Source organism: Podarcis pityusensis (genome assembly GCF_964106645.2).
Source record: "Podarcis pityusensis genome assembly, chromosome: 13".
Taxonomy (NCBI): Eukaryota; Metazoa; Chordata; class Lepidosauria; order Squamata; family Lacertidae; genus Podarcis; species Podarcis pityusensis.
Window position 1 is genome coordinate 34,744,020 of NC_138038.1, and position 71,593 is coordinate 34,815,612.

Here is a 71,593-nt window from a genome sequence, read left to right on the forward strand (position 1 = left end):
AGTCAAGTTTTGAAATGTTAAAACGATTGTAAAACTATTGAAATGTATATAACTGAAAATCACAAATAAAATGTAAAAAAAATTGAAATTAATATTGGAAAAATGAGAAACTGAGAGAAATTGAAACTGATAGGTTTGCCCCTCCCTATTCTGGTGGCAGTTGATGTACCTGTTTACCCTAGCTTTTGACACATGACTTGTATAACGACCCACCCTATTTCTGTACTTGTAAGTGGTTTTAAACTGTTCTTAATATAATGCTTTAATTGATGTAACGTGCCTGGAGTCCTTAGTGTGAAGGGTGGGTAGTAATAATAATAATAATAGTAATAATGATGATGATGATGATGATAGCAACAACAACAAATGTCCACCGCCGCACCTGAGAGTAACAGGAGTTGCAGGCAAAGCAGGTCACGTGACTAACACAACTCTGACAGCCCTACTTCCATTTGAACTAGTGGAACCAGTGGAAATAGGAGAGAAGGGGCACAACTGCAGGGGCAACCCAGCAGAGCCCTTGCATTCTTATAGGCATGCATCCTTGTGGTATAAATAAGTTAAGCCTCTGTCCTCAGGGGCCTGTGGTTCACGAGCTTTCTTTGCAGCTGGAGCGGATGAACGTGTGGGCACAGCTCTAACAGTCAGGAATTGAGGCTGAAACCAGACATGGTGTGGCACCCAGAGCAACCGAGATCATGAAACAGGAGGCCGTTCAACACAGTAGAGGGCAGGCAGGAGGCAGAAGCTGAACCCTTCCGTCAGCTGTGCGCTTCTCCCTGAAGCCTCTCCTCTCCTTTTAGTTTTTCTCTCAGAGGGGATTGCAGTGCCTTGTCACACACCTGCCAGGGGCTCAGCTAAGTTGAGTGCCCCCCCCCCCACCGCCACAAGACAGCATCTCTTAGGTTGCCTTCCTGGAAATGGACTGCCTGGCTCAACCACTTTTGGCAGGAAGACATGGTTATTTGTAAAGGCTCAGTGGATGGTGTGGGTAGCCTCGTTAAGGCTACTAGATGCAGTCGTATTTTTAATGTCATGTTGCTGTTTCTTTTTTTTAATGTTGCTTTCTCTTCTTATGCACTTTAATATCAGTCCTAAACCATTATTTACGTCATTTTAAATTCCTGTTTATATAGGGTTGCCACACGTCCAGAATTTCCTGTCTGGAACTATGGATGAAATATATCTGTACATGTAAATGTACGTATACACTCTGTACATATGTACGCATCAGCTTAGCCCAAAAGGGACTGAGAATCCAATTTGCTCAGCTCTTCTTTCTGCTAACTATTATTTGCCTGACTCAAAGGATGCAAACTCTTAGGAATAGAAAATGGAACTTAAAACAACCCGTGATCTGCAAAAGCAACAAGTTTGGTAACTCCTTGCCCTTGTTCCAGACAGACTGAAACCTGTCACTTCCAGTTAGAACACGTGCATTTTCTGTAATGCACAACGGTTGAGGAAGTAATTCCCCCTGTTTGTTTCCAGCATGAAGAGTCATCGCTTTGCCAAGGATCTGACAGGACGCTTTGCTTGCTTATGGTGAAGTATTAGATACAATGCTTGCTTAGCAATGTTTGTACAAACGAAAATGGTTGATCAGTGACTTTCCACATCTTTACCACTGAATCAGAGGGTAAACCATAGAAAACCCGAATTGCATTTGTTCCAATTCAGCATTAAAGAGTGGGTTTTTGCAGGGAAAACGCGGGGGGGGGGGGGGAGTGCTCAGACACAGTGTTTTCAAGCACAGGCCTGTGCCTAGAAAACATGGGGCAAAATGTAAGTGTGGATGAGGCCAGAGAGCTGCAACCAAGCTCCAAGAAAGTAAGCGACTTTCTGTAAAAAACAGCTTCAGTGCCTCTCCCCCCCCCACACCATTTGACCAAAGCAACGAAAGAAAAGCCAGAAGCATTCGAAACAGTTAAGAGTTTATTCTTTAATATCAATAAATAAGCAGCTAGAAGAATCTCTTCATTTCCTCCAAGTTGAGGAGTCTCACTTGTTTTGTTTGTTTTCCCTAACAAAATGTTTCCTTCTGTTTTATGTGTGCATTAAAAAATCCAACCCCTGGCTTGAGGTGGGTTCTAGTCGTGTGAAGAGGGGGGAACGAACGTAGTTCGTGTGGGCACTAATGCAGAAAGCAGGGGGGTAGAGTGTGTGTGTGTGTGTGAGAGAGAGAGAGAGAGAGAGAGAGAGAGAGAGAGAGAGAGAGCAGGGCAAGGGGTGGGCAGGTGGCTCAAAATGTACAGAAGCCAAGTAGCTAGTGGTGTTTTTTGGGGGTGGGGAAGCTGGCAGGGAACACGGCATGGCAGGTGCCAGTTCTGTGGCCCACACTGGTAAGTCCCCAATGAAAAGGAGGTACGGAGGGTTTGTGGGGAAGAAGTTGGCTATTAAATAAGGGGAGGGCAGAGAAGAAGCAGGGGTGGGAGCAGCAGACATGGCTGAGGAGTGAGGGGAGTGGGTATATCTTCACGATTTTGTTGAAGAGGTTATTTCCGCGGTGACTCAGCGGTTCACTTCTTCATCCTTTCGTCTAAATTCTCTGTAAAAGGGGGAGTGGGGAGGAGAGAACAGAGAGTGAGGGGCAGAGAAGCAGAGACGAGTTCCAGATTCCCCACAGCAGTGAGATGGACAACCTCGAACAGCAGGCCTTTGCCAAAATCAGGCTACGCGGCTGGAGCTTCACAACGTGGGGAATAATACCCAGCCACAGGGGCTTGTCTCACTTATCATTCTAGTCAGATGCTCTAAGATAAGTGGCGGAAAGGTCTTGAGCAAGCAAGCAGCTGGACATATTTCTTTTGGAGTAGACCTAATGCCTCTATCCCTCCTCTGCCTTGAACAGATAACAATAGGCAGAAATTCATCAGCTGCAGATTTCTGCATCATTCTTTGGGAAAGGCCCACCTGTTGAATTTCTGCCTGGCACACAGACTCAAGGGTCTTGTCAGATATAAAGTTGGATGGCAGATGTCCCCCCTCCTTACCAGAAGCCATTGCTCCACCCGATTTGAGAGGACTCAATAACATTTCACGTGGACATGATAACACAGAGCGTTTGAGCCCCATGTTAATTTCACTGAACTAAACAGATTAGATGCCACCTCCCAACAAAGGTGTGATCCTCCCAGCCCATAAATGCAGGACCAAGGGGACACTAACAGGGTAGGACAGGGAGAAGGGAGCCATGTTTATCTGCTACTGAGCCACTCCCAACCCTGCAAGGCCAGTTTCCTCTCCAAACTAGGCCCACATACCCCTAGAGCCCAGCTGAGGGGTGAGAGGGGGAATTAAAACTTCTTGGGAGTGTGTGGCATTTGCAAGAGAAAATAAATAGGTCAGGAAGGCTTAACCACCACCACCCCTACAAATTCTCCTATTCAATCCCTCAAATTGTCCTGCAAATGTGTTAACGGCCATTAGCAGTATGAGTGCAATGGGATGGGGAACTTTGGTCATGTCTAGTTTGGCCTGATTACAGTCTGTGTCCACTCAGGAGAAGTAAACCCTACAGATTCAGTGGGACTTGGTTTCTGGAAAGTACTCTTAGGGCTTTAGCGCCTTAGAGAGAATGGCAGGGGGTTAACAGGAGTGAGCCAGACCTTGTGGGATATTCACTCACCTGGATCCACGCATGCCAGCCACACTGTGAGGAACCCCCAGCAGAGGAAAGCTCACCCCACCAAAAGCACCTCTGCTTTACGTTCCTTGCCTAGCCAATCTCATCCCTCCTTGGTGTAGAAACCAGCAACAGCAAGAGCAGCGGGTCCAGTGAAGGGGGCAGCCCTGAGCTCAGGCCACCCCACCCCTTCCAGGAAAGATGGGGCCAAGCGATTGTCCATGAGAGACTGGCCAGGCACGACATGGGGCAACTAGCAGTGGGCAGTGAAGGCAGCTGAGGCACAGCCATGGAGAGCTGACAATGAGCAGATGAGGCTGAAAGACCTTCCCCATTCTGTATGCACCCAAGTTAAAGCCATGACTATCTCTCAAGTGTTGAGGCCAAATGCGCTTATTCGGGTGCGTGCAGAAGGTGGAAAAAGGCAGCTCCTGGGAACAGATGGGGCCCAAAGAGGATCCGGTGCTAACAATCATGCCTGCAATTATATTGTTCAGTGTTCAAGTTTTCAGCAAATGCATTCCAATTTAGAATTTGGAATTTAGAATGCAGGGCTCAAAAAACCCAAAGGGATTAAACAGCTTTAACATGTTATTATTGGCATGAAAGGTTGCCACTTTTTTAAAAAACAGCCCTACAAAATAGCTTAGTGGTTTTCAAACCGTGTTCCAGGAAGGCTTCTCAGGGCACCTCTAGACTGTTGCTATTTTCAGGGGGATTCATGGATGATATGTGTAGAAAACTGGTGTAGCATCCGCACCAAACTGCAATTGATATATTGTGGAACCACTGGTGCAACTTATCTTATGTCAGGCTCTGACCTATGAGTCAAAAACTTATCATGGAATTATAGAATAGTAGAGTTGGAAGGGACCATGAGGATCATCTAGTCCAACTCCTTGCCATGCAGGAATATTTCACCCAACGGGGGGCTCAAACCCACAACCCTGAGATTAAGAGTCTCATGCTCCGTAGACTGAGCTATGGAGAAACACAGTCAGTTCTAGAACATGTCCCACAATCCTCTGCAATGCACAGGGTTCCTTGGCAGATGAGTCAATGCAGATTTCCTCAAGGTATTTAGCTTGAAAACCACTTGGATAGTTTGTTAAAATAAATAGAGCCCGAGTATTTAAAATACATCTCAGCCAAATTGCCAGCTATAAACTAGCTAAATAGCAACCTTGACTTGCATTAGGGTTTAGGCTGACCAAATTCATGTCCACAAATTATTGCTAATTATATTTCATAATTTTAAATACTGACTGAATGCTAATTATTGCCTCCTCTTAACTGAATAGTTAATATAATTAAAATTCATTTATTTCAGTGAAAAGAGAATGTTTCCTGGAGCAGTCAAAAGTTAACAAGCAGTCCTCTTTTTGGGGCAGGATTTTCTCCTGACCCACCAGCCAAGCAGCTGGGTCCCAGTTCCCTGGACAATTTCAGATGCAGCAAAGAGACTGTTCAAGCAAAGAAGAGACACTTTCCCGCCAGCTCCCCACAGATATTGCAAATCTTCCCACATGGATGAACAGACAGATAGGATGGAGCAGCCGAGAGGACAAGCAAGGCATGCTGTCAAGGGTGGTAAGATACCTGGGAGGCAGGATACAGGAGAATAGAGGGGGAAGGAGTCTATGCTACAAGAGGGAAAGGATAAAAGAAATCAGAGTTAATAGACGTTAGGGAGAAGGTGGGCAAGGAGAAGATGATTAGTCTGGATGGGTGAAATGGAATGGAATGGAATGGAATGGAATGGAATGGAATGATGGCAACCCATAAAGGACTACTTAAGGCAGCCTTCTCCAATCTTGTGCCCTTCAGATGCTGCTGGACTACAACTCCCATCATCCCTGACCACTGGCAGTGTTGTCTGAGGCTGGTGGGAATTATGGTCCAAAACATCTGAAGGGCACTAGGTCATGGAAAGCTGATTTAGGGGCATTGGATATGGAAGAGGAGTCCTCGTTCTCCTCTGTCATTCACATTAACTTACAGATTCTTGGGGAAGACCCAATAATCCTGGGCATTTCCCATCTCACCTTCCTCCACCGATTCCAACCCAGTGGAGTGCGCTCCATTCTCAGAAGTCACAAGACAACCTCAATATCCAGGCACTTCTAGGCACCTGTATCCCCTATAGAGCATGCATCTGCTGTTGCCTCTACCAGAAACGTCAAGTTTTCAAGCATCTGGTTCCACACAGCACTGAGAGGCTATTTCAGTTCTTAGAAGGCAGCATTGATAGTGATCATCTGGGAGGAGAACCCTGAATGAGCAAGCACCTAAAATTTCCCCAGCCATGGATCTAACATCTAACGTGAGTTGCCCTGGATGGGTGCACATGGAGATGGTGGCGGGTGAGAGGAAGAAGACAGGAAAGAATTGGGACAGAAAAGGTCAGCAGGGAAGGACATTCAGTTTCTTCTCTTCTCACCACAGTGATGCCCCCCCCCCCGTGCTTTTCATCTGGTGCTCCTGACTCCCTTAAATAGGCAGAAGGAAGAGAAGGCTTTGAAAGGGGTGGGGTGGGGGCAAGGATTGAGACAAAAGGAGAAGGGAGGGGAGGATGGCTTACGCTCCAGGTAGTTCCGGGCAACGAATTTGAGCAGCTCATCCAGTAAGATGACAGGCAAGGATATCTTCAGCACCACCATCCAATGGTGCATATCCAAGTGGGTGAGTTTGAAGATCATCTGGGAAGAGCAAGAGCAAAGGGAGAGGTCAGTGTTTGCTAGGGTTGCGGGGAGAAATGCAATTCAGTTCACACTTAAAGGCAAATCTACCTAACCTGCACTTCCTGAAACAACAGGTGAACCGAAACACAACCATTATTTCTCTGAATTTTGCAATGCGCTTCTCCAGGCAAGTAACTTTTACTAAAACACATAGACTAATGTGGAGTGTCCATAGAAATGCATGTGTTAGTGAAAACAACACGCCAAAATGCATTCTATTGAGGAAAATGTAAATGTTAGGAAAATATGCTTTGTACAAACATGTATATAAGGCAAAATTGAACACAAAAATGTGTATATTCGGAGAAATTCACCTTAAAATGATGAATTTTCATGAGGATTAAAAATAATAATAAATGGGTGTGAAAATGAAGAGAACAACGATCGAAACCCCTAAAAATTAGCTATCATGGGCTGGGTCCAGACTAACAGTGCAAACCTAACCTTGTCTACTCAGAAGGAAGCCCTACTGAATACAATGGTGCTTACTCTCAGGTAAGAAGAGTTAGAACTGCAGCCTTTGCCGCCATCGAAATCCGTGGGACAAGTTACTCATGATGCCTTAACTCAAGCGCTGTTTTCTATGGAAACTAAGTGCAACTAATAAACAGTGGAATCCTATACCAGTCTGCTCAAAAGTAAGTGTCATGGATTTAAGCGGGGGTTGATCTCCCAGTTAAGGGCACAATGTCTTAATTATTACTATTTTAAGCATGAAGGGCAAACAGTTCTATATCACCAAACACAGCACGACGCCAGTGTTTTTCAACGTAGCCTTTCACACATTTATCTGCCAGCGATCAAAGAATGAGCAATCGGGTGGTGATGAGAAGGCATAGAAGGAGTGAACTGATGCTGAAGCTGGCAAGGAAGTCAAACTGTGCTTGAACAACACTTACTGGCAGAGGGTCAACATAGAGGATGACAAAGTGCAGAGACATGGAGAGGCAGATGGATCCCAGAAGCCAGATGTTCACCCAGGGGGGCATCCGAACCAAGGACTGGTTCTCTGACAGGCTGTGTAGGACAGAGAAGCAGGGTGAAGTTACCATGGGGCGGGAGACAGGGAAAGCCCAACACGTAAGCCATCAGTCAATATAAATCAATAGACACTGGTTCTTTAAAGATCAGCCAGTTGCTGGCTCTCCTGTATGTAATATGTCGTGTCACCCCCCCCCCCAAGAGATGAATGGAATCACAGTCCTGGAACCACAGCCCTGGCCAGGAAGCAGGGTATCTGGGGGATGAGACTAGGGAGGATACCTCTGAAGAACCTCCAAGGCAGCGCTATGTGAGTAATGCTGAAGATTGACTCTCACGGGCACCCTTACCTGTTGAGTGCATTGCACATCTCAATGGTGACCAGGACGGACAAAGCCATGGTCATTGGGACAGCGGACTCAAAGATCTCACATTCCAAACCTTCAAAGTCAGGGTTGTGTTCTGTGCACTGCATGAAATGAGACTGGGGGGCAGAAGGAGAAAGTGGGGAAGAGGATTAAAACAGGGCATGTTGCAGAATACCACTGATCTTGCCCTCCCGCAGTTCACTTCCAGTAGAGCACCCAGAGGTTCAAGCTCACCAACTGGTAGTAGGACACGCCAGGTCCGTCTTCAGCATACAGGAACCACCAAGCGGCGGCACCAACAGTGGCAGCTCCGACATACCCTGCACGCAGGTGTTAAAAGGAAAGCTTAGCATGAACGAAGAAGAGGGCAGAAATTCCCCCCCAAAAAAACAACTGCCCTCCAAGAGCAGCCTGCAGGGGAAGTCAAATGGAGAGGGTTGTGGCCAAATGCGGATTGCAAAAGAAGCTGTGCTCCTTTGGATTATTAGGTGCCCTCAATATGGATTACAGGTTCAGGTTTCAGGCCAAATTTAGGTCTGATGAGGCCCTAAGTTCTGAAGGTAATGGGGCCCTTTATAAGTAAGTAAAATATTTAATTTAATTGTAATATTTATATATAGTATTATAGTAGCAAGTGGGGGTAATAGGGAACTGTACTAGTAAATAATATAGGCCTACTAAATAATAAAGATGAATATTTTTCTAAGTAATTTTATAATGGGATCAAAATAAATAAATGATGTATTACATGAAATCAGTCAGTAGTCATAAGACCCATACCCTTAGTCTATGCTGCCTGATCACCAGTCTACAAGCACACTTTAATATTAGATAATGGTCAGGAGTCCCTTTACATTTACAACAGCTTGACCTACATTCAACTGTGCTGCACTGCAGTCTGCATGCTACATCTTGCCATGCAACCAGTCTATGCAGAATGTAGGCACCCTATATATAGAAATGAGCAAACCAGTGATATTTTAGGGAGCAGGCTAGCAAGCGGGGCCCATTACTTACATCATAGGAGCCTACACAACACAAAACACTGTTGCTGTTTGTAGGTTTTATTTTATTTGGTTTTTATCTTATATTTTGGAAATGTACATCCAGGATTTTTTCCCCTTTAAATTTTTTGGGGCCCCCAAGAGAGTGGGGCCCTAAGCTATAGCTTGTTTAGCTTATACGTAAATCCGGCACTGCACGTAGGTAGGACTCGGGTGAGAGAGTACAGGATTTGTATACAGGAGCGAAAACTAGGGAAGCAGGATGTCCGTATTCTGGATTAAGAGGGCAGGGCCCCAGGGAGAAAAAAATTTGTTACCTCCAATGGCCAAGTAGCGGAAGAAGAGCCAGCCACTGATCAGGGGCTCCTTGGGGCTGCGAGGGGGCCTGTTCATGATGTCCAGATCGGGGGGGTTAAAGCCCAAGGCGGTGGCTGGGAGCCCGTCAGTCACCAAGTTCACCCACAGCAGCTGCACGGGGATCAAGGCTTCAGGGAGACCCAGAGCAGCAGTGAGGAAGATACTGCAAGGAAAAGAAGAGAGAAACAAAAAGTGAGGAGAGAGGAAGCCCTTGTGAAGCAGTGGGGACATGTGCAGCTGCCAGAGGGCAGGCCGGCCTGGCCACAAATATCATGCTATCGGACTCTCTCGGCCCTTTCGCTGAGCCTAGTCAGCCTGGCGGCAGGGCTTGCCTAATGAAGGCTTCATGAAGGGGATGAGGGAGGGGGATCCCTTACCAGACGACCTCACCCACGTTGGAGGAGATGAGGTAGCGGATAAATTGTTTCATGTTGTTGTAGATGGCCCGGCCCTCCTCAACGGCGGACACAATGGTGGAAAAGTTGTCGTCTGCCAGCACCATTTCTGAGGCGGTCTTGGCTACAGCGGTGCCAGAGCCCATGGCAATACCAATCTCAGCCTTCTTCAGAGCTGGGGCATCATTTACACCGTCACCGGTCTACCAGGAGGAAGCGGAAGGAGACAGGGAGTCAACCGAGGCAGAGGGGATCAAATGCAGCAGCCTAGCTGGGGAGATTTCATTTCCAAGGCCAGAAGAACCTTGCACTTTTGCACGAAAGATATCACGAAGGATATCATAGAGCTGGGGGAAGGGGCAAGCAAAAGTGAACAGGGATCTTTTCTAATAGGAAAGCACAAAGCATTTGGGTCTCTCTGGCTGGGGAGGAGGGCTTCATACTAGTTTATAAAATTGTGAATGATTTAGAGACAACGAAGAGAGAGATTTTCTCTCTCCACTAGAACCCGGGGTAAAGCAATGAAAGGGGCAAGAGTTTCAGGACATGGAATGCATTTCTTGCAAGATGCAGTGATGGCCACTAGCTTGCGTGAAGAAAGGCCGTACCTCAGCCTTGTTTACAAAACGCTCCGGGTTCTGTCCCTGGCATATCCAAGTAAGACTGTGAAGGACTCCTGTCCAAAACCCTGGTGAGAATCTGCCTTTCAGTGTCTACAGCACTGAGCTAGGTGGAGCAATGGACTGGCTTGGGATATGGCAGCTTTGGATAATCGTTTTCAAACCAGTCATGTGCATGGAAAACAGGTTAATAAGGGGCTGGATGGTGGATAATAAATGGAACCTCCTATTCACTGAGAAAGCTGGGAAGCAACAGTCAGGAGAAGATGGCTGCATCCAGGCTCTGCTGGTGCAACATCTGGCTGGCCACTGTATATGGGATGGGATCTTTGGTCTAATGCAGAAAGGCCATGTGGGGTGAAACTGCGGGTCACAGAGGACTTTTATCCACATAAAAGTCTACACTGCAGTAGAGGAGGAAATGGACACCCATGTATACCATCATATGTAATGGCTGCCTATATGTCTGTTTCTTGGCAGCGAATTCCCATCACATGCATTCTGTAAAACAGACACTTCCGTGGGCAATATTCACGCATGATGATATGCACAGGTATACATTATTTCCCTCTGTACCCTCAAGATAGGTCTTGCTGGCTACAAGCCCTCTGTTGCCCTTCCAACCATCCTCCCACCCTGCCATTGCCGTCCGTCTATTCACCATGGCTGTGATTTCATCAAAACCCTGCAAGAACTCCACAATCTTGGACTTGTGCGTTGGCTCAACACGTGCGAAACAGCAGGCTCTCTTGCAGGCTTCCCGCTGCTCGCTTAAGGGCAAGTCGTCAAACTCACGGCCGGTGTAGGCCCTGCCAGACACGTTCTCCTCCTCTTTGAAGATACCAATGCGGCGGCAGATGGCAATGGCTGTGCCTTTGTTGTCGCCTGTGATCATGATGACGCGGATGCCAGCTTCACGGCACAGCTGGATGGAGCCCATCACCTCCTTGCGGGGTGGGTCCAACATGCCTACGCAGCCCACAAAGGTCAGGTCCATCTGTGGAAGGGAGATGTCTCAGAATAGGCTCCGAAAGCAGTGGACAAAAGCTCACAGCCCGTCTCATCACTATAAGGACTAATCTGCAGCACTTCAACAGCCGGTAAATGAAAAAGAAAAGTTTCAACTCTCCCAGTGTTGAGATCAACTGTCGCTGAATGGTTGCCGGGTTGGACTTTGGGGAGAAGCCACAACTACAAAGCTTACTGGGTGACCATGGGCCGGTCGCCCTCCCTCAGCCTGACCCACTTCACAAGGGGTGAGGTCGTGTGTGGGGTCATGTGCACCACCATGAGCAAATTGAAGAAAAGGTGGGGCAATTTTTAAAAAAATACAAAAATTATCTGCCTGAGAGCCTAGAGGTGCTCTTTATTCACCTTAAGAAAACGGTTATTCTCTTAAAACTTGTGTTAGAAATGTGAGGACAGTGGTACTGAGGGCTAAGTCCTGCCAAGGCATTTTAAGGCACTGTAAATATTAACGTACCAAATTCAGTACTGCACACATTTTCCCTAAAATCCAACAGAATCCATAATTGGGAATGTTGTACAGACAACCACAACAATGCAGCCTGAAACAGGAGTTTTACGTTCACATTTTTTTTGGAAAGAAGAAGAATTGGCTTGAGGGAATCCTTTCCCTAAATTCCTTTCAGCTCTTCACCTTAACTCTGCACTCCATCCTCCCTGTCACTCGCCAGGCGATTTGCCCTCAGCGTTACCTCATAGTCAGCGAATTTGGTGGAGTCCTCAAGGACCATGTCTTCCCTCTTTGGGGGGGTGTCACGGGTGGCCAGGGCCAAGCAGCGGAGGGTGTCCCTTCCTGTGCCCCACTCCTTGATGACTCCCATGATGTGCTCCTTGACGACGGGGGTGAGGGGAACGCGGGTGGTGCCCACACGGACATAGTTGCAACGGTCTATCACACCCTCAGGGGCGCCCTGTACGTGAGAAAGAAGTAAAAACAGATATTGTGACTTGAGGGGAAAGCGAGCTGGGTGGCAAACGGTATTTCTGACCAGGTACTAGAGCTTTTATATGGAAGTTCTGGAAAAGAAGTTCCCAGGCTGTGGTCCATGGACCATCAATGGTCCTTGAGTTTCAGTCAGGCGGTCCATCCCATGTCTATATGGATTTGTGGTTGGAGACAGGAGACGGCACAGCTGCCACGTGAAATATTCATATTGATTTTTAATTGGATTTTTATTGCCTCTTTTATTTCTTCTGCATAATTCAAATCATGCTACAATAAAATACAATATTGAAAAAAGCAATAAAATGCAATTTAAAATAATACTGCATCTAGCAGAACACAGCATCTGCTGCAGAGGAAGAACTGAGGGGAGAGAGATTTTCTGCAGGCAACAGCTTTTCCACCTGCCTTGCCCCACCCTCCAGCCCCGGGAGCCTTTCCCAGACCATGACTTTGAGAACAGCAGAACAACTGGGAAGAGAGGAGTCCAGGGATAGTTTTTAAAAATAATTTTATAAGTTGTGGGTCCTTGTTTCTCAATCTGACCCTTTTACATTTTTTTAAATGTTTTGTGGTATTTTATGCAGTGTGGTTTGCTGTTATTTTTATTGATTATAGATTCTTTATTGTAATGGATAAGTGTTTAATTATTATTTGCTGGTGTTTAATTTGGATTCCAATGGGTTATTGAATATTGCTTTATTTGATATAAGTTGTTTGTTTTAAAGTTATTTTGACTTTTAATATAGGATATGTTTGTTAATATTGATATTCAATGTTTTATTATGATTATTATGTGTGTTGGAAGCCGCCCAGATGGGCGGGGGATAAATAAAAAAATATTTATTATAATTATTGCCACAACACGCAGACAAATCATTATGGGGGGGTCTGCCAAGACCCTCAGCAATTTCCAAGTAGTGCATGGGTCAGGGAAGCTGCAAGCCAGTCTCCTGGAAAGCCACTCCCGACATACGGAGGGGGGGGTTGCGGGCTCACGCCACATTCACACCCTCGCGGGGCTGGCAGTAGCCCCACGGGACTAGGGGAATCCCGGGATTCATTAGTATTCATCATTCACTGCGCCAGCCAATCGGCTGGTGGCGGGGGAGGGACTAGTAGGGGACATTTAAGGTCGGGGCAGCCCATGCTCGCCCCTTTCTTTTCTTTCAGCAGCTGCGGCTGGCTCGTGTGGCGGTTAGGCATTGGCAGGGGTATTATTATGCAAATGAGTTGGGGGGGAGGAACGCCATCACCTCCCCCAAATGTTGAAGGGTAGTTCGTTAAAGGGCTCCGGGGGGCGTTGCCTCGTCCGAAACCTATGGAGGCTAGGGCCTAAAGCACGCTCCCGAGCGGTAACCCCTCGGGGAGCGCCTAGGGATGTGCATCTCGGGGGCTCCCCCTGTTGGTGCTTAACCCTTCCCGGTTATACCGGTTAGTCTGATAGGGCCAATGCCTAAAGCCAATACCGCTCTTACCTGTAATCAATAAAGTTGTGGCCATTTTTTGCCCATTAACCTAAATTCTGGTGTCCTGTGTCTTTATTTATTCCATCTGTGGGAGGGGGCGGGAATCGCCACACAAACTGTTTTCATGGGTAAAATAAGTGAAAGGGGTAATTTAGAGATCCTTGGTTGCAATGATGATCTCCTTCCACAGTCTCATGTGTTTCTGCAGCAGATGACTCACATGACTGAATGCCCTTCCATACAAAAATCTACTTTGTGCATAGAAAACTAGAAGTTAGGGAGTTGACACACTAGTTTTCTATATGGAGGATTTTATTCATGCATTATTTTTGTGTATGGAGGAACCTGAAGTGCAATGTAGTTCAGCCCAGTGGCTAAATTTTTAGATTCGGAATAGGAAGAGATTCAGGTACAAATCCCAACGCAGCCATGAAGCTTGCTGAAAAATCATGGGCCAATTGTTACAACTCTGGCAAAGCAACTTCACAGAGTTGCTGTGAGGAATAAATGGGAGGTGGGGTTGGGGTGAACCTTGCCACCCTGAGCTCCTCAAAGAAAAGGCAGGATTAAAACGTAGTAGACAAACATCTGAGCCGGGGCCAAAGATGGGGTTGCTAGGGAGATGGGACACAGTCATACGGGACGCTGCTGACCTTGACAAACATCTTGTTTCCAACAGCCGCCCGGGAAGCTTTTGCTGGGGAGCAGTAAACAGACATGGACTTTCTGTCGCGGGAAAACTCCAGGGTGAATTCTTTCTTCATGAGTTGTTTGATCACCTGGGGAAATGGAGGAAAAGGGAAGCAGGAGGGAATAGGTTAAAACCTGCTCGACATTGCCAGGACACACACCACAAAGTGAAGCTATGGAATTTGCTCTCACAAAAGTAGCTCCAAAAGAGGAATAGACAAATTCGTGGAGGAGAAGGCAATCGTCAACTACAAACTACAATGGCAGAGTTCCGTTCCACTGTCTGATGCAGTGTAACTCTGAATATCAGTACAGTGGTACCTCGGGTTACATAAGCTTCAGGTTACAGACGCTTCAGGTTACAGACTCCGCTAACCCAGAAATAGTACCTCAGGTTAAGAACTTTGCTTCAGGATGAGAACAGAAATCGTGCAGGAGCAGCGCAGCGGCAGCAGGAGGCCCCATTAGCTAAAGTGGTGCTTCAGGTTAAAAACAGTTTCAGGTTAAGAACCGACCTCCGGAATGAATTAAGTACGTAACCAGAGGTACCACTGTAGCTGGGAATTAACGGCAAGTGGAGGGAGTGCTGTTATGATTAAGACCTATTTGGGGGCTTCCTGTACACATTTGGCTAGTCACTGTGAGAACAGGAAGCTGAGTAGGTGGGCAGAACTCTTACATTCAACCAATGGAACCACAGCAGAGACATACAGAAGTCTATAGACATCATCACTTATATCCTAGGGAGCGGGGCTTTATAAGGAAGGTAGGAGAAGATAATTTGCAATGCTGAGGTATGAGAAGGATGAGCGCTTGGTGGCCTTAGGCAAGCTTATTTCTCTCAGCTGCAGCTAAGACTACAATGTTGAGGAATAGGACTAAGCTACCTTGCAGGATCGTTCTAAGGATTACATGAATATAATGTATGTGAAAGTTTTGGAGCGCTCAGAAATGTTACTTAAAACTTTTATTAGCTATCAACTTTCAGTGGGGTAGCTGTGTTTGTCCGTTTCAGCAAAAATAACCAAGAGCCTCGTGGCACCTTATTCACCTCATCAAACATGTACAGAAAACTGAAGCAACAACAGACAACTTAAACAAAATACTGCAAAAATACTCAATTACATATAAAAACGTTTCATTACCATAAAGTTACTAATATATAAAAATCAATATCAGTTCATTTTCTTTAATGCCAGTGCTTGTGCGTTCATTAGCCTGATCAAGAGGAGCTGGGAGTAAATGCACTTCTTACTAAGGTATTGGAGAGAATCTTGTGTTGATAGATAGATAGATGATAGATAGATGATAGATAGATAGATAGATAGATAGATAGATAGATATTTACATTTAAAGGTGAACCTACCTAATTTGCACTTTAATTTGCACAATACACAATCTGAAACACAGCCATCCTTTGAAATTTACACTTCTTCAATGCTGTTCTTCAGCCATGTAATGTGTATGAATCATACTAGGGTAAAGTGTGCATTGAAACAAATATATATGTGAAACAAAAATGAAAATTGCATCTTAAAAATGTGTATATTGGGCAAAAATGCTTCCAAAGATGTGTATATTAGGAGAAATTCAAACTAAAATGCTGAGGAATTTTCATGAGGACTTTAAGAAAAACCACAAACTGTGGAGGAATGGAATTTAAGACTGGAAGAGTGAGAGAGAAACCAAAAGAGAAGCAACGCAGGGCCCTGAAGAGAAGGCGTCCTCAGCAGACAATACTTACAGCGTTACAAGCGTTGGCACGCTCCACTTTGGAGAGGCTGCGCACATCTGTGTTGAAGACGTTCATCTTCTCAACCAAGCAGGTAAGGGCAGTTTCGGTGGCTTCACCCACCTTCTCATATACACCTTTGGACTGGGGTGGGAGGGAGAAAATGGGCAGAAGAAGATGAGAGTTAGACACTCGGGCACAGCCAAGAGCTGCAGGGATTCTGACAAAATATGAATCTGAATGAAAATATCCCAGGGCGGTTTACAATATTAAAACACATTGCAGAACATCAATGATAAAAACATACTAAAAACGTAGTTGTATACCACCATGATTTTTTCCCTCCAGGTGGTGGTATATAAATACATGGATTAATTTTTAAAAAAACAGTATGTGGGTGGCGAGGTGTGGGTGGGGAAGGGAGAGGGCAGTAAAATTTGTGCCCACCAGCCTAAAAAGTAGCCCACATTTCCCCAAGTACAAAAAAGCAGCAGCCTCATCACTGTGGGCACTCTTACACTTAAACTGGTTTAAGAGTCCTTTGCTCCTGTCAGAGGAATGCTTGGTGTTGAATTTGGCATCTTTTCAATGTCACATGAAAATCACATTATTTACCCACTTTAATTAATCATCTTTTAAACCTATGCAGTCTGTTTGCTGTAATAAACCTGAATTTAGTTGGTAATTTTGTTTTTACGCTTACTCTGTTGCTGCTGGTTTTATTATTGTAATGATGATTAATAGTAGTTTTTTATTTTTTCAAAAAAATAATCATTATTTTATTACTGTTTTACATTGTGTAAGTTGCTCTCGAAGCTTTCAGTCGAAGAGTGCCTATTAAATTTTATTAATCAATATCTATCAGAAACTTCTTATTGCCCTCACCAAACTACAATTCCCATAATTCTTTCGGGGAAGCCATCACTATTAATAAACAATGAAGCATCCAAAACTGAAGGCAATTGTTGGAAGGCTGGATGTGAACCAAGAGAGAAGCATTCACCTCATTGAAATCCAGAGAGGAGTCATTGCAAAGGGCACAGATAGTAGCCAGTTCAACGAGCCCATCATACTGCCCAGCCTTGACTTGCTTATCATTCTTCATACTGCATGTGCAAGAGAGAAAGGAATTGAAGGACAGAAAAACGTAAGCAACAGCACAAAAACAAACAGCAGAGAGATGAACTGAGGGTTACTGGTGTCACAGCTTCCCCATCCCTGGGTTATAGGGTGATCATAATGCTAGGAGGCCAATGAGCAAAAATTGAGGTACTGTATTTCTTTCGGTGTGAGGTTAAAAGTTAGAAATAAGATTCAGACAGTTTTAAGATTAGATCATATGTGTCTGCTTGGTTTGTAGTTTGCCATTCCTTCAAACAGCTCAGAGCACTGACTATCAGCTTCCAAGGTGGCTTCTTGGGCTGCCCCACGGATCTGCCTTAGCTTCAGAAATGAAGCAGAAATGGGATGGAGGCATCTTTAGACTGTGCCACATATGGGAGAAGCAAGAGAAAGGATCGGGAGTCAAGCTCTCGGGAGAGTTACCCAATTATCCAAAGTGACGCACTAGGGCATGGGTAGGCAAACTAAGGCCCGAGGGCCGGATCAGGCCCAATCGCCTTCTAAATCCGCCCCGCAGACGGTCCGGGAATCAGCGTATTTTTTACATGAGTAGAATGTGTCCTTTTATTTAAAATGCATCTCTGGGTTATTTGTGGGGCATAGGAATTCGTTCATTTTTCTTCTTCAAAATATAGTCCGGCCCCCAACAAGGTCTGAGGAACAGTGGACTGGCCCCCTGCTGGAAAAGTTTGCTGACCCCTGCACTAGGGTTTTAATGGTGTCTCATTCCCCCCTCCCCCTTTCAGGGTGATGGATTAAGAAAACTGTTTAGGGTTGGGGTTTCTTTAGGAGTCACTCACACTTCTCCTTCAGGGGCATAGGTGGAACCAGTAATAGAGAATTCATTCAGAGAGCACATATCTCCATCTACTTTGTCAATGACAAACATCTGCAAAGAGAAGGAGAAAGAAGAGGCAGGGTCAAGGCGACTGACGTGGGCAGGAGGCACTTCGTGACAAAAGTGCAGGCCTCAAGCTTCCCACTTACCTTGCAAACAGACATTTGGTTGGTGGTGAGGGTGCCAGTCTTATCGGAGCAGATGACCGATGTGCAGCCCAAGGTCTCCACGGAGGGCAGGCTTCTGACGATGGCATTCTTCTTGGCCATACGGCGAGTGCCCAGGGCTAAGCAGGTGGTGATGACGGCAGGAAGGCCTGAGGAGGAGGAGGAAGAGGAGGCAAAAGGGAAAGGTTAGCCGTAGGAATGGGCGAAGCATTCAAGCAGCTGCCACCCATTTGCTGGCTTTGGTTTCAGATACTCTCGGCTGCCTCCACCCCCTTCAGCTCCTACTGCCCACCACACTACCTCTTATGCAGATTTATTCATTTAATAATATTTTGGGTATACCACCTTTGTTTAAAAAAAGCAGCGTACAACAGTACAAATCAGCATTAAAGCATGGGCAGAGCAATCCAAACCCCCTATACATCAGATGGTGTGGGGAGAGAATTTGTGGTGGAAGCCCTTTACCCAGCTCTGCCGGTTCAGCTGGTCTCCTGTCAGCTGCTGAAGCATATGTATGCCCTGAAATGGGTCATTCTCAAGGTGGAGCAGGGGTGGGACTGAGATGACTCTGGACCCACTAAATCTGGGTGAGTCTCAAATCTGCCAGGCGATAACACTGAATCTGGATAGGGCCCGATCATCCTGTCCCTCCACTTCCACTGTGGCTGCCGATATATAATGCATTTCCTGTTATTTTTAATAATGCATGCATGGTAATGCACACTTCACCCTAGTATATTCATTTTGTGATATACTGCTTGACTGGAGAACTGCACTGCAAATTGCAGAGAAGTGGGAATTTGGAAGAATGTGTTTGCTTTGGGAAGTGCGAACTAGGTAGGTTCACCATTAAACACAAACTGAATTGAATTTTTCTCCAGCTCCTAGCCACAGACTAGCCATTTATAAACTAGCAGCACAAGGCAGCTCCTATATCCTTTTGCAAATGAGGAAATGCATGTTAAATGTCTGACTGCAAATTACATCAAGATATAATGCAGAAGTTCATTCAACTTCCGTTTTGTTGAAGAAATGCCACACAATCCTTTGGCGCAGGCAAGCTGAAAACTGTTTAGCCCATGCAAGGAACGAATGATGGGTGGCTGTAGCTATTTTTTGTTGTCCATCCTGCTAGTACATCAGCAGTGCCTTCAAACAACTTTTTTAGAATGGCTTTTTTACACCATATTGTTCAGCGTGCAGGTGGTTAATTAAAAAACGATGCTTGTAATATTGCACCTTTGCTTTTATCTCTAACTTTGGCTCCTTTTTGTAAAACGTCTGGATAACATGTCCACAGTTCAGCGTACAAGACAGTTAGCAAAGCAAAATGCACCCAACAAACAGCAACTGCAGATAGAAAAACAAAAACCCCAAAATATGATGACGGCAAGAGCTATTTTTAAAGGAAGGAACCGACTAGCCCTCTTTAGCCCCACAACAGGTGGATGTGGGAAACTGGAATGGCCTCAGCTGACCTTCTGGGATGGCAGCCACAGCGAGGGCCACAGCGATTTTGAAGTAGTAGATGGCGCCGCGGATCCAGGAGCCGCCATGGACGGGGTCGTTGAAGTGCCCAATGTTGATGAGCCAGACAGCCACGCAGATGAGGGAGATGACCTTGGACAGCTGCTCGCCAAACTCGTCCAGCTTCTGCTGCAGGGGAGTCTTCTCTTGTTCGGTGGCCGCCATCTCATCACGGATCTTGCCAATCTCGGTGCTCACACCTGTGGCGATGACGATGCCAACAGCCTTGCCTGCACCGATGTTGGTACCCTGCAGGGAGGTGGAGGATGAAGCGGGGGTGTGGGGTGGGGAGGGAGCAAAGATCAGTGGGAAAGAAGGAGAGGGACACTCTACAAACATGCTGGAAGAAAAGATATAGTGGAGGGAAATGGTGCTAAAGGAGGCTGTGGGACCTGTGCAGTTTTGCAATTCTGCCTGTGCAGAATCCACGTCCTGAGAGCCTAGGCCAGGGGTCAGCAAACTTTTTCAGCAGGGGGCCAGTCCACTGTCCCTCAGACCTTGTGGAGGGCCAGACTAAATTTTTTTGGGTGGGGAATGAACAAATTCCTATGCCCCACAAATAACCCAGAGATGCATTTTAAATAAAAGCACACATTCTACTCATGTAAAAACACGCTGATTCCTGGACCATTTGCGGGCCAGATTTAGAAGGCGATTGGGCCCGATCCGGCCCCCGGGCCTTAGTTTGCCTACCCATGCCCTAGGCTAAATAAGATGTCTAGTCCTTTAAGACTGTGAAGTGCATGTCTATTCTGGAAACCTATTCTATTTCAATCCCACATTTGGTGTCATGGCTTTTTCCCAAGAACTGCACTTTGGTGAAATGCAGGGATTTCTGTTAGACATCTTGAGAGCCACCTCCCTGCCTGTCACATAACAGTAACTCCCAAGACAGAAGTATCTCCCGTGCACTGTGTAACTCCTTTTTTCTGCTCCCAGTGAGTAACAGAAGCAAAATAAATTTATTTAAAATAGGCAAGTATATGCAAAGGTACTTAATATGCATAATTACTCTGCTTGCAAGATTGCAGGTCACTTTGGTTGTGCCTTGTCTCCTCTGTAATGTGGAACTGGGGGTGGGGTGAGCATGGCATGCAATCATATTAACATTTCGACTTTTGCTTACTGGCTGCGGCTTGAGGCAGTGGGGGATATGATATTATGACCCTGCCATTACTAGGGAGACACATGAAAGCCACAGGCATCTACTCTTGCCTTCTCTCTGATTTTCTCCAGCGACCTATAGATGAAAAGGGGGTGATGTAATCTCACTGTATTAGCCTTACCAGCTCTGTTTCATTGGCTGCTGCTTGAGAGGACGGGGAAATGCAAATGCAGTGATGTCACATCACACCCACACCCCACTCTCCACGACACATTATTGGGGAGATGCATTTCAGTGGTGCCCATGAGTCCCCCCAAAACATTGACATTGGACCTGTGTGTGGGCAAGGTTAGGTCGTCAGCCCTGTCAGTCACACTCACAGAGAACAGCATGTTCTTCTTGTCCTGGTTCACAGCACGGGGATCTGGGACGGGGTCAGTGTGTTTGATCACGGAAACAGACTCGCCTGGTTGGGGTCAAGAAACAGTTAAATTGTCAAGGAGGGACCATGGTGGACTAAGTGGGTACAGGCAAGACGTATTGCATAAACACATGTCCCATGGGGAAGACACACACATGCACTTTTCAGTGGGTAAACGCCAGACAGGAAGGGGAGCTTAACCCTTCCTCAACTCCTTTTCCACTGAATTTTATCTGACCCACTGCTTTCTTTCCATGGAGCTCACTACCCCCTGCAAATATTTCTCTGTAGTCCCACCGACCCACTCACTGAGAGGAGCCTCAAGACATGTCTATTTTCCCAGGTCTTCTCTTGCTTGTTGAGATTTTAAACTACATTCTCGCTACTTCTTAAGTGCCTAACAAGGCATTTTACAATATGTTATTATATTATATTTATATTATATTAGTTGCTTTTCACACAAGTGAGACATAAAATTAGCCATGAGAAAATTCTGCCCAGAAGGTAAACAATTAAAATAAACAGGCCCATGAGGAAAAGGAAAGCAGGGAGGGAGAAAGCTAAAGAAACGGTGATATCAGTAATAATAATACGATTATGAACGTTGACAGCAGCATCTACCATACCTGTCAGAATGGACTGGTCCACACGCAGAGTGGTGGATTTGATGGAAATGATGCGAATATCAGCCGGGACTTTGTCACCGACTGGAGAGGGAAAGAGAAAGAAAGAAAGAAAGAAAGAAAGAAAGAAAGAAAGAAAGAAAATATTTATGAGTTCTAGTCACCGACAGGTAATTGTTCATTTATTTCTTTTTAACTGTTAGCTGCTCTGAACATCTTCACTGAAGGGAAAAAGCAAGGGTAAAAATTTAACATAAAAAATAATTCCTAGACTGTGAGGGCAGAACAGACTACTATATTGTGGCATGAGGAAACTGCTAGAGTGCCACAAGAAATAAAGTGATCAATGGGAGGCCAAATGATGCATCCCACAGAGGAGGCTGCTCATTCTGTCTCTGCACGAATCCCTGGACAAACATGCCTGCAGTAAGAAGGGCCAGAGAAGGGTAAGAAGAGGTGGGCCTCAAGAGCCCTGTGAAGAGAGTGCAGAGAGGAAAATGAGGGTACGTCAGAAAACCAGGAGGGTGGCTAGCCACTGGAGGGCAGTAGAGGATAGTAGACACTGAAGGCACGGCCAGTCAGGGTCGCCAAAATGGGCAAAAAGAAAACAGACCAATACTGACTTGGATTAGACAGAGAGGGTCCCCCCCCCCCAAAAAAGCAAATGGTTTCAATGAAGGATCACTGCTCAGGAGGTACTGTACTCCTGCGACAAGCTCTGAATGAATCTAACGGCCAATGTCTTAATATGTGATTTTAAATTAGCGGTTAAGGTTTTAATTTATATATTTTAGCTGTTTTATATCTGAATTATTTATCATGTATCAGCTCATCGAGCTTAATTTTAATCTATATCTGTATGCTCTCTGTTGTTGTATATGTTTGCACTCTGGTCAAGCACCAAAATAAATCGATTCCCGTTCACTGTACTACTCCCAGTTTTACCTCTAGTCAGTGGGTTTTCTATTGTTTCAAAAACCTGTAACACCTGTTTTCAAAAGATTTAACACAGATAGGCAAATATCTGTGTATTATCATCATTATCATTATCATTATTTATTTATTTATTTATTTTGTATAACACCATTTATACGTAGATCTCAGGGCAGTTCACAGCATAAAATCACAATATAAAAAACAGAAAACATATAATATAAATAATATAAACAAAAACAACCCAATATTTCCCCTTGTGTAAACCCTTGGAAAGTGAATCTTCTGCTAGTTCCGGCTCTCTTAAAAACCATAGTCCGTCTGCAGTTAAAGTCAGGCCTAGTTCACACAAAAACCAGAGGAGATGGCAACTTCTGAAGTGCTACAATGTTTGTGCAAATTCAAGTGTAAACTTCCACATTTCAAAGTCCACAGTTTACATAAACAAAATCTGGTGCAGTTTGCATTTATTTAGGTTAAGGCAATAGGGTTCATTTTTGTATGACATTTTATTTTATTCCCCATCCCCCCCCCCGGCATTTCTTAATATGGATTTCGGATTGTTCCACCCATTAACTCAGAGGGTAGCCAACATGGGGCCCTCCAGTTATTGTTGGACTACAATTCCCATCATCCCTGACCATTGGTTATGCTGGCTGGGGAACCACCCAAGCTTTCCCTGCATTAACTAATTTAGTATTACATGCAGTTTATCATTACATATTTACCCTGCCATTCCCCCATGAAGCGCAGAGAAGCATCATTGGTTCTCCCCTCAATCATTTTACCCCCATAGCAACCCTATGAAGTTGCTTGGACAGAGAGATGTTGACCAGTGCAGGGACACCCAGGGAGCTCCATGGCGGAGTCCTTGCCTAGCACTCTAACTCAGCCTTCACCAAACTGATGTCTTCTCGACATTTTGGGCTATAACTCCCATCAGTGCCAGGCACCACGGCTGGCTGGGGTTGAAAGGAGTTTGGGTTCAAGACATTTGGAAGGCACTAGGTCAGAGAAGGCTGCTCTGGCCAACCCTGACTTTTGAAGTTCTCTAGGAAACCTGTCTTTGAACAACAACGCAAGTGGCAAAAGCAAATGCAGTCGATTCCAGTGAACTGGTTAGAATCAGAGCCCATTTACGGTATCCATTACGAAGAAGAAGAAGAAGAAGAAGAAGAAGAAGAAGAAGAAGAAGAAATAATAATATGTCTACTCAAAACCAGTACACTGAAATACATTGCTATTTGGCTGTGCTGTATTCTGATCCTGTAATCTAGATGAGCCACAATGAAGAGTTCTCCCTATATTCATCACACCCACTGAGCATTTGCCTCTTCTCTGTGCCTCAGATTAAAACAAATCACTTGCCACCTCTACCACATGGACAAGGCTGCGTCCCTATCCCAAACATCTCTCTCCCTCCCCTTCTCCCCGGCCCCCTCCAAGTTCTCCCATGACCAAGTTATTTATGAGGTAACATATAACCATATGCCATTCTAAAGTGGTTTATATGATCTTCTGTCAAGTTACCTGGCACTCGGTTATACTGCATAAGGGCTGCATACATACTGCACATTCAAAGCACACTTAAAGCACACCCTCCTTGCAAAGAATCTTGGGGACTATAGTTTACCCCTAGCACCCTTAACAAACTACTTTTCCCAGGATTATTGGGGGGGGGGGCGAATGCACTTTAAATGTCAACCAAGGAGCCTAACAGTGCAATCCAAACCATGTTTGCTCAGGACAATGCCCTAGTAAAATGGGTTTATTGCAGCCTAAACAGGGAAGTATTGTAGGAAGGGGGTACCGTCATAAATGCCTGGTTTGGGGAGACCTGAGGGTGGCCACTGCCTGCCAAAAATAGGGCAAAAGAGCAGAAGAGAACACAGATTGAGTTAAAATGTGTGTGTGCTACTTTATAGGTATAGATGCATTAATATCATTTAAATAGAAATGCATACAAAGACTGTCTCCCAATGACCAGGGTGCCTGCATGCTCAGCTTGCTTGCTTTCTAGATTGCCCAGGCCTCTCCTGTTCTGATGGTTCTTTATACTGAAATCAGACTTGACAGGCTTTCAAACGGAGGAGTGACCTCTGAAAAGCAAGACCCACAGCCACCCTTGGGGAATTGTTCGATGGTGGCGATGAGGATATATTGTAGGTGTCCTCAAGACCAAGGAGTGCAGGCTGGAGCAGATGGGGGCAAGCTTTTTGCCCTAGCAATACCCCAGAGGCAGCACCCGCAGAGGCTTTCCCCTCCGCCTGCCCCCTTCCTCCACCTGACAAGGCACGGTAACCCTAGATGTCCCCATGCACCCCAGCTCGCTTTTCCACAAGCGCATTAAGTGTCTCTCTCGCTCCCTCCTTGCCTGCCTCATCACATTCCCCAGGCATCACCAGCTGCCTGCCACTGTCCATACAAGGTGAAGCCGGTTGCTGGGCACCATCCACTGCCCCGTTGACTTCTCTCCTTCAAGGAGATGGAGAGGTCACGGGTGCCCTGACAGGGAGGAGGAGGAGGACTTCAGGCCAGGCCAGGCTGGGAGAGAGAGGTGGTGGCAGGAGACCACGGATTTCTGCATCCCCAAAGGTGATGCTAAAACTGCTCAGCCAGCAGTGTTTAAAATATACATATAAATAAATCAGGCGAGCTTGCGAAAGCTGGCACAAAGCAGTGCAGATCCCTTCTTGGAATTATCTCTTCCTTAAATCCCTCTGGAGCACAAGGCAGCCCCTGGCTTCTCTTTTGCAAAGTATAATATTAACTCTGTGGAATTCCTTCCCGCTGAAATATTGTGACGTGGCCAGGTGCAAAGGAAGGCAGGGCTTGAATGGGACTTTTGCCAGGTGGGAACGTATCGTGAAAGGGATGAGAGGAGTTGCACTTGCTGGAATTCCCACTTCTATGGAACTCTTAAGAAGACGCAAGAGCCTCATCCTCTTCCTTTGCATCTGGCCGTGGCCCAAATCACGTGGCTTTTAAAAGGGAGGGGGGGTAAAACCATGGAGGATAAAATAGTCATAGCTAAGAAGAGAGCCTCCATGTTCAGAAGTAGTTTACCTGAGAAATCCTATGTTATAGATAAACAAGAGGGAAGGTGGTCATATTAATGCTGTATTTCTCAATTTATCATTGGTGATAAATTGTAAGAAGGAAAGCATTTAATAAATAAATCTAATAAAATAAGTAATAAATTGAGGACAGGCGGCAACAAATTAAGAAGTATTAGAGACAGACTTCTGCCCCTATTTCCCAAACAGAAGGAAGCATTTGTCAGAACTTTTCATAATTTATTTTGAATGACTTCTGGTTTCAATGGAAAATGCTTTGTTAGGTGTGTGTTTATATAAATAATATTTGTTGTTTTATTTTATATCTATGTAACCCTTATAATTTTATCTATATATAAGAGGGGCTTTATCCTCCTTCGCATTGCCTCAAAGAGGACCCAAATTTACAAAGCCGTCCCTTTAAAAAGACACAAAAATGCCCAGTAAGGAAGAATGAGGCCTCATATTTAGGGTGGCCATTTGCATACTGCCAAAAAAAGCATCACACACAAACACACAAGAAAGGACAAAAGTGGCCACCGCTGCACAATATTTGCATATGCTAATTTGTGTCTAGACGAAACACTTCACACTGCTATAATTTAAACAGATACACAACACATCTCCATAGCAGGGGAGTCTATGACCAAATGGCCTGCTATCCAGGTGTACTAACTGTGGGTGGGCAACTTCCAAGGTTCTCTAAACAGAAGACTTCTTCAAACAGAAGATCATCCTCTGTAAAGAAAGACTCATGGCCACCCTCCCCTACTGTGGGTAGAGAGAGAAAGAGGCAGCACAAACCTGGGGGGGACAGGGCTTCAAGAAGCATATCACACATACAACGCAAGGCAGGGGGGGGGGGGCAAATTCTGGGGGAGCCTGTCCCAACCACCCAGTGAAGGATTACAGCAAGTGTATGTGTTTGTGTGTGGGTGCCCTTTATATTTTGGAGACAGTTGTGCAACTGGCCCTGTGTGAGTAAATGATCTTTGAATTAAATTAATGCGGACCAAAGGGAGGGGACAGCTTGGCGGCTGGCCCAGCTTTGGGGACAGCTGTTGCCCAGTAAGTGCAGCTGAAGGGGATTCCTCAGGTCTCTGTTTTCACTGCTCCACCTCCAGGCTGCACCCACCGTGGGGACTGTCTGTTCCCAAAACATCCCCTCTGCCTCCACTCCAGGGTCAAGACAGGCCAAGCCCAAGGAGTAAACAAGCTACATGATGGAGGGATAGGCATGATGGGGCGAGCGGCAGGTGGGGTGAGGGGTGAGGGTGAGCCACAAAGACTCTGCTGAAGCAGCATCTCCAGTGCTCCCTGAGGGCTCAGGGTTGGAGGAGGGCATTATCCGACCCCACAGGGAACGGACAACACTCCCCTTTGGATTCTGGGTAATGGCCACTCCAAACCAGCACCACACAACTGGGGTGAGGAGACACTGGGTTGGGGATTTTCTACCTGGCACAAGAGACCAATGAAGTGGGAGGTTGATAGAAGTAGCCCCCACCCAAAATATGGAGATAGGAAGGGAACAGAAGGAGAAATCAGTGCTTGCAAGTGGTCATTATGAAAGACCGCCTGATGTTCACTGCAACAGACTATGACAGGAGGAACTCAAAATGGCACAGGAGGGCATTATCAGAGAATTTTCTAACTATAAGAATCCAAATATGGACACTGAAAAAAGAAACTTCACATCTTGGAACTCAGAACCTGTGTCTATGATTTGCCCTAATCCAAGCCTTGTTGACATTTACCCAATTGATTTTATAAACTCAAAACTAGGGAGAGGGTGTCTGACCCTTGATACCTTCCCTAGGCACATGCCCAATCCTGATATCTCTCTTTAATTTTCTCTCCTGGGGCTGAAGCCTCTTCACCTTCACTTATTTCAGCTGCAGGAAGTCATTTCTTGCCATGCTACCTAAAGTGATCCTGCACCTATTAGAAGAAAGTTACCCTCTGTCCAAGGCTAAACATCACAGCCCAAATGTTTAATCTAATTGTCACTCTCTAAGTCCATCACTGTTGCGGCTGATACAGAGAGTCCAAACTGTACAACATGAACGTACAACATTCACACCAACCGCCACTTCAGTTTAATAAACCATTTGTAACTTTTAAGTCTAGCAGTGGAGATGTGGGAGCACTGAGACTTCTCTTTACAAGGGATTGCCTGTCCCTAATCCAGAACTGTTTGCTCATGTGGATGCTTACAGAGAAGAGCTCATGTCATCTCCTTCCCAAGGTGCCTTTGGCCACCATAGAGAAGACTACATCCACTCTAGGAAGCTGGGATGTCCCCCTCTGACTTCATTACCCATGAGCCTACTTGTGGGGAAAATACTCCAGTCCATAAAGAGGGTATGAAGCATAAAGAAGCAAGGTGTGCTCTCCTAGATGTCCTTTACAGGAACAGCTAAGGCTGCTTTGACCTCTCTTTTTTTGAATGTGGCCATTTTTAAACCCACCCCAACGAAGTTTGTCTTTTAAGTTGGAGAGCTTGTGCTGTACGGACCACTGTGACTGAGAGATTTAAGTGACACTCGCAGCATACATTTAAAGCATATGTCTTCCCGACAAAGAATCCTGGGAACTACAGTTTGTTAAGAGCACTGGGGATTATAGCTCTGTGGTGGCGGTTAATTACATTTCCCAGAATTCTTTGGAAATGTGCTTCAAATATATGGTATGGGTGTGACCTTAAAGGCTGTGAAAGATACCCATGCTGTCCCAAAATCTCTTTACTCTATGTCTAGTCTGCTTCACCCTGAAGCAATCACTTTCATTCCTTGCCTCGGTCCGGGACTTACCTGCCACCTCTGCGATGTCACCAGGAACCATCTCCCTGGCCTTTATTCTCTGCACAGACTTCCTGTCAGACCGATACACCTTGCCCATCTCAGGCTCATACTCCTTTAGAGCCTCAATGGCGTTCTCAGCATTCCTCTCCTAGAAGAGACACAACAGCCATAGTTAAGATCCTCTCTGGAGGCAATGCTTTGACACCTACACACCAAATGACTGGGCTACAAAAAAGCAATAAAAGAAGCAGAAACACAGCAGTTTGGGCTGCTTTGGTGGGTAATAATAATTTTTAAAAATTGTGTTGCTTTATCCTGCTTCCTAAGTCCTTGTGGGTCCTTTGCCCCACTTCCTGCTTGTAGCTTTTCCATTCTCTCCTTAGGCTTTGCAGTACAGCAGGGGAAGCCTTGGCTCTCCATAGATGTTGTTGGGTCTCCCATCAGCCCTAGTCGGCATGGTGAAAGGCCAGGGAAGCTGGGAGCTGTGGCCCCAGCCCACCCTTTCAATACAGTGAAAACAATACTGACTGAGCCATTGGTAATTATGTGTGCAAAGCCCTTTGAGGCAATATACAAATGCTGATTTTGCATGGTTGTTGGTTTGTTTACCTGCCATACTCCAACAATGGCGTTGGCGATCAGGATCAGCAAGATGACAAATGGTTCCACGAAAGCTGTGACAGTCTCCTCGCCTTCCTCAAACCAGGCCAGCACCTGCCAAAAAAAGAGAGGCACATGCTTAGAACTGGGGGAGCGGGACCTTCACCCTCCATCTTGCGCAGGCATAGCTCTCACTCATTTCCACGGTTAGGAATCCTGGCTCATCCTTCGCCCTCCCCTCCCTTATCCTTCTGGGATCGCATTTGCCTTTTGATTCCTCTTGACATTTGGAATCTTGAGACAGCTGAACCCTGCCTGCACTTTGCATGTGTACAAGATGAAGCGTGTAAGTTGATCCCATGAAACCCGAGAACTCCGGTGCAAAGGGCTCCTGCTTGTCTCTCTGTGTGTGTGTGTGTGTGTGTGTGTGTGTGTGTGCAAGCCTATGGATGTTGTGTAATTGTGTGGGCATCTGCAAGTGTGCAATTGTATGCACAGCTTAAAGATGTGAAGAAAACACGTTTCCCAAGTGCAAATGAAATGTTCCAGCCTGACCCAGGTCTATGCTGCCCCCTGCTGGAGGGAGCTGCTCTCTTTCTCTCTCCGTGTGTGTTTGTTACGTAAACACAACATGGGTATTAGGGTTTGCACACTTGCAAGGGTAGTGTGGGATGCAACCCATCTGCTCCTCTTGTGTCCTGGATACACAGTGGAGACAACACAGTGGAGTTGCCAGAGGGGCGATATTCAATCAGCGTGCTATTGTAAATTGAATTAAAATCTCCCAGCCAGATTTGGAATCTCCATATTTAAGATCACCAAAGAATAAAGGAAATCACAGAAATGTAGTGCTGGAAGGGATTCCCAGGGTCATCTAATCCAACCCCTTGGTTTAGTCAGAATCTCCTTTCTTGTCATCTGAATCCATTGGTTCAGGTCGTACCCTCTGGAGTAGCAGAAAACAAGCTTGTGCCATAAACAACAGGTTGCTTTTGTTTCCTGTTTGTTTCCAGTTCCAAATATTTGCAATACAAAAGGAGCCCACCTTTTACTATGTTTATTCTTGAAATAAGCACAGTATTGGAAACCAAGTTGTCCGAAATGCAAATTGCCAAGAATCCAAACGTTCCTAGGTTGGCTTGTGTGCTTAATTAAGTTTCCAGAGGGTAAAAACTTAAAGTCAAGCTGCAGAAAAGGAAATAAAGACTAGACCTGGGATCCTTCATCTGAAAGAGGTATGAGTATGTAAGGGCTCATACACACTTCTGCTTGTCTCGTGCCTAGAAAGCACAGGTCCAGGCACTTTTCTGCTTGACCCAGGCGGTCCAAGTGTTTTCGTCCCTTGTTCCGCTCCTTTCCCAGGAAAAACCTGCTATTTAGGGCTAAATCAGAGAATCAAATGTCAAGTTCATTTTGCCGTTTGCTATGATTGACTGAGTGCTAAAGAGCAGTTTTCCCCGGGGATGGGGGGAAGCAGAGGGATGAGGAAGTGTGGATAAGCCTAAGAGATAGGAAAATATCACAACTTGTTTTCTCTCCAGCTTGCCATGTACAAGCATAGCAAAGATTCTTTGGCCATGTTGGCTGGCCGGGTCTGATGGCAGCTGGAGTCCAGCAACACCTGGGAGACTGTAGCTTCTATAGATTCACCAGAGTCTATACAAGATACTGTTGTCTCTCTCCAGAATCCCTGTAATACAGCACACTAATTGGTGATTTGCATGAGAGAGGGAATGAGAGAATTACTAGTTGCTGGATCACAGCAAGCCTGGTCACAAATGCCTTCTTCTCCTTGGACAAGAAGATGCCAGGTATCCTGGGTTTTCTGAGGAGCAGTGAGGTGAGGGAGCTCAGGCTACCTGAGAACTAGGCCGTTAATGGTGACCTTTACAGCGACCTCTTGGTGCTGAGCCAGGCCATGTGCTCTTCCAGAAATTAGTATCACGGCCCAAGGTGGCTGCATCTCAAGTGTCAAGGAACCGGGCAGCGAGGCAAGTTGTAAGATGAGGGGAGGGAAACGTCCATTTCTGCGGCTTCCATTTTGTAGTTATGGTGGGAGTGGAAGCAGGGCAGTTGGCAAAGAGGTTTTGGAGCTGGTTGGCGAGCTCCCCCATTAATGTGAGGGAACTCATTTTCTACATACAGGAGCCTAAAGGCCAAGTTATCCCCATCCCTGTTGCCAGTTTTAGTTTATTTACTAATTTGAGTGGATACAGAAGTATAATTTGAGAGATACACCTGCTGTAAAAGCACAATCACTACATTTTCACCTAGACAACCTTCTCTGCAATATACTTTCTTGGGATGAGTTCAGGGGAAATTGGTTCTACGGATTCATAGCAGAAGCTAGCCATGCACAGCCCCGATTGAATGGAAACTAGTATATCTCTAACCCCTAAGCATGAAGGGAAGACAGTCTTTTGAACCAGTGCACAATGCAACCTGTCTAAAGCATTGTGCAGTCAGAGAGGGCAGTTTGGCTTAAGCTGGGGGGGACCCTACAATGCCCTGACTTGGATGTGTACATCTGGAAACACTTTACATTTAAATAGTAGTGAGGAAAGATAAACTCTCCAGATGTTCAGATGTTTCTTTAACATTACTTCACGCATACCGTGTGCCATACCATAGAGTATGTTCCAAAACTGAGGCTTGAGTCATATTAGGTCCCAGTGAATGCCTCCAGTGATTGATGATGCAGCTTATCAATATGGCAGCTCACTGAAGAGCAAAGCTTCTCAGCACACCAACTATGGGCATTGGTACACATCAGCCATTGACTCTAAAGGAAACCGGTTCATCCTTGCCTAGGATGTGTCTCCTTTTGACTGTTTCCCTCCATGTGCCCCCAAACCGCTCGCCTCTCCTTCCCAATGCTGGCTGTATTTCAAAGGCCCTTCTCTGAGTAACCCAAATTTCCTCACCCACAAGGCCACAGTCACTTACAAAGGAGATGCAAGCTGCGAGTAGTAGGATTCTGACAAGCAAGTCTTCAAATTGTTCCACCACCAGCTCCCAAATGGTTTTGCCTGACAAGCAAGAAAGGGAGGTGTTAAAGGATCAGAGGGCACAAAAATTCCAGTTTCTGAGGGCAGTTAGCTAGAAAGGGATTGGGGAGGGCACCCGAAATGACGTATGTTTGCCATGAAAGATGGATTCTCTATGATAGATTTTGAGCAAAGCCTAGTCAGGGAGGTCTAGGTGAGCTATAAGCCCCCCAGGTGCTCTTTTCCTGAGGGCTCATCCACATTTCCACTTGTGCCATGCCTAGAAAGCACAGGTCCAATCAGTCTTCCCCTTGCCCCACTCCATTCCAAGGGAAAAGCCACTCTTTAGTGCCAAATCGGAGCAAATGTCAATCCAGAAAATACTGAATTGCCATTTGTTCCAATTGAGCAAGAAGTGTGGATACTCCCTGAGGGTCTAACTATGCATTAACAAAAGCCTGACAGAGAACAAGCCACTTCAGAAAGGGAACTTGGGGCTAAGAAGTGGTGGTTGGTGCTTAACATCTCTGCCGTTTCTCTCCAGATTGCCTCCTCTAAGCTGATTTTTCTTCCTCAAGAGCAATGTTCACCCCCTTTCCCATAAGTGAAAGGAAGAAATCACCTCTTTTCTTGTAAGTGGCCCCACAACCCCCACTGCTGGCTCAGCAACACTTCAAAGGCTGGTGTATACCCAACCCTCTTTTCTTAAGGCAAGTGTATGGTCTGCCTGGTAGGATAGCCAGGTGCCATAGGCTTGGGCAAGAAGAAGCCTGTGAATGGAGCCTGGGAGCTAAGCGGGTGCCTGGCAGATTGTCAGTGGAGCCTGGTAGGATATGGGTGAGGCCTAGTAGCTGTTTAGGGGATGAACTTGTTTGTGCTTGGTGCCTCAGGCTGAAATTTGATGGAAAGGGTAAGCTGAAGAGAATGGGGAAACCTTTCAGGGCAACCAAAAAAAAAAAAAGCCCCATTGATTATAGTTCCCTATCTTGAGATTTTAGTCCTTGCTTTGGAAAACCAGAAAGGTGGCTAAAGGTTTAAAACTTAAAGACAAAAATAGAGACCTGGCAGCCGTAATTGCTGCTTTACAAAGTCAGCAGAGAGAATTTGAGCCAGGTAAGATCAGGGTACAGTGGGGCTTCCTATGTCCTAACACTTCCCAACACCTTTTCACACCAGTATTAGGGACTCACCTTCTTCAGCTGGGAGTTCTGTGGGGTTGAGAGAGAGAGAGAGAGAAAGAGAAAGAGAGAGAAGCGGGTTAGGGTTGTGTTTTATTTTGACTTTGTGGACTGGATTGTCAGGCAAAGGTGGAGACAGAGAAGAAAGGCTCTGTGGTTAAGTTAATGAGGCTGGCTTCTTACATGGAGTTGATCGCAGATCAGAACTGAACAGTTAGAAACAAGCCATGGGGTCATGCTTAGGATTATAGAACTGATTGTGAGGCAGACACAGGTTAATTGTGAGGTGGACATGGGTCTCAGCTACAGACAGCAAAGGGGCCTTCTACCAAAATTAAGGTTATGGGCTATAGTTTTGAAAGAAGCCATTGGGCCAGAGCTGTTGCCGCAGAATTAAGTTGGGTGTGAGGTGCCCCTTGTTAGCAGGACTCCACAAGGAGTTGCAGCCAGTTGCATAACACAACATGGCTTAGGTACACACTCACAGCAACCCCACCTTATCATATCTGTGCCATGTACTTGTGTCCTGTAAACCCCCCCCCCCCCAATTCCCTTCTCTAAAAGTTAAGACTTGGATCCTAGAGGATATCATGCATGGGGAAACAGGGAGGAATACATTGTCCTTGTTGCTTAACTGTCTGCATCTTCAGCAGGACACTACTACCCCCTGCAAAAACAAACAAACAAACAAAAAAGCCTCCCCTCTTCATATTGACACCCTTCCCAATAAACCACTACCATTTCACTTAACTGCTAAACTCGTGTTCCCCAAGGACATCACCCCCTCCCCAGTTACCCTGCATCCAGCCAGCCTGTCCCTTAGCGGCTGTGGAATATCAACCCCCCCCCCCCAGGCAACCTCCCGGCTGCTCCTACAAGTTGCCCATCAGCAATTTTAATATCTGTTTCATACCAAAGGGAATTACTGGGTTATTCTTAGCAAAGCAGCAGCTGCCCTGTCCCCAGCCTGGCTACCTCCCCCCATCCTAATAATCTTCAGTGCTCTTCTCCTTTGCTTTTGCCTCCATCCCTGTTCACCTTCCATTGCCTACTTAATCGGGCTCTTCCTTCCCTTCCTGTGCCTATGTAACAATTCTTCTTCAGCGTGTACTGAAACCCCACTCTTCCACCTCCTCTGTGTGTGTGCATCCACCCTTTCGTCTAGAAGCCATGGCTCTGCATCCATCCACCTGTCCATCTCTTGTCCGATCATCCTTGGCTTTCCTTTGGTTCTCGTATCTGTATTTAGGTGGCCATCCTTTCAGCTGCATCCTTCCTTCCATGCATCTCCCTCCCTCCCTCCCTCCCTCTGCCCTTCTCTGCATCCTGGCACCTTGACGTGTGGGTACCAACATGGTCCTATAACTCAGGCAGCCACTCACCATTGTATCCGTATTTCTCCAGGTGCTTCTTCACCTGCTCGGGAGAGAGGCCTGAATGCTCATTCACTCCAAAGTAAGCCAAGCACTCCTCCCCTGTTTTGGCGTGGGCGTTTTCCATCGTTGCCCAACCACAGCTGCCCCGTTGCTGTGTGAAAAGGTGCTCCTCTCTTCCTGTCGGCTCGGCCTGCTTCTTCGACCCCCCTGACTTGTGTGGTCACTCGTGCCCCCTTTTGAGTTCCTTCTCCTTCTCAACAGACCATGGTCCTTGGCACACGGTATCCAACGATGGAGGGAAAGCCCACACGACCCGTCCTCGCACAGAAGCCTTCACCGAGCTCGGAGGCTGGCACACGTCCTTATGAGGCAGACCGGGGCCCAGATCCCCGGACATTGTCGGTGGGCCCCCATTGGGTGACTGGTGCTGACATCACCTCAGCCACCAACTCACATATGGCCTTCTGCGGAGAGAAGGTATTTTTTGCTGACTTGAGAGGGAGAAGCCAGGAGGGTGGTTGGCTTGGCTTGGCGGGGTGGGGGGGAGAGTAGGGAGAGGAGGCCGGGTGTCCACAGACCCATGTGTCACTCAAATGTTCGCCTGTTCCTTGCAAGAGATCTCACCCTAGCCTCCCCCTCCTGCCTCTAGCAGATTTAGGGTTTATTTCTGTCACTTGTCGTCTATAATGAAGACACACAGAGGACTGGGTTGCCCTCGCTCCCATATATGCTATTAGATCAATCTGCCTGCCGCGTCTTCTTCATTTGCGCAGAATTAAATGTTATATAATTACTCAAACATGCTTATGCCTGTACGTGTATAAAAACACGTATACGTGTTTTGAAACATTCTTTTTATTTTCTGAATCAGAGCAATAGCCCGTCTACCTCGGGATGCAGTTTCTGACCATGACCAATCAGATATTCTACGTCCTGTCATTTGTCTTCAGTATCTGTTACTTGAGTGTGTGGCCTATAAGCATGGTTGCTGTGTCTCTGGCCATTGTGGCTAGTAACCACAGGTCTTCCACCAATATATAATACTGTTGAAAACAACACAAACAGCTCTTTATTGTGGAGGTTGTCATAATCCCTGTGGCAAGTGACTTCTTATGTGTTTAATGTAATGGAGAGAGACTATGGCCTCATCTGCACAAAATATTTAAATATTTCTACTACTTTAAACAGTCATGGCTTTCCCCAAAGAATTATGGGAGCTGTAGTTTGTTATAAGTGCTGACTTCTGACAGGTGTGAGGAGACCCCTATTCCCCTCACGGAGGTCATGCCAGCATTCTTAAATTGTCAATTCCTCTTCCCAGGGAACTCTGGGAATTGTGGTTCTGTGAGGGCAATGGGGGGGTCTCCTAACAGCTTGCAGCACCCTTAGTGAACTACACTTCCCAAGATTCATTGCAGAAAGCCACAGCCATTTAAAACAGTATGATACTGCTTTGAATGCACAGTGCCTGTGAGGTCTATAGCTGTCTTAAACCTGTTCCCAGCTGTACTGGGTGACCTCAGCATTTTTCTTCAACGTAATAAGAAATGAAATAAAACTAGGTTCTTGCATTTCTTTCTTTTGTTCTCAAAAGGTTTTCAAGGGGAAAGTGCTGGGGCAAAAAAAAGAAAAGAAAAAAAGCATTCTGACGCAGTGTGGACCTGTGTCTAGAAACACAGACCTTCCAAGTGTGCTGATTTTCCAGGGACAGTCTTAGATTTAGAGAAGCTGTCCTGGTTTCTGATTTGATCCTGAAATGTCCTGCTTTTCTTTAGGACATCCCTATTTTCATCAAATAAATGTTGGAGGATATGGAGTTATCTGACCCCCAAGCCATCTGAAGGCAGTTCAGTGTTTGATGTTTAATATTTTATCATGTTTTTATATATGTTGGAAGCCGCCCAGAGTGGCTGGGGCAGCTCAGTCAGATGGGTGAGGTATTATTATTATTATTATTATTATTATTATTATATAGGATGCCCCTATTTTCATTGGAGAAATGTTGGAGGGTATGGAAAAACAGCACAAAAGGAAGTCTGGATGAAGCCTCAGCATTGTCTACAGTGATTAGCAATAGCTGTCCAGATTTCAAGTTGAGGTTATTTTATTCTGGAACTTTCTCCACTGTCTCCTTCCTTGTGAGGCTATATTGACCTATCTGCCTCCCTGCCCAGCCAGCGCATCCATTCGAGCAACCATATTAATCAGTGATCATGGGTTGCCTGAAGCTTTCTTGCTGTGGTGTTTCAACAGACGTTATGTACAAATTGTTTTTATTGGTTCATGTTCTAAGGGCATAAGCCTCCAACCCAAGAAAGCTGGCTCCATGCGGTAAGATTATCACCTCTTGTTGGATTGATAGCAAGCTGTCTGAAGCTGGATAAAAATAGTAGCTAAGGTGTTGGTGGTTACTGAAAATTCAAATGAGATATTAAAAGCTGGAAACAAACAGAAAACTAAAAATAAATGATTAACATTTGAATAATAATTTTGAGGCCCCTCCCCAGCCCACGGATCTTTGTATATGTGTGCATCCATCTTATTCCATTTTGCCTAATCAAGATGCCGGCTCTCAAGAAATGGAACAAGGCACAGTTTTGTTGGCCTATAGGCACCCAGACCTTAAGATCACACAGTGTGTTGTGAGGTGAGATGTAATGCCAAGGCTTTGTGCCATGGATGGAATAATAATAATAATAATAATAATAATAATAATAATAATAGGTTTTTTAGGGCCGGGGGGTTGCAGGGAGGGCAGGTGCTTGAGCAATCTGAGTAAGAGGTTGGGAGCCAGTTCCTCTGCTATGGCTTAATCTCTGGGAGGGCAACTGGGGAAGGGGTGGGGGTCAGGGACATGAACCAGATTCCTTGAGCATTGCAAACATTCCCCCCCACCATCCCTGGTATTTGACATTTGTGTGGAAGTGACAGCTTCTTTCCAAGAAGTACCTGAACACAAGAAGAGTGCTAGATAGAAGGAGCTCCATCAACTCATCAAGTAAAGAGGTGATGAATATGTCTGGATTTCTAAGGACTTGGTGGAGAGCGGGCAGGAGGAGGAGGAAGAGAGGGGCTCTTGCTCCCAAAAACTTTTTAATCCGGGAAGGAGGAAGCAGGAAAATAAGTGAGGTGAAACGTCATATTCACAGACAGGGCCAAGGTGGGGTTTTAACCTGTGTTGTTTTGAGAAAGGATTCCCCACTGAAACTGGCGGCGTATTTTTTCACGGCAGCTGTTCATGTTCTGGGTGAACGTTGAAGCACGGAGCTTTTCCTCAGGGACACCCCTGGAGCCAAGAGAGGGAAGCTGAGTATGCTGACTGAACAGCACCATCTGATCTCACACTCAGCCAGAGACAAGAACTGCACCAGGCCAGTGCCAAAAGCGAGAGGAAGTATACCCAAAGGGGCCTCTAAAATTAATCTGTTGTTTCCCCCCTCCTCCTCCTCCTTCCTCATCCCTTCTTCCTTTTGTGTCATGTCTTTTATAGTGCAAGCCTGAGGGTAGGGACTGGATGAGCTTTTCACGCATCCATAAGCCCCCTTCTGGGAATCAACCCTTTGACACAAACAAATGATACTTTGCACTGAGGGTGTGTTCACAGGACCAGATGAAGTTGTCCTCCCCTCACCCTCATCCCAACCCCACTGCATTTCACAGCTCTTTCCCCGTTTAGTTTCTGCTTTTGTACACACCAGGAGATGATGGGACATTTTTTTAGCTTAGGCAAAGAAGTTCACGCCTTGATTAGAGACAAATTAGGAATGACTTGAGGACATCAAAAAATTGTCTTTTAGACCAATCTACAGGATACATATGTGTTTTGGATTACTTTGTGTGACTGTGGATTAAAAACCCAGCCCTGGAAACCACAGTAAATGGGAGTGTGAACACAGCTGTAGTCTTCAACCACAATGCCCTGTACTTATTGTTTGCTTTCTTTTTAAAATGATTTTCATTATTTTCATTAAACATTACAAACAGCAAATATAATCACACACAATTGTTGTGGTTACAAGCCTGTACAAAACAAAGCACAATACAGAAGCAAGGGGAAGTATGCACCAGTGTAGTATTATGAGCACTTTGCTCTCATGCATTTGGAGATTCATCTTAACGCAAGGGTCCTATGCCTCATTAATCACCCCACTTTCAATGAACCCCCACACAGCCCCTCCACATAGGATATTGAGAGTCAGGGAATATGAAGTGTGCTGTCTCTTATTTATGAACAAGAGTTTCTGAAAAGGCTAGACCTGTTTCAAACTAGAAAACTCTTCTTCAGGGTGATTTTCTTTCTCCTTTCAGCTATTTCAAAGCAGAGTCTTCTTTCTCTCCATTTATTCCCTGTAACTATGGAAGCCTGATAATTTGTATGGCTTTTCAGCCTTCTTGGGACTATTTTAAAAACAGTGTGAGAGAAAGAGAGATGCTAGTAGACCACAGGTGATGAGGTATGTGGTTCACAAATTCTGGAGGCCTGCCGTATGGCAGCTTTGCTCCTTGAGGAATGATGCCTCTTTCTCTTTTTTTTTTTTTTTTAATGATATTTATTAAAATTTCAAAAAACACAAGAATTACACAAAAACAAAAAGTAAAAATACAAGAAAATACAGAATACAGCAAGAAAAATAAATAAAAACCCTTATTAAGATATAACAAAGAAATGAAGAATAAAAAGAAACATACAAAATAAAAACAGTTAAGAACACATTAATTTTCCATAGCATATCTTCCTTACACTTATTTCCCCGGACCTCCTCGTACCTCCCTTTTTTGTATTCCAGTTCAGTTTGTTAGTTCAGCAAATCCTTACCATTAAGCTTTTACCCATTTGTAAACCTTTTTTCATATCTCTTAAAGCATTACAGCTGGAAACCACTTAGTTTCTATCCAACATCCTTCTAAGATTCATTAATTTTACAATATTTCTGTAAATAGTCTTTAAATTTCTTCCAGTCTTCTTTCACCGACTCTTCTCCCTGGTCTCGGATTCTGCCAGTCATTTCTGCCAATTCCATGTAGTCAATCACCTTCATCTGCCATTCTTCCAGAGTGGGTAGATCTTGTGTCTTCCAATACTTTGCAATGAGTATTCTTGCTGCTGTTGTGGCATACATTAAAAAAGTTCTGTCCTTCTTTGGCACCAATTGGCCGACAATGCCCAAAAGAAAGGCCTCTGGTTTCTTCAGGAAGGTATATTTAAATACCTTTTTCAATTCATTATATATCATTTCCCAGAAAGCCTTAATCTTTGGGCACGTCCACCAAAGGTGAAAGAATGTACCTTCAGTTTCTTTACATTTCCAGCATTTATTATCGGGCAAATGATAGATTTTTGCAAGCTTGACTGGGGTCATGTACCACCTGTATATCATTTTCATAATATTCTCTCTTAAGGCATTACATGCCGTAAACTTCATACCTGTGGTCCACAACTGTTCCCAGTCAGCAAACATAATATTATGTCCAACATATGCCTCTTTCTCATCCAGATGCCAATCCAGATGTATAAGAGATTATGGAAAGTTTAGTAGTTGCCACAATGGGACGTGTCAACAAATAATGGGGCTTGTCCTATCACCTCCATCATCTGAGGCCTGGTCTGTATGTATGAGGTGGGGTTAGGCGGTGGTAATTAGGTGACAAAGTCCGTTGAGGTGGTAGAACAGACTATATTTTCAGACACTAGGTAGAGGGGAAATCATATGGTTAAATGCTCCCTTGTTCAAAACCTTCCTGTGCTCAGAAAGTGGAGTGGAGCGGAACCTTTCTCCCTGACAGCACATTTTTAATTTACAAGGAATATTTGCACAGGAAAGCATTCAAATCCACCACCAGGTCCTGCATCAGAAGTGCAGTGCTTTGGGGGCACCTCCTGGGAGCCCAGCATCCCACCAGTGCTCACAATTACGGTCTGCCCTGGAGCCTCATTTTCTGTGAACTGCCCTGAGACCTCCAGGTATAGGGCGGTATATAAACTCAAGAAATAATAAATAACTATTGCTCCCATCAGTGCTGGGCAGCTGCCATTTTAATACCCTACAGTGCTTCCAACATAATGTCACTCTGCAGCGATGTGTAGCATTGAAGCTGCCACCACCAATGCCCACCAGGCATCCACCAGCAGAGGAAGGTACCCCATTAGAAAGCCTAAAAACTGCCCTGCCCCAAGACACAGTCTGAAACAGTAACATCCACGGGAGATGGGCAACTGCAAAACTAGTGTGAACAAGCCATTTTTGGCTGTCCTTGCTGCATCCTTTTGTTGGGAATATATTCATAACTCGGCTGTTTTGAAGGTGGCTTAGCCCATCCTCCACTCTCTGACCATCTCGCTGCTGCTGCTGCCTCTGCACCCAAAAGACATGTGATTCCGCAGGTCTCTCCCCGATGGGAACATTAAATCCTCTGGCCCACGGACACCAAATCCTTGCGTGTGCAATGGTTTGCGGGCAGTAAAGAGGAAGATAGGGTTACGTGACGGCTGCTCAGTGACATTCTTTGCTTTAACCTGATGCTGACCCCCTCGCCACATCCTTGCCCTGCCTGCAGAGAGCTCAGTTCCCAGATCCCCTGTGCCCCTGAGCACCCCAGATACTGGCTGTGAACACACCACACATTTAAAGCACATGGCTTCCCTCAGAGAATGCTGGGAACAGTCATTTGTTCAGGGTGCTGAGACTTGCTGCTCTGTGGTGGGTAAACTACAGCTCCCATGATTCTTTGGAGTAAGTCATGTGCTTTGCATATGCTTTAAATGTTTGGTGTGTGCAGAGCAAGGCAGACTTCCCTAGAGACTGAGTACCACAGCTTCCGTGCTGTGGTTCTGCCCTCTATTGCTATCTATTGTCCTTCCAATGATGGAAGCACGTGGAGCAGAGCCTCTCTACATGCCTCAGTATTCCAGGTGTTGCAGAATGACAGTGGGAGAGGTCTCTTGTGCTCCCCATGTGCATCTGGTTGGCCCCTGTGGGGGAAAGGATGCTGGACTAGGCAGGCCTAAGTGTCACAGTCCAAATCCCAGGTTTCAGCCCATTCCATCCTGCCAACTCTTAAAATCATCTGCAATGCATAACAAGAAGCAGGAGACTGGGACATTCAAGCCCTTGACAGCTGATACAGCCATTTCATCAGGCTATAGGAGACGGAACCACAGGACCTCTGCAATGGCTTTGCTGAAAGACCAGCTTCAACAGGCCCCTGCCTCAACTGTCTTCTGTCTTCAGCCAAAGGCTATAGAGGGAGAGCTGGCCTGGGACTGCAAAGCCTCTCCATCTGTTCTGCTGAAAGACCAGAAACATTTGGCTCCTCCTCTCCAAATCTGTCCATTCCAGCTGGTGGTTACAAGAACTCTGTAACAAAGGACTACTGCTTGAGCTTGCTTTTTCCCCTCCTCCCTCCCTGCCTTTTTTCCTTGTGTGTTGTGCATGTCAGGTTGTATGTAAGCTGTCTGCAGGGACTGTTTTACATAGATTTTTGTTAGCCTTTCCTGGAGCCTTTGTTGATGGTACAGACACAAACATTTCAATAAATAAATTAATTCTGAGGATTCAGCTAGCTCTTAGCGCTTTTCAGGGGAACAATATTGTTATGCCCTCTCTAATCCTCCAAGCAGTGACAATTTCGGGAGGGGGCACAATGTACACAGGTCCTGTTCCCTTTGGACGAGGTAAATAGAGACTGACTTGTGTTTTTTTATGATAAATGATTGTATTTACACATTTCTAGGGGATTTCTAGGGGAACCATCAGCACCATAGGATTCTTGCAGAGAGTAATACAGTGGTACCTCCGGTTGCAGACGGGATCTGTTCCAGGATCTGGTCCAGTCGGATCCCGAGGTTTCCGCAACCTGAGGACCGCTTCTGCGCATGTGTGAGCAGCAAAACCTGGTAAAATACTTCCGGGTTTGCCGCTTTCACACCCCGAAGTTTACGTAACCAGAGGGTTACGTAAAGTCCTCTTTGTGTGTCATTTCCAGCCATTCTGAAGTAAAACTACATCATCTTCGTAGACGGCCTGGTGTCATCATCCACCACAAATTGGGGAAACTGTGGAAAGACAGACATGCTCACTACAAGTCCAGAAGGAATCAGTGGCCATTTCTTTAGTTATGCAAAGGCACACTAGTGCCAATATGCTCAATGAAAGGGAATCTGCTGGGCTAAACTTGTCCAAGTTTCACCCAGGCATTTCCAGACTGGTAGAGCATGAGACTCTTAATCTCAGGGTTGTGGGTTCAAGCCCCACATTAGGTGAAAGATTCCTTCATTGCAGGGGGTTGGACTAGATGACCCTTGCAGCCCTTCCAGCTCTACAATTCTATGATTCTGTTACCATTCAGAGGTGTGATTCAGTCACATACTGGCAAATTCAGGTTGTTGTTGATCTGAAGCTCTTGTGACACAAATCTTCTCTTCAAACCCCCCCTCCAAAAAAACACCCCACAGATAGGGAAAGTGACATGAAAAGGCACTGGAAAGCAATTGCTTGAAGCACTGTTGTATAACATCCTTGCAAACAAATCAGCATAAATGTTTGCTCCACAGCTAGTGTTGCCTAACTCCCCACAAACTTTCTGCAAACAAATCAGCTTGAATAGTCAATAAACAGGTGGTCTGGAAGCGAGGAGATCTACTACTCTAGCAGTTTCTTTTTACAACCAGAGTCACAGTGCCTGTGGGCGGAATCCTTAGGATGTCAGCCAGACCAGCTGACCCACCCATTACAATATTGCCCGTTCTGCCTCTGGCCAGGAACTTGGCCACCACTTTCCCATCTTGCAAAAAGAGATACCACGTTCCTAAATGGCAGGAAATTTCCAAGAAGTCCCTTGCCGGGAGCGAGCTGGGCACTTTCCACATTGGGAAGCACCAGATATTTGAACTACTGCCAAGGAGCCTTGCTTGCCTAGGGGCCTTCTCTCTAAAATACTTAGCATCATTGTTAATCGCATTCCTGATTTGTAACCCATTCCAGGTTTTTCCCATCCTGTCTTCTTGCCATTACGTGAGTGAGACCAGGAGGCACACATGAACATTTACATATGATTATCGTGAGTATTGTGTCAGCCGGAATTGCAGGGATCCCCCTGTATTTATTATGTGCATTTGTCCATCGCCTCGTAATAGCAGAGTTTCTCGAGGAGACATGTAACCAGATCTGTGTGTAGTTCCATTTCACACACGACTTCCTCCTTATAAGGGCAAGCACAAGCTTCAGGACTTTCATGGGAAGGAGATTTGATGGCAGACCTTTCTGCATATGCCCCAACGTGCAATTTACGACCAGAGGGGGAGAGGCCCTTCTTCAAGGATCACAGTTGTGTTTGGCAAGGAGGGTACAGCCCTGAGAAAGGGCTTCCCCCTTGGTGGCTCCCTGACCTTGGAACACACTCCTGGGAGAGATCAAAAAGTCCTCTTCCCTGGCCATGCTCTGGCAGGATTTGAATATTTTTATTTGCCCATGCCTTTGGCAGACGATAGGTACATATTTTTGTTTGTTATTTAGTTGTCTTAATCGTGTTCGACTCTCCGTGACCCCATGAACAAGAGCATGCCTTGGAAACTCTCACTTTCTTCTCAAAGCTTCTCCTTTTCTATGTCCATGGAGTTTTCTTGGCAAAATACTGGAGTGGTTTGCCAGCTCTTTCTCCAGGTGGATCAAATTTAGTCTAAACTCTTGGCTATGACCTGTCCATCTTGGGTGGCCCTGCACAGCACAGCTCATAGCTTCTTGAAGTTATTCAAGCCCCTTTGCCATGACAAGGCAGTGATCCATGGAAGAAGATTGGAAGAAATTTAAAGACTATTTACAGAAACATTGCAAAATTAATGAATGTTAGAATGATGCCAGAATGAAATTAAGTGGTCTTAGCAGCAATGTTATAAAGGTGTATGTACAAATGGATTGTTAACAGATGAGAATTTAAAGTTATAATATGTTAAGTTAAAGGATTAAGACAAAGAGGGAAAGGAATTGCTGAATTAACTAATAGAACTGGAATACAAAAAAGGGAGGTGTGAGGAAGTCAGGGAAGTAAGGAAATGAAATGTAAGTTATGGAATGATCGATGTGCTGTTTTTTTTTTTAAATGTTTTCTATCTTTTTTCTGTATTTTGTATTTTTTTCTTTTTTATTTCTTTTTCTTTTTCTTTTTTTAATATATATGTAATTTTTTCTTTGAAACTTTAATAAATATCATTTAAAAAAAAAAGACAAGGCAGTGATCCATGAAGGGTACATATAGGCAATTTAAATTTTTAAAAACCCTCTAATTTTAATTACTGTATTTTTTATATGTTTCCACCAGGTTTTATGCTGTCAGAGCATCCTAGGTAGGGCTGGAAGGTTCTGTTCGTTTTGTTTCTCTCAGTTTCTCATTCTTCCAGTCTGAAATTCAGTGCTACAACAATTTGAGATTTAATCCACATGAAATTTCTACTAATAAACCCATTTTTGCATGCTGCTTTGACTATGGTGCAGTTTTTTCAGGCCATTTCTCCCGTTATAATGCATCTTTATATGTTCTTTTCACAAACGTATCCATTTTAAGGCACACTTCCCCCTCATACATGATTTTTACAAACAATTGGCTGGAGAACTGCATCACAAAATTCAGATAACTGCAAGTGTAGCTTTGACAGATGTAGCTTTAAATATGAGCTGGATTGAATTTCATCTCTAGTGAGACAAGAAGGAACGAGTATAAATATAATAAATAAAGTACTGAAACAGCCCTCTCTGTTAGCTGCACAAGTAGTTCAGGGTAAAAGCCGGATATTGTTCATGTATGTGAAGCATCGTCCCAGCTGCCTTTGCCTCCATCCCCTCCCTCTATCCACACACACAAACATTTCAATGTCTGAAGCATACAGTTTACCTCAAATCCCTACATCACTTCAGGTGTTGAAGTGAAGGCATGTGACTGGGAGTCCGCCACAGCGATGCTACTCTCTGTTACATGCATTAACGATACACATGAGCTGAGAGCAAGAAGGCCTTGTAACAATTAATATTTGGGGACAAACGACATGTGACATTTCTCATGCTTTTGATAAAGCAGCTCCATTGGGCCCTAGTCCAGTTTCCCACAAAATATCACTCACCAGGATTGCTATTTGTTCCCCAAAGTGCTATATGTGGTAAACATGTAGCAAACAGTTGCAATTTTTGGCAGGAAACTAGGCCATTACCTGCACCATACATTTAAAGCAGTATCATGGCTTCTCCCCAATAATCCTGGGAGCTGTAGCTTCACAAGGCTGCTGTTAGGAGACCCCTAGTCCCCTCAAGAGATACAACTCCCAGAGTTCCCTGGGGTGAAGGACTGGTTGTTATACCACCCTAGAAATTATAGCTCTGTGCTGGGGAATAGAGGTCTACTAACAACTCTCAGCATCCTCAACAAACTACAGTTCCCAGAGCTTTTTTGGGGGGGGGAGCCCTGGCTATTAAAGGGGTGTAAGAGTGCTTTAAATGTATGGTGCTGATGTGACCTAGCACGGGGTCCTGATCCTCACTGGGAGCATGTACCAGAGCAGGGCCCAACTAGCTCCTTTCCTTTCATAATGAAAGCTGCCAGCTTAAACCATGCTCTGAATGGTGACACATATAGTTTGGCCCTAAGCTGCCCCTCTTCAAAAGGACAGTTTTATGTTACCTCGCAGAACTGATTCCAGACGGTCCTCGTCAGCAGAACTATGAGAAGGCCATGGTGGTTCAGAGCAGACTGTTATGCTACCAATTTTATCTGAAGGCTGCCTCTCTATCTTAATCAATCTTAGTGAAGAAGAACATAGCTTGGCTCTCCTGATTGCCACCATTTTGATGATTCAAATAAACACAAGCTGTTTTTGCCTGTAGTGTTGCCTAAAAGGAGTCAGGGTTGTTGCTGTTTTTTAAAGGACATTACTGGCTCTTAAGGGCCCTTGAGACTACCAGTTGCTTGAATATTCATCCTGACTTGCTTGCACAATGCTGCACAATACTATTTTCCGAACCTTAATTCTTATTTGTTTGCAGGGCAGTTATACAACTGTAAGTATTAATCCTTCATTCATCCTGATTTGCTTGTGTTGGCATTAGTCATTGATCCATCCTACACTTTTCATTGCATTTCCCTGTTACTTTCCAAAACAGTCCATAAAAGGAAAATTGCTATACTAGGCAACAGAGCACTTTAATCCACTTTAAATGTGCTAAATGTTCTGTTATGCACATAGATTACCTCCTGCAAAATAGTGACAGACTGGAGGTACTATGAATTGCTATGGATGTTGTCCAAAATGGGAAATTTACCTGCAAAGAATGTAGGTGGGGTGGGGAGAATGAGAAGCAGCAGTTTTGAATTTCTTTTAATTCCAGAGAGGAGGCACAGAAAGAGAGAGAGAGATCTGAGACATCTTTGGTGTCTAGCAGAACTGTTGCAGAATTGCTTCAGAAATTTTTATCTTTACTTCACCTTTCCACATTAAAAAAATACTTCAATGTGGTTTACATTTTAAAATAAAAACAATGGGTTGTTTTCAGCTAAAGGCAGATCCACATTTAAAGCACGTTCAACAGATATTTAAAGACCAGGTGGTCTTTTCATTTAGATTCAACAGAATGCATCTTAAATTTATTCCAGAATATGATGGAGAAACAACGGCTTGAGCTTATACACCAAAACAAAGTTAGGAGTCCATAGAACATCAACTAGCTGAACAAACTACTACAACAATGCTATAATATCAATTCAATATCAAAAAGCAAATTGTTCCATTAATAAAGCTTATGTTATCACACTGAACTAGGCAGCCAGTCAGTCCCAGTCAGTCCCAGACAGCAGAGCTGGGAAGTCCAGATCGAATTAGAGAAGACTGTTGAACTTCAGAGGAAAATCTGGGCTTAAGGTTGTTTAGGCTAGAGGCACTTTGATGAGACGGTGGGATATCTGTGATGGGATCACATACATTCTATTTCAAATGGCACATACAGGTACAGAAGGGCAGGATTCAGATCTGGACCACAGTGCTGGGAAGCAGTGGCCAGTAACCCTATCCCTACATCCTCTCTTCCTGGTTGCAATTATCACTCCCAAGCTGGTATTGGCCTCATGGGACAAGAAAGAGAGAGAATTTAAATGAAGAAAAAGGCCACAGGAGGTAAATAGGTTAAAAACAAAACCCTCTCCAGCATTGCAGCCTTAATCTGAATTGGCTGGCTCCCATAGTGGCTGCATTTTTCCTATTAAAAAAGAAGGAGGGGGAGACTTGATTGTGGGATTTCTATCATCACATCTACTTTGTCCTTGAATTAAGGCAAATGTAATGTATTTCAACCCCATTTGTAGCAGCACTAGCAGGTGTAAAGTCCCTGACAAGACAGCAGTAGCATCCTCCGGGGCTTTCCCAGGAGCTCAAGGCTAGAAATAAATATCCACAGGAAACCATCCTTCAGAGTTCATGTAGGGGCAGGCGGCTCAGGAGGGGTGGGGTTGAGTAGTGGGCAACGGGTGGCCAGGAGAGACAAATGCAAAACTAGTTTAGTCCTCCATTCCACCTTTCTCTCCTCCATCCCCTCCAGCCTTTGCACATAATCCAGGGTCACTACATTGTCCAGAGCCTATCTATCATCTTCCCACACCTGTTCCATGGCCTTGCTGTGTTTTCACCCACAGACCATCCCAGCCGCTGATTTGTTCGCCTGTTTCTGACACATGTCACTCACGGATGCCATGAACAGAGAAGCAAGACTTCCAGACAACCTGTAATGGATGGTGTTGAAATCAGGGTTTAGGCTGCAGATTAGTCTAAAAAGCATTAGGGCCATGGACTGTTTAGTAATCAAGGCAATGTCCATTCCATCTTAACTAAAAATATACTTGCTTTTTCAGTCGAGGGTTTGATTTAAACAAATCCATCCTGACCTCTACATCAAAATCTCATTTTCCTTTCAGAGTGCCTACAAATTAAATGTTTTGTGATCTACCATAAAGACAACCAGCAAGAATCTGGTGGTGGCAGTTTCAAGGTTAACAAATGTATTGTGCCATAAGATACAACAAAAATATAGTAATGTGAAATGGGTTCTCTCTCACACAACAGCTTATGCTTTGATTCAAGTGGTACCAAATCACATGGATTCACAAGTACGATGCAAAAATTACTTTTGTGATAAATTTGTTAGTCTTTAAGGTGCCACCAATCTCTTAGTTGATTTTTCTGCAGTGGACTAACACAACCATTCCTTTGGTGGGATTTATAATAACTTTTCTTGTTCCAGCCTTCTACGGTTATTCTTCCTGCTTCCATCTATTATATATAGGAAGATACACACAGACACATATTAGGGATGAAGGAAAAATGAGAGTCAGTACACATTTAAAGTCAAATTTATCTAATTTGCACTTTCTGGAACAAGATGCGAACTGAAGCACAGTCATCTGTTGAAATCTGCATCTCCTCTGATGTATTAAAATGCATATACCAGTATAAAGTGTTGCTATAAATGTTATTCATTCGTGAAAATAACATACAAAAATGCATTCTATTACAGAAAATTGCTTTTTCAAATATGTGTATATTAGGAGAAATTGGCACTAAAATGCTGTCGAATTGGCGGGTTGGCGCCATCGCCGAATGGCGGACTCCCTCCGAGCTCCGGAGGGAGCCTGCTCGGCAGGGGCTGGGTCCTACCGCACCGGCGATGCGGGGACCCTTAAAAACCACGGCCACGAGGGCCGTGGACATGGAGACTCGGCTGGCACCGTCAGCGCCCTCCCGACTCGTGAAGGAGCCTTTTTAAAGGCTACGGATCGGGTGCCGGGGAGAAGCGTGGTGCTTTGAGTCCTCTGCTATCCCTGCCGAGCGCAGCCGCATGCCATCCGGCGGAGAGCGCTGACTTCTTCCATTGAAAATTCGGACTTTTTAACAACAACCCGTGAGTAATTTGGAAACTGGGTTTAAAAGGAGGAAAAAAAAGAATTTCTTTTTGAATTGGACACGAGCGGGGGGGGATCCAAAAAGGAAGTCAGTCCCCCCCCCTATTGTAAACCTTCCAAGACAAGGACGGGGAAACCAAGGTCCAAAAAGATTTGTATTGCTGATAAAAACTAAGAATTCCACGATGGGGAATTATAAGAACTGTGCTGGAGGACGAATTGAGGGAGAAGAAACGTAACCCCCCCCCCCGGGAACCGGGGTGATTGAAGAGAGAGCCTGGTGAAAAGAGTCGGAGATTTTGACAGCTGTCAAAGTAGCTGTCAAAGTCGGAAAGTAGAGAGGATTTTATTATGAGAACTTTGCTGGCTAAATTTGATACAATTTGTTACAACTTGTTAAAACTTGGATACAAAATGGCGAAAATATGGATAACAATCGGACTTTTGGACTAGAGAAAACAAAGTTACAACAATCCCCCTAGAGGAGTTTTGGGACATTACAAAGATGGTCGTAAGTGGAAAAATACCATTGGAATTTTACAGAACTGGTTATCTTCTGGGAAAGCTGCAAAACGGAAATAATATTTTGTCTACAGGGTGTTCAGCTAAAGGAGACAATAGAATTTTCTATTGAAGAAAGGAAGGGACTGAACGCAAGTTTTTGTTCCTGAATAACAAGAATCCCTGCAGACTTACTAAGCTTCTGAATTAGAACGTTTCAGCAGCGGAACAAGAGGAAACTGGACTACAATTTGGAAAGAACAATGGGGGGAGCTTTATTAAAGATCTGAAGTTAAGTGTTTTAAAAAATAATTATGAAAGGAAAAAAAAAAAAAAGAGCCAGCAAGGAGTTGGGGGAAATAGGCGATTTATGGATTGTAAGAATTCCAGGCGGATAACATGGTTTGGTGGTCAGGGGGAAATTAAACCGGGGACAGAGGGGGAGAACTAAAATCCAAAGGCTTGTCAACTTCTTTTTTTTGAACTGGCTTTGTTTCATCTATTATATCTTTTATTTCTTATTTCTGATATTTCTATTATGTGGGGTGTCTTTATTACTAAAAAAAAAAAAGGGAAATTGTGGAATGAAAATGGGGTGGGCCCTGGGAAAGAAGTTTTTGGTTTTTTATTAAGGGTATTGATGAGGAATGTAGAAATTTTAAATTCGAATAATGGTTTAAACAAATTAAGTTTTTAATCAGAACCGAGAGCTTGTGGAGCCAACAACATGAAAAATGAATATGATAGGGGTGGGGGAAGGGGGGAGTCCCAGAAAGTGGATATATGAAAAAAAGGATCTGAATGTATTTTAATTTTTACTTTCTGTATTTTTGAAAATTTTAATAAACATTATTTAAAAAAAAAAAATAAAATGCTGTCGAATCTTCATGAGGACTTTAAAAATAATAATAATCTCAAATTCATACAGAAATGTGGAGAGCTGACTATTGGAAAAATTAGAAACTGAAATGACTTGATAGCTCAGTCGGTAGAGCATTGGCCTCTTAATTTCAGGGGTGTGGGTTTGAGCTCCACGTTGGGCAAAAAGTTTCCTATATTGCAGGGGGTTGGACTAGATGACTCTCTTGGTCCATTCCAACTCTATCATTCTATGAGAGAAACCAAAAACTGACATATTCTCCCAACCTCTCCAACTCACTTATTTTTCGCTGCTGGTACCTTGTCAGTCCTCCATGAGATCTCAAATATAACAGTTAATTATATTTGCCCAGCTGAGATTTGCCCAGCTGTCTCCTCTGGAGATCCCTTGGGTGAATGCTATCATACCCGGATGAGCAATTCTTTCAAATATCTATCCCATGTATTTGTTCATGTGTTCCTTTCTTGACCTGTGCTCCCACCAATCATATATATCAGGTGTGGGGAACCTTTGGACTTCTGTATGTTGCTGAACTACAATTCCCATCATCCCTGGCTGTTGGCCATGTTAGCTTGGGCTGATGGGAGTTTCTAGTTCAGCAACATCTGGAAGGCCACACCGGCTATATATCCTGCCAATATGGCTTGTACCAATCTCATCATTGCTCCACTTCTTTGTAAAATGTCAACAACCAAAATAAGTCTCTACATTACCGAAAGCTAACAATGAACGATTGGAGCTAATCAATATTAGGAAGCAATTTATTGAAAAACAGGTGTTTATCCCAGAATTCATGGTGCATTTTGAACAACTGTGCCCTTCCTCAGGGGATAATATATACTAGTTATACCAAGTGAGGCCATACAGCAGAATTAGTCGGTAATGTCATGGAAGATTCCTGAGGTACCAAAAGGGACCGTGGTCACATCCACACCACACATTTAAAGCACACGACTCCCCAACCCCCCAATACCCTGCAAACTGTAGTTTACTAATGGTACTGGGAACTGTAGCTCTGTGAGGGTGAAACTACAGTTCACAGGATTTTTTGGATGCGACACATTCCAGATTGCAGCTTTTCAATGTAAAAACAGTCTGGAATTGGAAAAGTATCACAGCAGGGTGTGGACTGAGGGATAATAAAACCTTCTAATGTGCTAGGTTGTTGTTGTTTTAATTTGCAGGAAACTTGATACTGGGAGAGGAATTTAAAAAATGGCACGCTCTGTCACATGCACACTGGTGGTCCAAGATGTTACAAATTACCCAATGACCTCAGCATTGTATAACCTTATTCTGCTGTGGGTATGGATCAGGCCTAAGTAATAGAATAGTTGGGCATCCAAACTTGAAGAAAGCAGCTTTTGTGTAACTGGTGAACAGTTTCTGCTGAGGAGAGAAATACAGGCATTGGGAACTCTGGAACAATCCTATTGTTCAAAACATCATTAATCTATCATGTGGATCAGCTTTACTCTGTTGCCATCTTTCTGCTGAGCACTCTGGGCTTGTATAGATTTCTCTCAGTATCTCCTTCATAGTAGAGCAGCTACCTCAGAGTTTCCTCTCTCTTTTTATGCCACAAGGGCTCTTCTTAAGAGCTGAAACTGAGGTAACATTTTTGTTCTCACATGCTTATGGAAATATTGCACTGGATTGGATGGCTTTCGATAAACTAAATTTCCTTTCCAGAACTGGGTTTGTAAGCATGACCTAAAAGAAATCTAGTATCTTATTTGTAGATCTACAGTATCCCAAAACTCCTACAGACCTTGCTTCAAACAGTAGATGGACCAACAGTCTGACTCATTATAAAGCACCTTCCTATGTTCACTTCTACAAAATGCTGAGACTCAGACTATGGAGTCCCACCATTGAAGAGTGGCCATAAAAATGCCTTTCATGACCTTGTGGTGTAAACTGGGTGCACAGATAATACAGGTACAAGAACACTCTCTGCTAATCTTGAAAGTCACAATGAAACCAAAGTTACATTGAGCAAAATGCTCATTACATAGTGGGAAGGCATATGGAATAGCTGCACTGGGGTTCTACACTACCCAAATTAAACTTTCTTTACTATGAAGTGTGTTGGTCACTGGGCATGCAAATAGGTATGAGATGACAATTGGGATTGGAGCAATGACCCCCTAATGACACAAAGGCACTGGTATTTCCTAAGGGAAGGAACATGAGGGTAGGGGCTCTCATTGCAGATTCTTCAATTCATACTTTTTTTAAAAAAAAAGTATCAGTAGTACTTCATATACATTATCTTAATTATCCTTATGACAACCTTGTAAGGTAAGTCTATTTTGCAGAGGTGGGAGGGGAACCTTAGGTTAAAGACATTTGATGAGTTCATGTGGCCAAAGTAGGTTCTGAATCAGGGACTTGCACTTTGAGCACCAGCTCTTGGGGAACATATAGGAGATGGCACTGCCTATCAATGTAAGGCCCTTCTAAATTTCAGGCTGGCAGATTAAAACAGGCTTCCTCAACCTCGGCCCTCCAGATGTTTTTGGCCTACAACTCCCATGATCCCTAGCTAGCAGGACCAGTGGTCAGGAATGATGGGAATTGTAGTCTCAAAACATCTGGAGGGCTGAGGTTGAGGAAGCCTGGATTAAAACATGCTTTTGAATTGTGTTCGGAAGGTGGAAAGGAAACCTGAGGAAATTGCAGGAGAGCTGGTAATACGCACACTTGGGAGGCTCATCCATTACAGGTGTTGGCAGGAAGATAAATTGATGGTTTCTGCTCCTGCTATAAGAGAGGGACTTTAGTGGCTGAAGCAGTTCCAAGGCCTCAGGTGCAACACACTTAATCTTGTGGTCCAGAATTCCTTCCTCCAGTCCCCAAGGGCTGAACCCCACCCCGCCACCCTCCCAGAAGTGAGGCAGGCCATTGTGTTGCCTAATCTCCACGGCAGGGCCTCTGAGGCCGGGTCACTCAGAGCAAGAACGAGCAGGGAGACCATGTGCAGAGGGCTCAGGGTCAAGTTATGCAATGAGCCAGCCTGGGAAACCCGTGAATTTTATGTGCTGCAAGGAGAGGGTGTTGAGTTCCCTGGGCCCAATAACGAGCCCAGCAGCTGCATCCCGCCTGGGTCCGATTACTGCTGCAACCTTTCAGGATTGGCAAAGTCAGCGGCCATGAGAGAGAAAGGAAAGGGGTGAGGGAGGAGAGGAGGGAGGGAGGGGTGAAGAAAGGAGGGCCCTGACATGGGGGTGGTCTTCAGGCTGACATTCCCAAGGACTGAGAGGGGGATATACAGTGGTAAATAATGACAGTCTACAATGGCAGCAATAGGTGGCTGGTGCGATCTGGAAAGTAAGAAAATGAGGGAAATAGATTAAATGAAGAGGCAAGATTTCCTCAGTTCTGGCTTCCAGAATCTATGCCCCTTCTCCTTGAGAACCCTGAAATTCTAGCACCCAGGGCCTCCTGCACAAATCTAAACCCTCTTGGATGTTTCCACACAAGACACTAAAAGGACATTTATACTTCTGTCACTCAAGTTCCTGTATGAATGTTGCAAGCACAAGGCTAGGAAGCAGAAGAGAGTGCATTCTAGCCACTTGAACAAAACACCCAGGAAACATAACAAATCCGGCCACATATACTGTACATTATACCCCAAAAGCACATTCCCCCACCCTCAAAGAATTCTGGGCACTGCAGTTTGTTAAGGGTTGCTGGGAATTGTAACTTTGTGAGGGGCAAACTACGGAGGCCTAGAATTATCTGGGGGTGGGGGGAACATGTGTGCCAAATGTACTTTAAAGTTACAACGGCCTTAGTTCTGTCACAGTGGGTTGTGCAATGACTTTTATATGTCTTCAGAATGGACCATTCCTCAGGTGCACAGCTACACACCTACAAGCATATGGGGCTCTGAGTGTGTGGGGCATGGCCTGGGGTTCCCCACCATGTCCTTGCTTCACCTTGCTGTGCCAGGAGCTGCAGCTGGTGAGGTCAGTTACCCCACCCCATCCTCGACTTATCACCTTCCCCAGGGCCTCACTAGAGAGGGATGGGGTTAACTCAGGCCAAGTTGCCAATCCCTTAGGCGACGGTGGAACCAACTGAGAAAGGCCTGCAAGAGATGGGACTGAGATCTCACTGTCCCTGGCGGCCTGGCATACCCCTCTAGGACATTTTTTAAAAAAGTATTATTATATACTTCATTAAGTGTACGTATCCCACCCTTCACTGTGAAATCCTAGGTGAGGTCCCAACACTGTTAAAAACATGCGCTCTGTTACATCTTGGTGTGACTTCCTCACTTCCATATCTTGCAGATCAGGATGGGCAGAAGGTAGATTGGGATCAGAATTTATTGTAGGGTATACCCTCCCGTTAAGGGACGTGGGTGGCGCTGTGGGTTAAACCACAGGTCCTAGGACTTGCTGATCAGAAGGTCGGTGGTTTGAATCCCCACGACTGGGTGAGCTCCCGTTGCTCGATCCCTGCTCCTACCCACCTAGCAGTTCAAATGCACGTCAAAGTGCAAGTAGATAAATAGGTACCGCTCTGGTGGGAAGGTAAACGGCATTTCCGTGCGCTGCTCTGGTTTGCCAGAAGCGGCTTAGTCATGCTGGCCACATGACCCGGAAGCTGTATGCCGGCTCCCTCGGCCAATAAAGCGAGATGAGTGCCACAACCCCCAAGTCGGCCACGACTGGACCTAATGGTCAGGGGTCCCTTTACCTTTACCTTATACCCTCCCGTCAGTCAAGAGGACAAGTGACTTTGGCCTCTGAGGCACAAAAATCTCGGAGATGCCTCTCCCACAACCGCCAGTAAAAATACAATTAGAATATATTAAGCAATTCACTATTTGTTGCCTTTTATTGACATGGCAAATCAATTGTGACTGCCTTGCTTTCCCTAATGATAGGGCTTGCCTCATCAGTTTGTCTCTCTGTGTGTTTTCTTCCAAATTAGGCTGCTGGGAATCTTTTCTCTGAAGTAACTCAGATGCAGATACGTACTTAAGAAGACATGAGGAATTTTCTGGATCAAGCCAATGGCCCCATCTAGTCCAGCATCTGGTTCTCACAGTGGCCAACCGTAGGCACATGGGATTCTGATGGTGCTTCTTGCTTGCCTGGATGGATGGAGGAAAGAGAGGTTTGTGTGAATGTGAAGAAGCCCACCTACCATAAAACTCCCATTGTGTTGTTCTGTCCACTTTAGCCTCTGGCCTTACCCACCTCTGCCATCAGGCTCCTGGAAATTTTCCCAGAATGCAACATTTTGGCCCTGGTTTCCCCCCAAAAACATTCCCCACTCTTGCTTTAGAACAAGCTGTGCAGAGAATTTGTAACTCCACTACTGAACCACCTCTCTGTTTGTCAGACATGGGACCTTTCATGCCCTCTGCCCTGCCCCGTAGCCAGTCTTTCTGGGCCCAGCTAGGAATATGATCGATGCCATCAGCTATGAGCTGCCTCCTTTTCCTGGATTAAGAAGCTCCTTTGCACCCAAATATCCACCAGCTGTCTAGCACTTCACAAAGCCATCCCATCACCTAAACAGCTTTGAGGTCCTTGAGACGGGAGGAGAATCTCATGAGAGCCCATTCAGTGTGCGTAATGGATAGAGACTTGGACTGGGCCCAGGGAGCCCTGGAGTCACAGCCCTGCTCAGCTTTGAAGTGTACTGTGTGATCCTGGGCCAGTCGTGACCTCTCAGCCTAAACAACCTCACAGTTTACTTGGAGGGGGATAAAAATGGGATAACCTTCCCTGAGTTCCTTAGAAGAGTGGGTTACAAATATCTATTTCGCTCACATAGAGAGAAATAGAAATTTATTTCTCTCTCTCTCTCTCATCGAAACCTTCATATACACCATTCAGAAACATGTGCTTTTTCCAACACTGAAAAATTTGCTCATTGGAAGTGGCTCGTGAACCTGTGGTTCAGAGACTGAGCAATGAAAACCTTCAATGATCACACGCTCACATAGATACAAGAATAACTGCAACACATCTTCTTTTCAAGGAGGCCATTGAGCCAACTGGCACATTTCCATTCACATGATAAGAAAGTCCCCAGGTTCTCTTGCTACAGGATCCCAAAGCCCTTGAAATAATTCTACCCAGTACTTTTTCTCCAAGATGACATGAGCTCCAGGGCTCAGGCCAGGCTGCCAGGCCTACTTCCTACCTTGTAGGACTCACCCCAAATAGGTTGTGTGGGTACTTATTGGGACCAAAGAATAGATTCTGCCCATGCTCAGAGATATTTTCATTTATAACACTGAGGCTACTTGTTCCAGGGCTCTGGGTTTGATGAGCTAGGTCTCAAGCCCCAGATTAGCTGTAGTCTCCTGTATCTCTATCAATCTCATCAAAAGACAAGAGGATTTATAATGCTTTTCCTCAATAGTCGGCTCATAGGCCATACCAGGCCCTTCAAGTCTATCCATTAGTCTGTGCTTCAAGAGCACAAGATGCAACAGCTTAAGGGCATAGACTAGGCAGTAGGTGGTGGCAGCTGAAAGCAACAGGTTAAACCACTACCTATTTACCTGGTAGAAATTAAATGGTTGCAGTTTTTCAGTGTTACAGTTCATGTGAACTTGTGTGAGAGTGCTTCCCCTCTCTTTTCTTCTTGTGGGGAGCCAGTGTACAAAACCCTTCTCTCTCTCTCTTTCACACCAGCTGTCCACCCACCAAAACTCAAAACCAAACATTTTTGAACTGGGGCATGGCTGGAGTGAAGCCTTCTGGGTCAAGGGATTGAGTAAAGAGCAAGCAGGGTGGTGAAGCCAAGTGGGCAGAGAAAAACTTTTTGGTAGGTACAAAGGCAGAGCTTGGCAGTACAAGGGCTTGTTCAAAAGCTGCTTATTTGCCCATGGCATTCCTTGGTTGGGGGAGGGAGGTGGCTGATTTTGTGTGTCGTGAAAGGGCAGAAAATGGTTAGTTATTTTTGATTTGTTGGTATTGTTGGCACTCCAGTCTCCAAGTGGTGAGAGATTCCAGGGGTTCCCGGTACCCGGTGCTAGCCAGGGTCCAGTTTCCTTGGAAGGAGGGGCACATATATACAACCTGAGCCTAAGATGGAGGAGCTCACACAGCATTAAAACCCCAAAAGGTGTTGCTTCTCCCATAGTCACAGCCTTGGATTCCAGCATACCGTATTTTCCCGTGTATTAGATGAGGTTTTTTAACTCAAATATCATGTAAAAAAACTGGGGTCGTCCTATACACGGATAGTGGCATGGCAGCCTGTGCTCTAGGGAACGTTTCCCACCCACAGTGGCGTGGGGGGTAGCTGCCCACTTTGCCAACCCCCAACAACAGCCCTAAAGGTTGTTTAGGCAATTCCCCCTAAAAAAAAGCTCAACAACTTTGGGCCATCTCCCCTCATTTTATTTAAATTTAGTCCTCCAAAATAGGGGGCGTCTTATACATGGGGGCGTCTTATACACGGGAAAATACGATATATAAACTTTCCTTACTAGTTCAATAATGGAATCCTCCATTAGATTTTAACTCTTGCTGGATCCAGGACCTAAGGAATTAAGACAGGAATCTGGCATCATACAGACTGACCCCTCAAACTCACAACAGTATTTTTTATTGCCAGAGTAGGAGGGAAGCACTTGGGGTATGGTCCGTTTCAGATGGCAGAATAACTTGAGTACTGTGAGAAAGGGGGGAAGATTTTCTGACACCTGGTCTGAAAGCCTGCTTTAAGAAACAAAAACCCAATTTGGTTGTTTATTTTTGTGAACAGCTCACAAGTCTAAGTCAATTCTGCCTCTTCTATTCCCGTTATGAGAGCCCATTAGGAAGAACTGGCTAATGTACTGAAGATGTACTGAGGAGAGTCACTTCTCTTTTAAGCCACAAATTTTAGGCTGTGTAGACTCTCTCGTTTTCTCTGCATCCTGTGTGCACCCATCGCTGGTTTGGGAAATGGTGTACCCACAGCATTGGCCCCAATAGGTATCTATCCTGTTGTTTCTTGTGTATCTCTTCACCCCACAAGCCAGCTTTGATCCAAATTAAGGGGGGAATGACCTAGCTGCATTTACACACAGCCTTACTGTGACTAGCTCCCTCCTGGACATGAATCACTGTCTTTCTCAGCTTAGCCTACCATGTGGGGTTATTGTGAGGAGAAAATGAGGCGAAAGTCTAGGCATGCCACTTGGAGCTATTTAAATATCCCACTAATGTATACATTGCCGGTGCAATCCTGTGAAGTCAGGGCCGCTGAATTCAGTGGAACTTGTAGGCCCTCACTGAACATAATGGGACTTGTTTCTGAGAAGGCAATGCATAGGACGGTGCCCTGAGTGTAATAACCGCCCATGGTGAGCCACCTGTGGAACCCATGGACCTCCGACTGGACTCCAGCTCCCATCATCCTTGACCATTGGCCATACTGACTAGGGCTTGATGGGAGTCCTTCTGGAAGGCTGCAGATTCTCCATCCCTGTGTAAGCTAAAGAGATGTATTCCCAGGAGAGAGCAGTGGCCTTTTATGCTGTTGCTATGCTTGTGGGCTCTGCAGGCTGGCTGGCCACTATGGGAAATGGGATGCCGCTGGACGAAGTGGGCCTTTGTTGTGACCCACCACGCTCTTTGCCTTCCTGCTAGTGCAAGATGCCTCTTTTTCTTTCACCTTGGGGGCTTGGTTCAAAGACCCAACTTTGGGGTTGGGGCATTGGCTCCAATGTCACCAGCCACCCATGTCTGGCTTGGCCATTAAAAGCAACTCTGTATTTCCCTGCCCTGCTTTTTCAGAAATGTGCACATCCACCAGGGTTGTGGTGCCACCATCACACATGCATACGCCGGGAGGGACAAGGGTTCGCTGAGGTCCCTCACCCCAGCATCACTCTCCTCTCTACCCCACCCCCCTTCACTCTCCCGGCCGGCCTGAATGACAGGTCCTCTTTCCTCCCCCTACACCTTCCCCGGCCACAAGATCCGTCTTGAAGGAGGTGGTGTCCGTGTCTGTCCCCTGCTGGGGCACCGGCTTTTACCCTATAAGGGGAGCAGCTGCAAGCTCCTTGGGCTGAAAATAGATGCAGCTGCCGCCTCTGGATTAGAGAGCTCAAGAGAAGACTTTCAGAGGGAAAGGGAAACTAAGATGGGAAGGGGGGTGGGGGGGTGAGGGAGATTATAGAACAGATAGGCTGATATCGGTGGGCTGATTGGATTGGGTCCAGATCGAGACATACAATGTGAATGGACCAAAAGGCAGGGACATCTCTCCTGTTCAGCCATTTTTACTACTTGAAACACTAACAACCTAAACTTGTGTCTGGAATGGCCATCTCTGCTGCAGGAGGGCCCTTTGCCTGGTGACCTAAAACCGTGGGTGTCCAGCAGCTCCTAAGCCAAAAGAAAAGCAAGCCAGCAGAGCTTAGTCAGAATTGTGTGCATTCCACAATCACACTGTGCAAATTTGGTTCCAAGTGCAGAAGGAACCATCATTTTATTCTCTACTTCTTTTAATAAACAAGTTTCTAGCCCCTGTGGCTGCAAAGTTAGGCTTCAACGTGTGCAGGCAATGACTGACAAAGTCTCAGAAGCTGGTAAGAGGCTGATAAGACTTCCATTGTCCTGCCACCAGTCTGGCTTCAGTAAGCTGCCTAGTTATTTGCCCTCTGCCTTCGAACAGAAGAAGTGGAATAAATGGTGCAAAATAAGGAAATACATGTAAATAGGCTTCATTATAGAAGGCACTGGATTTTGCTTACTTTGGCATATGGTTGTGTGTTGAGCACAGAGTACACACGTAGGATTACTTTAGGCCATTAGACAATATGTAATTTTCAGCCTCTGAACCACAGGGGAGTGTATCATTTACAGCACAATCTTATACCTGTTTACTCCGATCAGAAGCAAGTCCCTCTGAATTATTCCCAGGTCAGTGTGTAAAGGACTACAGTCTTAGTACAGGAGTGGGCAGGCTTCAGGCTTATGGGATCTACTTTGTGTGTTACGAGTAGCTCAAGGTCCACCAGCCAGGGCCAGGTATTAAATAGGGAAGGGCGGGAGGGAAACACTTGAAATGAAAATATAGGTTGACTCTGAGTCCATTTTCAAGTTTAGAATTTGTTTTCAGCACAGTACCAAAAATTAGTTCCTTGGTTAAACAACTGGGAGTCAGAAATGCTTGCCCATCTATTGCAAATCACCCAGATCCCAATGTAGCTTCTGCCTGCTACTGGTTCAGTACACAATCTGACAGGCGCCACAGATCTAAACTAACACGGAGTAAGTTTCTAGTCCTCTTAGTTTTAGAGAATATATACACTATAAAAAAATAAATGTACATCCACAGGGAGGGGATCTCTTATCATTTGAAGTATGTTGCTATGGGTTTGAAGTATCTGGTGAGTTGAAGTGCCTAAGTCAGGCAGATCTTGGAGAAGACAAGGGGGAAAGAACAGAAGCAGACATGTGGATAAAGGGTAGTGACATGTCCAAGGACATACGTTGCCGAGTCACGGCACACCCACCCAGCTTCAGCCAGCGGTGGAAAATACCTATGCCTGCAACTCTGGACAGCTGCTGCCAGTCAGAGTAGTCTGTCTTTAGCTAGATGGAAAAATTGTCTGGTCTGAAACAAGGCAATATCCTATGTTCCTAAGGTCATTCCCTCTCCCTTGAGAATTATAGTACTTGATGAGGGAAGGGTTGGGAATGTGGTGAAAATTTGAGGCTATTGCAATCTGCAGGATTCTTTGTGAAAGCCATGATCAGGAATAAGGGAAGTTATAGGACAACAGCATCTTGGGTCCCAAAGCAGAAGAACACTGGTATAGATAGAAAAGCCAAGTATCAGCAGTTCAAGGAGTTCAGTTTGATGAGAATTGTAATTCCAAGCACATCATGTTTTATTGGGCATAAAAATAATTGCCCAGAGAATCTCGAGTCCCCTTTCTTCTCTTTTAAAAAAGTTTGGTAAAATCTCAGAATTCAGGGTATGTTAACATGGCTGCTTATTCTGCAGTGAATTCTCAAAGCTAGTTTTGAGACCCCTTTCACACTACATTAGCCACAATTCACATTGATCCTGAAGTTTGACAAATACTTGTGTGTGTTATGTTTTTCCCCTCAAGCCACTATCAGTCCGACTAGAAACTTAAGGTGCATTCATTCATACTTTAGAGTAGGGTGTACATTTGAGACAGCTGTCACACATGAGCAGAGGAGTGTACATGCGCAGATAACAGCTTCATGTATAGGAGCTCCGGCGGGGTGGGAGGCCATTGGCAGAGGCGGCTTTAGGTTAGCGTGACCGGTTTGGCCACATTGGGCATTGGTGCTGCAAGGGGGCGCCACAACAATGATGTAGAACAGAGCGCAAGAGGCAGGAAGCCTATTTTAACGGGGCACAGGGTGCTGCTGAAATTCGAAAGCCCAAAGTCTACCACTGGCATTGTTGCAGGGACGGGGAAACCCAAAAGGTCATGTGTGTCAGGCAAAGACATCCCCCCCGCCTCCTCTCTGATGCAAACAGCAATGTGCAAATGTGCCTTGAAGCACATGGTTCCTCCTCACAGAGCTACCGTTTCCAGCGCCCTTAACAAACTACAGTTTCCTTGGGGGAAGCCATGACTGTTAAAGTGGTATAAGAATGCTTTGGACATATGGCCTGGATGTGACCTGTGTATTTTGTATTTCTATGGGATCAGAGTCCTACCCTTTGGGAAACAGAAATGCTGCCCCCTTCTGTAACGGGTACGAATGTCCCTGCTTGCTCAAGGTGTCATCTGATGCCCTGCTTGCTTCATCTTCCCTGGCTGCCAGAGTTATAGAAGGTGATCGTGCAGGACAGCCTGGCTGCCATCATGGCATTCAGGCCTCGGAGTTCTCTTCTTTTAGCAGCCCATTTCCCTCCCTAGCTGCTTTAGACACTGATAGGGCAGAGAGGTGGGGAACCTTTCTCAGTCCGAGGGAGGCAGTCCTTTTGAAATATACTCGGAGTCGAGTGTGGATTTCATGCTCTTTATTCAGTTCATAGTAGTGAGGAATGAAAGTTCCCCCAAAATATCTGCTTTATATACATTATTCACACATGGGCCGCACATGATTGGCTAATTCCGGGATTCTCCTGTAGGCCAATCAGGCTGCGGATTCACTTCCACCTGGAGCTGGATTGGGTGCCTCCTGCGGACCAATCATACTGCTGCATTGTTCTAGGACCAATCAGACTGCTGCATTCTGAATCCTATTGTTCTAGGACCAATCAGACTGCTGCATTTTGGATCCTATTCAACTCAGTACATAACACCTTTGTACATCCTCAAAGTCCGCTCTGGGGGGGCGGGGAGGGGTTGGTGGACTCTGCAGACCACACTCTGGAGGTGTGCGGGGGGGGGGAGGGAAGAGGAAGCCCCCTTGCGTGAATTAAAGTCTGCATGCACAGTGTCGGATACAGTCCTAAGGGCGGATCTACCATTGCAAGGACTTTTGAATGTGCAGTTGAACTTCCCTTCCAGTCCTTTCCCTGCACCCAACCAGCCAGCCAGCCTTTCTGGGGATTCCTCCGACCCCCAGAATGGAGGGAGGGAGGGAACGACACGCAGGTAGAGGAGAGGGGAGAGGAAGGGTCATCGTGAGGGTGAAAACCCCTGTGCTGGCAGATCTATTTAGGTGGGTGCTATAAAAAATACTCATAAAAATAACTCAGGGCATTCCTAGGACAAAGGCAGCAGGGCTGCCACATGCTGTCCCCACATTCCCCAGGCAGCAGGACCAGAAAGGCAGCAAGTGGGATGGAGGCGCAACTTCATGGGATCAACTGGAGTGCTGACGGCAGAAGAACCCACATAGAAAACTAAGCAATTGACCTAGATCTGAGAGCTAGTGCAAGGGCAGTAGATTGAGCACCAATCTCCTTCTTTTTCTTTTTCTTTTAGTTTTATTTATATTCAAAACTAATACAACAATATAAACCATCTGGTTAATGACAAAAAAGAGATAGAAGTAATTCAAACACTGTAGTTCATTTTGCAACAACAGTAGGAGCAGCGTGGTCACACTGGGATGCCTGTACTGAAATCTAGTTCAGTCAGTAGAGCGTGAGACTCTTAATGTCAGGGTTTTGGGTTCAAGGAAAGTGTCTTGCATTGCAGGGGGTTGGGCTAGATGACTCTCGTGGCCCCTTCCAACTCTACAGTTCTATGAAGCTGGGAGGCCTATATTCAAATCCCTTCTGAGCTACGCCACTCCCTGGCTCACCTTGGGCATGTCACCTTCTTTTGATCTAATCCGTCTTGTTACAGGGGTGATGGTAAGGAGAATAGAAGAACTCCATTTTTGGCACATGCCAAATAAATGTGTGTGTTTTTTAAACACACCCACCCACCCACCCAAAAAAAAAATCTTAGGAGAATGTGTTTCCCAGAAGGTATCAGGAAATCACAATGCCCGAGATGCTCCACAAAATCACCTGGGTTACTGCATCTCTCACCAAATGGGTACAGTGGTACCTCAGGTTAAGTACTTATTTCGTTCCGCAGGTCCGTACTTAACCTGGAACTGTTCTTAACCTGAAGCACCACTTTAGCTAATGGGGCCTCCTGCTGCTGCCACGCTGCTGGAGCACAATTTCTGTTCTTATTCTGAAGCAAAGTTCTTAACCTGAAGCACTATTTCTGGGTTAGCGGAGTATGTAACCTGAAGCGTATATAACCTGAAGCGTATGTAACCTGAGGTACCACTGTACCAGAATGGATGGGCCATGGGGCTCAAACAGCATGAATACCCCCATCGTTCCACCCGGACACTGAGATCCAGCACCGAGGGCCTTCTGGCAGTTCCCTCATTGCGAGAAGTGAGGTTACAGGGAACCAGACACAGGGCCTTCTCGGTAGTGGCGCCCGCCCTGTGGAACGCCCTCGCTTCAGATGTGAAAGAAATAAGCAGCTATCTTCTTTTTAAAAGACATCTGAAGGCAGCCCTGTTTAGGGAAGTTCTTAATATTTAATGCTGTATTGTTTTAACACTTGATTGGAAGCCGCCCAGAGTGGCTGGGGAAACTCAGCCAGATGGGCGGGGTATAAATAATAAATTATTATTATTATTATTATTATTATTATTATTATTATTATTATCTCACAAGTGTGGTGCAGAAATTGTGGTGGGGTGGGGAGAGGAAATAAACTCAAAAAGTCATGTTGCCTCAGTTCCAATGCAATTCGAGTTGCAGCGAAAAATCAGCAGTAGTAGCATTGATAGAGTCTGACCCAAAGCTCAAATTCTACATAGGAAACCAGAGAAGTGCATTCCAACAAACCTCAGAAGCTAGTACTACAATGCAAGTTTTCATTATAGCATTTGGACTTGTGTCTTTGCGTTTGCCTACTTGAGCTTGCCGTATACACTTTCCCAACTTTAACTGAAGGAAAGCAGGCACAGAGGCGATGGAGGCAGGAGGGGTAGTGGAAGGGAGCCCATTGTGCTGAATCTGAATCGTTAAAGCAGTACTGGGCTGCTGTTGAACTTCTACCAGTCAAGACCAGTGGCGCCCCCTTCTGGCAGAAATAAGGCTCAACGCCCTCACCTTCCAGCCTGCTAAAGTCATCTTCAATCCCTCCCACCGAAGCAATTAAAAAACAACACCCTCCAGTCGTCCTCCTCCTGCAAACTTCATACTAATACTTGAGGTATGAAGCCCAGCCAGCACAAGCAAGTAATGGGAGACCTTGTGATTAATAGTGTGAGTTGATATCTAGTAGCAGATATGGGTCTATTATTATGGCTTTGGCATTAATGCCAGATTAGACATCAGGGCTTTGACAAAATAATAATTTTTCCTTATGGCCCTAAAGCAGTGGTACAGCGCTCAGCAGATTTTTGGGGGGTTGGGGGATAACAAGACGGGACCTAGGAATGTTGCATTGCAGGCTGCCCAGGCAACCTTGCTCTCAGGCAAGGTTTTCTTCTATATAGTGCGGTATTGTCAGGGAACTGACATCGGAGCCAGAGGCGGAGGCTAGGCTCCCAAGAGATGCTGGAGAAGGGCCCAGCAGGGAGAGAGGCAGCTCATCAGCTGGGGAAGGAAATCAGCGTAACACCAGGGATAAAGGGGGGCAGATGGGGGAATCGGCAAGGGGGCTCCAGGACTCCTCGCCGGAGACCAGCGGGGAGAGCACGGGTCCTCCGCTACCCACACCTTCCCTGCGCGACTTCCGTGCAGGGAGAGTAGGAGGAGACTTGGCGTCAAACAGCTTTTATGCTGGAAAAGGTTTAAGAAACGCCCACTGACGGATTCTGCTAGCGACTGAAACAGCCACGAAGTGAAGGGCTGTCCAGACAGAAAAGGTTTAACCAGGTAACCTAGCCAGGAGTGGCGGCAACTTACGCACGAGCAACCCCTATTATTATTACAGCAATCCGTCAGTCACTGACGTTGCTTGTGCGCAGCGACAGGCAGGCAGCATAATGAGCCAAACCGGAGAAGCCGGCGCCACGGAGAGAGCAGCTGGAGTGCAAAATCTGGTGGAGAGGAACCGAGATTTGGAACAGCATGTGGCTCTTCTGACGGCGCGGTTGGACGAAAGGCGGGCTCACGATGCACAGGTCAGACCCACCCCCGTAGCAAGGAAGGTACTGGGACTGGTACACAAGTTTGGGGGGAAGCCCCAGGACTACAACGCGTTCCGAACGGAAATAGAGTACGCTTTGGAACTGCAGCAGAAGGATTTTGCTGACGATGGGGAGAGGGTGGCCTATATTGTCGGGCATCTACAGGATGGGGCCAGGGAATGGATCAGGCCCCTAATGGCAACGCAAAATGCCGCCTTGAAAGACCTTAGGAAATTCTTCCAGGCGATGGATGCGATGTATTCCAGTGATGTGCAGCAAAGTGTGACTCGGCGGGAACTGTTGGGATGCAAACAGGGGAACCAGTCAGTGAGAGACTACTGGTCGCGCTTTGCAATGTTAATCCACCGACTCGGGTGGGAATTGGACTCTGAACCCATTCAAATGTTGTTTGAGGAGGGGCTGTCCCCAACGGTGAAGGACGAGCTTTCCTGCGCGCCACGCCCGCAGTCGATGGATCAGCTGACCAAGGCTGTGCTTGCGATTGGCGTAAGACAGGAAGCGCGGGCTCAGGAGAAGCGCAAAGGGAGAGGGGAACGTTGCCATGACTACAGCATTCCTGAAATACCGAGGCAGCCTTCCCCGCCGGCTGAGCCAATGGAAATAGGTGGCATGCGAGAGGTTTCAAACTCCAGTGAAGGTCGCAAGAGGGAGGGAAAGGATTGGAAAACCACCAAGAAGTGTTTCCTCTGCCAACGGCCAGGACATTTTGCCAGGGTCTGCCCTCAAAGAAAGGCCTGGCAAGGGATGGTGGGAGCTGCTGGCAGTGAGGAGGAGGGGGGAAAGGGGCAGGAGCAGGGAAACACCAACGCTTGGCTACCAATCAGCGGGCACAGCAGCCAGGCCAGCAACCAATAGAAGTGCCCCAGCCAGACCCCCCCAGGGCGGCTATAGCCATAGAAGTGGTGCTAGAACTCCCGAATGGGCACCCAGTCAAGGTGAAGGGGCTGCTGGATTCAGGCAGCTCCTGCAATTTATTCAGCAAGGACTTCGCCCTAGAGCACCAGCTCCACCTGCTGCCCCTGGATTTTCCCTTGCAAGTGACCACCATTGATGGCAGGGAGCTTCTGGGAGGGGAAGTGACGCACCAGACCCCACCAATGAGAATGAGGGCTTCCAGGCACACAGAGACCATTGCCTTTCACGTAACCACACTGGCAGGACCCCCAATAATATTAGGGATGAGCTGGCTGGCACTACATGATCCAGTAGTGGCATGGCATCAGCGGACGGTCACCTTTGGGTCAGCTTACTGCTTGGAACACTGTCTAGGGGGGGGAAACCCCAAGGATGACCGTGGCCAGGGTGGCTGGGATAGCTGTGGAGCCGAAAGGGGAGGTGCCACCACAATATGCTGACCTGCAGGAGGTCTTCAGCGAGAAGGAGGCGGATAGACTACCCCCCCATAGACCCTTTGACTGCCAAATCAACTTGCTCCCAGGGGCTCAGCTGCCGGTGGGTAAACTGTATGCCATGTCGGACAGGGAGATGAAGGAGTTGCGGGAGTTTATTGACAAGAACCTGAAAAGAGGTTTCATAAGAGAATCAAAGGCGGTGGGGGGGCAGTCCGGTGTTCTTTGTGGACAAAAAAGATACTAATCAACCCAGGCTCATTGTGGACTACCGGGCCGTCAACCTGGTGTCAGAACCCGTGGCCTTCCCAATGGCCAGGATTGATGACATTTTAACACGGGTGAGGCAGGGGAAAAATTTTTACCAAGCTGGACCTCAGGGGAGCATATAATTTGATTAGGATGAGGGAGGGGGACGAATGGAAGACCACAATGTTCACCCCACTGGGGGCCTTTGAGTACTTAGTTATGCCATTTGGATTACAGTCGGGCTCCGCCTGTTTTCAAGCTTTCATGCACCACGTGTTGGGGTCCCTGCTGTACAAGAACTGCGTAGCCTTCTTGGACGACGTCTTAATCTATTCGGACAATGAGAAGCAACATGTCAGAGACGTCAGGGAAGTGCTAAAGAGACTGCAGAAGCACCAGTTGTGGGTCAAGCTGGAAAAATGTCAGTTTCACGCCAGAGAAGTCGAGTTTCTGGGGTACAAGTTGTCAGACAAAGGCCTAGCCATGGACCCAAGCAAGGTGCAGGCGGTGCTGGAATGGAAGGCCCCCAAAACCCAGAAGGACGTGCAGAGGTTCCTAGGGTTCAGCAACTTCTACAGGAAGTTCATCAAGAACTTCGCCCACCTGACAGCGCCCATCACAGATTGTCTCAGTAGCAAAAAGAAGTTCGTCTGGACAGAAAGTGCCCAGCAATCCTTTGAAAGACTGAAGAAGGCGTTCGCTTCGGAAGAGCAGCTCCTGCACGTGGATTTGCAGAAGCCAATGAGACTGGAGACCGACGCGTCAGACCGAGCCATCGGAGCGGTACTGTTGCAGCCAGGGGCCCAGCAGTGCTGGAGGCCGTGCGCCTTTTTATCGAGGAAGCTGAGCAAGTCGGAGCAAAACTACACGGTGTATGACCGCGAATTGCTAGCAATTTATGCAGCATTTCGACGATGGAGACATCTGCTAATAGGGGCGCAGCACAAGATCCAGGTGTGTACGGATCACAAGAACTTGGAATACTGGAGGACTGCGCGAGTACTCAACCAGAGACAGATTCGATGGGCACAGGAGTTCTCCAAGTTTTCCTTCGAGATCCGGTACGTACCGGGAGAGGAAAACGTAAGAGCAGATGCTCTCTCCCGGAAGCCGGAGTACATGGAAGGAGAGGGACCGCCGGAAGTCAGACACGTGTTCCCCGAGAACCGATGGGTGTGTGGGGGAGTGTTGGTTGGGAAACGAGAACTGGCCGGGCTTACTAGAAACGACGAATTCGCTCAAACTAAAATCAGGGAAATCCGGGACGGAAGGGAAAACCATGGAGGGTTTGAGGAAAAGGAAGGGCTACTGTACTACAAGGGGGGGCTGTACGTACTACCGGGGGAGACCTTGAGGGGAAGGGTACTCAAACAACTCCACGACAGCCCAACAGCGGGGCACTTTGGTCAACACAAAACCATGTTGCTTGTCACCCGGCAGTTCTGGTGGCCAAGGGTAAGGGAAGATGTACGGGAGTATGTATGGGGGTGCGACCGCTGCCAGAGGGCAAAGGGGGAGAGGGCTGCCCCCGCAGGGTTACTAGAACCCTTACCCACGCCGGGAAGACCCTGGGAGGTGGTATCCATCGATTTTATGACAGATTTGCCCAAGTCAAGGGGGAAGACAGCAGTCATGGTAGTGGTCGATCTACTGACAAAAATGTGCCATTTTATAGCTTGCTCACATGCGGTCACGGCAGAGGAAACAGCCAGGTTGTTTGTGGATCACATCTTCAGGCTGCATGGGGCTCCCTTGAGGGTGATCTCCGACCGCGGGAAACAATTTACTTCCCGGTTCTGGAGGAAGCTCATGAGCTTGCTGCAGGTCGAAGTGGGCTTATCGACGGCGAGACACCCGGAAACCAACGGGCAAGCAGAAAGAGCGAACAGTATACTCCAGCAATACCTACGCTGCTACGTCAGCGAGAGGCAGAACGATTGGGTAGAGAAACTAGCGCTGGCTGAATTTGCGTACAATAACGCTGAACATGTGTCCACGGGAATGAGCCCGTTCATGGCCAATTATGGGTGTCACCCCAGGGCTTTCCCGGGGAGTGGGGAGGAAGGGTGGAGCGTACCTGCGGCAGAGCAGTTTGTGGAAGAAATGGAGGCCCTGCACCAGCAACTTAAGATGAACTTGGAACGGGCCAAGGAAATTTACAAGAGGCAGGCAGACAAGCACCGTAGGGAAGGGGAGACCATACGGGTGGGAGACCGGGTGTGGTTGTCAACCCAAGGGTTACCCTTTAAGGGGGGGTGCAAGAAGTTGCAGCCAAGGTGGCTGGGACCGTTTGAGGTAACACAGCAGGTGAACCCCGTGGCATTCAAGCTCAAGTTGCCTGACAGCATGAAGATACACCCGGTGTTCCATAGGTCCCTACTCTCACCGTACAGGGAGGGGCGGGAATTCCTGGGGCGAGAGGGAGAAGTCACCACACACCCGCAGATAGAAGAGAGGGAACACCACAACCTGGCCACGGAAATACTCGATTCAAGGTGGCGAGGACACCAGGTGGAGTACTTGGTAGCTTGGGAGGGAGAACCCGGGTCGGAAAACACATGGGTTCCCGCGGAGGCAATCAATGACGGGTATCTTGTGGAGGAATTCCACAGCCTGTTCCCGGACAAACCTAAACCACTAGCGAGATTCTGGGAGGAGCAATTTGGAACCACAGACGATGAAGAGGATTTTGTGGGTTTTTCTGCCTCCGAAAAGGAGGGAGGAGAGGCTTCGGAGGAAGAAGAATCAGACTGGGAGGCCCACCCCGCGGGAAGGGATCGGAGCAGGTGGGAAGCGGGTTTTGAATCCTCAGAGGGTGGCGACAGCTCCTTCCGGGGGTTCCCCGCATCGTCGGCCAAGGAAAGGGACGAAGTTGGATCAAAAGGTCGGGCCGGGGGTGGAGGGGGTCCTGGGGGGGAGGTGGATGTCAGGGAAGTGACATCGGAGCCAGAGGCGGAGGCTAGGCTCCCAAGTGATGCTGGAGAAGGGCCCAGCAGGGAGAGAGGCAGCTCATCAGCTGGGGAAGGAAATCAGCGTAACACCAGGGATAAAGGGGGGCAGATGGGGGAATCGGCGAGGGGGCTCCAGGACTCCTCGCCGGAGACCAGCGGGGAGAGCACGGGTCCTCCGCTACCCACACCCTCCCTGCGCAGAAGACTTCCGCGCAGGGAGAGTAGGAGGAGACTTGGCGTCAAACAGCTTTTATGCTGGAAAAGGTTTAAGAAACGCCCACTGACAGATTCTGCTAGCGACTGAAACAGCCACGAAGTGAAGGGCTGTCCAGACAGAAAAGGTTTAACCAGGTAACCTAGCCGGGAGTGGCGGCAACTTACGCACGAGCAACCCCTATTATTATTACAGGTATCTATTTTGACTCATGCTCTGCTTGTATGTTTGTAAAGGACAGTC

The 71,593-nt window shown here is 46.1% G+C and overlaps 1 protein-coding gene and 1 long non-coding RNA gene across 3 annotated transcripts; one reads left to right on the forward strand and one right to left on the reverse strand.

Moving 5' to 3' along the window:
• Nucleotides 1-1,922: 1,922 nt before the first annotated feature.
• Nucleotides 1,923-35,022, reverse strand: ATP2A1 (ATPase sarcoplasmic/endoplasmic reticulum Ca2+ transporting 1). 2 transcript variants are annotated; one of them, XM_080976129.1, is made up of 23 exons: nt 34,695-35,022; nt 33,325-33,342; nt 32,094-32,176; nt 29,157-29,261; nt 28,557-28,695; nt 21,758-21,838; nt 21,091-21,176; nt 19,557-19,854; nt 18,061-18,227; nt 17,874-17,962; nt 16,955-17,057; nt 15,964-16,095; nt 14,183-14,308; nt 11,810-12,028; nt 10,753-11,088; nt 9,454-9,674; nt 9,037-9,239; nt 7,950-8,035; nt 7,698-7,831; nt 7,266-7,383; nt 6,207-6,324; nt 5,225-5,268; nt 1,923-2,548 (listed from the first exon to the last, which is right to left on the reverse strand). In XM_080976129.1, the coding sequence occupies exons 1-22, from the start codon at nt 34,810-34,812 to the stop codon at nt 5,264-5,266; spliced, it is 2,985 nt and encodes a 994-aa protein (XP_080832255.1). In that variant the 5' UTR covers nt 34,813-35,022; the 3' UTR covers nt 1,923-2,548; nt 5,225-5,263. The 2 variants fall into 2 exon arrangements, with proteins under 2 accessions (XP_080832255.1, XP_080832254.1); XM_080976128.1 differs by lacking the exon at nt 5,225-5,268.
• Nucleotides 35,023-43,667: 8,645 nt separating this feature from the next.
• LOC308460239 lies at nt 43,668-48,520 on the forward strand. Its single transcript, XR_013978517.1, has 3 exons — nt 43,668-43,745; nt 46,715-46,729; nt 48,354-48,520. It is a non-coding gene; the product is annotated as an uncharacterized lncRNA (long non-coding RNA).
• The last annotated feature ends 23,073 nt before the right edge of the window (nt 48,521-71,593 follow it).

Excerpts from the sequence above, each read along its gene's own strand:
- ATP2A1 (XM_080976128.1), bottom strand. The coding sequence starts at position 34,812 with ATGGAAAACGCCCACGCCAAAACAGGGGAGGAGTGCTTGGCTTACTTT. Across the intron at positions 28,696-29,156 it reads CCATTGTTGGAGTATGGCAG|GAGAGGAATGCTGAGAACGC; the intron begins GTAAACAAACCA and ends TGTCTCTTCTAG. Across the intron at positions 8,036-9,036 it reads CCGCTACTTGGCCATTGGAG|GGTATGTCGGAGCTGCCACT; the intron begins GTAACAAATTTT and ends ACCTGCGTGCAG.